The following is a 72,089-nucleotide window of genomic DNA, read 5'->3' as shown; positions in this document are numbered from 1 at the left end:
TCGGGCTGGACTGTTCCAATGAGGCACAGGGTCAAGACTGATTTGCATATGGCTGGGTTCAAACTGGAATGGCATGGTGAGCAAAAAAACAATGGATCTAGGCCCAGATCTCTGTACTGGGGTGAATGTATGACATTGTTCTGCATTCTGTCCATCAATTGTTGTTTTTACATTTGTCACTTCGAGTGGGACGGGTATGCTCAGATGTGAGTCCCGTGCTCTCCATGCCATAGGAATCAAGCTATCCTGGCTGAAGAGAGGTGAAACCCCGAAACCGGTCCTAGGATGCTTGTTTCCAGTCCAGGGAGGGCCTGGCTTAGCAGTTCGGGCTGGACTGTTCCCATGAGGCACAGGGTCAAGACTGATTTGCATAGGGCTGGGTTCAAACTGGAATGGCATGGTGAGCAAAAAACGATGGATCTAGGCCCAGATCTCTGTACTGGGGTGAATGTATGACATTGTTATGCATTCTGTCCATCAATTGTTGTTTTTGCATTTGTCACTTCGAGTGGGACGGGTATGCTCAGACGTGAGTCCCGTGCTCTCCATGCCATAGGAATCAAGCTATCCTGGCTAAAGAGAGGTGAAACCCCAAAACCGGTCCTAGGATGCTTGTTTCCAGTCCAGGGAGGACCTGTCTTAGCAGTTCGGGCTGGACTGTTCCAATGAGGCACAGGGTCAAGACTGATTTGCATATGGCTGGGTTCAAACTGGAATGGCATGGTGAGCAAAAAAACGATGGATCTAGGCCCAGATCTCTGTACTGGGGTGAATGTATGACATTGTTATGCATTCTGTCCATCAATTGTTGTTTTTGCATTTGTCACTTCGAGTGGGACGGGTATGCTCAGACGTGAGTCCCGTGCTCTCCATGCCATAGGAATCAAGCTATCCTGGCTAAAGAGAGGTGAAACCCCAAAACCGGTCCTAGGATGCTTGTTTCCAGTCCAGGGAGGACCTGGCTTAGCAGTTCGGGCTGGACTGTTCCCATGAGGCACAGGGTCAAGACTGATTTGCATATGGCTGGGTTCAAACTGGAATGGCATGGTGATCAAAAAAACGATGGATCTAGGCCCAGATCTCTGTACTGGGGTGAATGTATGACATTGTTCTGCATTCTGTCCATCAATTGTTGTTTTTGCATTTGTCACTTCTAGTGGGACGGGTATGCTCAGACGTGAGTCCCGTGCTCACCATGCCATAGGAATCAAGCTATCCTGGCTGAAGAGAGGTGAAACCCAGAAACCGGTCCTAGGATGCTTGTTTCCAGTCCAGGGAGGACCTGGCTTAGCAGTTCGGGCTGGACTGTTCCCATGAGGCACATGGTCAAGACTGATTTGCATATGGCTGGGTTCAAACTGGAATGGCATGGTGAGCAAAAAAACGATGGATCTAGGCCCAGATCTCTGTACTGGGGTGAATGTATGACATTGTTCTGCATTCTGTCCATCAATTGTGGTTTTTGCATTTGTCACCTCGAGTGGGACGGGTATGCTCAGATGTGAGTCCCGTGCTCTCCATGCCATAGGAATCAAGCTATCCTGGCTGAAGATAGGTGAAACCCCGAAACCGGTCCTAGGATGCTTGTTTCCAGTCCAGGGAGGGCCTGGCTTAGCAGTTCGGGCTGGACTGTTCCCATGAGGCACAGGGTCAAGACTGATTAGCATAGGGCTGGGTTCAAACTGGAATGGCATGGTGAGCAAAAAACAATGGATCTAGGCCCAGATCTCTGTACTGGGGTGAATGTATGACATTGTTATGCATTCTGTCCATCAATTGTTGTTTTTGCATTTGTCACTTCGAGTGGGACGGGTATGCTCAGACGTGAGTCCCGTGCTCTCCATGCCATAGGAATCAAGCTATCCTGGCTAAAGAGAGGTGAAACCCCGAAACCGGTCCTAGGATGCTTGTTTCCAGTCCAGGGAGGACCTGGCTTAGCAGTTCGGGCTGGACTGTTCCCATGAGGCACAGGGTCAAGACTGATTTGCATATGGCTGGGTTCAAACTGGAATGGCATGGTTAGCAAAAAAACTATGGATCTAGGACCAGATCTCTGTACTGGGGTGAATGTATGACATTGTTCTGCATTCTGTCCATCAATTGTTGTTTTTGCATTTGTCACTTCAAGTGGGACGGGTATGCTCAGACGTGAGTCCCGTGCTCTCCATGCCATAGAAATCAAGCTATCCTGGCTGAAGAGAGGTGAAACCCTAAAACCGGTCCTGGGATGCTTGTTTCCAGTCCAGGGAGGACCTGGCTTAGCAGTTCGGGCTGGACTGTTCCAATGAGGCACAGGGTCAAGACTGATTTGCGTATGGCTGGGTTCAAACTGGAATGGCATGGTGAGCAAAAAAAGGATGGATCTAGGCCCAGATCTCTGTACTGGGGTGAATGTATGACATTGTTCTGCATTCTGTCCATCAATTGTTGTTTTTGCATTTGTCACTTCGAGTGGGACGGGTATGCTCAGACGTGAGTCCCGTGCTCTCCATGCCATAGGAATAAAGCTATCCTGGCTGAACAGAGGTGAAACCCCGAAACCAGTCCTAGGATGCTTGTTTCCAGTCCAGGGAGGGCCTGGCTTAGCAGTTCGGGCTGGACTGTTCCCATGAGGCACAGGGTCAAGACTGATTTGCATATGGCTGGGTTCAAACTGGAATGGCATGGTGATCAAAAAAACGATGGATCTAGGCCCAGATCTCTGTACTGGGGTGAATGTATGACATTGTTCTGCATTCTGTCCATCAATTGTTTTTTTTGCATTTGTCACTTCTAGTGGGACGGGTATGCTCAGACGTGAGGCCCGTGCTCTCCATGCCATAGGAATCAAGCTATCCTGGCTGAAGAGAGGTGAAACCCAGAAACCGGTCCTAGGATGCTTGTTTCCAGTCCAGGGAGGACCTGGCTTAGCAGTTCGGGCTGGACTGTTCCCATGAGGCACATGGTCAAGACTGATTTGCATATGGCTGGGTTCAAACTGGAATGGCATGGTGAGCAAAAAAACGATGGATCTAGGCCCAGATCTCTGTACTGGGGTGAATGTATGACATTGTTCTGCATTCTGTCCATCATTTGTGGTTTTTGCATTTGTCACCTCGAGTGGGACGGGTATGCTCAGACGTGAGTCCCGTGCTCTCCATGCCATAGGAATCAAGCTATCCTGGCTGAAGAGAGGTGAAACCCCGAAACCGGTCCTAGGATGCTTGTTTCCAGTCCAGGGAGGGCCTGGCTTAGCAGTTCGGGCTGGACTGTTCCCATGAGGCACAGGGTCAAGACTGATTAGCATAGGGCTGGGTTCAAACTGGAATGGCATGGTGAGCAAAAAACAATGGATCTAGGCCCAGATCTCTGTACTGGGGTGAATGTATGACATTGTTATGCATTCTGTCCATCAATTGTTGTTTTTGCATTTGTCACTTCGAGTGGGACGGGTATGCTCAGACGTGAGTCCTGTGCTCTCCATGCCATAGGAATGAAGCTATCGTGGCTAAAGAGAGGTGAAACCCCGAAACCGGTCCTAGGATGCTTGTTTCCAGTCCAGGGAGGACCTGGCTTAGCAGTTCGGGCTGGACTGTTCCCATGAGGCACAGGGTCAAGACTGATTTGCATATGGCTGGGTTCAAACTGGAATGGCATGGTGATCAAAAAAACGATGGATCTAGGCCCAGATCTCTGTACTGGGGTGACTGTATGACATTGTTCTGCATTCTGTCCATCAACTGTTGTTTTTGCATTTGTCACTTCGAGTGGGACGGGTATGCTCAGTCGTGAGTCCCGTGCTCTCCATGCCATAGGAATCAAGCTATCCTGGCTGAAGAGCGGTGAAACCCCGAAACCGGTCCTAGGATGCTTGTTTCCAGTCCAGGGAGGACCTGGCTTAGCAGTTTGGGCTGGACTGTTTCCATGAGGCACATGGTCAAGACTGATTAGCATATGGCTGGGTTCAAACTGGAATGGCATGGTGAGCAAAAAAACGATGGATCTAGGCCCAGATCTCTGTAATGGGGTGAATGTATGACATTGTTCTGCATTCTGTCCATCAATTGTTGGTTTTTGCATTTGTCACTTCGAGTGGGACGGGTATGCTTAGACGTGAGTCCCGTGCACTCCATGCCAGAGGAATCAAGCTATCCTGGCTGAAGAGAGGTGAAACCGCGAAACCGGTCCTAGGATGCTTGTTTCCAGTCCAGGGAGGACTTGGCTTAGCAGTTCGGGCTGGACTGTTCCCATGAGGCACAAGCTCAAGACTGATTTGCATATGGCTGGGTTCAAACTGGAATGGAATGGTGATAAAAAAACGATGGATCTAGGCCCAGATCTCTGTACTGGGGTGAATGTATGACATTGTTCTGCATCCTGTCCATCAATTGTTGTTTTATGCATTTGTCACTTCGAGTCGGACGGGTATGCTCAGACGTGAGTCCCGTGCTCTCCATGCCATAGGAATCAAGCTATCCTGGCTGAAGAGAGGTGAAACCCCGAAACCGGGCCTAGGATGCTTGTTTCCAGTTCAGGGAGGACCTGACTTAGCAATTCTGACTGGACTGTTCCCATGAGGCACAGCGTCAAGACTGATTTGCATATGGCTGAGATCAAACTGGAATGGCATGGTGAGCAAAAAAACGATGGATCTAGGCCCAGATCTCTGTACTGGGGTGAATGTATGACATTGTTCTCCATTCTGTCCATCAATTGTTGTTTTTGCATTTGTCACTTCGAGTGGGACGGGTATGCTCAGACGTGAGTCCCGTGCTCTCCACGCCATAGGAATAAAGGTATCCTGGCTGAAGAGAGGTGAAACCCCGAAACCGGTCCTAAGATGCTTGTTTCCAGTCCAGGGAGGACCTCGCTTAGCAGTTCGGGCTGGACTGTTCCCATGAGGCACAGGGTCAAGACTGATTTGCATATGGCTGGGTTCAAACTGGAATGGCATGGTGAGCCAAAAAAACTTTGGATCTAGGCCCAGATCTCTGTACTGGGGTGAATGTATGACATTGTTCTGCATTCTGTCCATCAATTGTTGTTATTGCATTTGTCACTTCGAGTGGGACGGGTATGCTCAGACGTGAGTCCCGTGCTCTCCATGCCATAGAAATCAAGCTATCCTGGCTGAAGAGAGGTGAAACCCCAAAACCGGTCCTGGGATGCTTGTTTCCAGTCCAGGGAGGACCTGGCTTAGCAGTTCGGGCTGGACTGTTCCAATGAGGCACAGGGTCAAGACTGATTTGCATATGGCTGGGTTCAAACTGGAATGGCATGGTGAGCAAAAAAACAATGGATCTAGGCCCAGATCTCTGTACTGGGGTGAATGTATGACATTGTTCTGCATTCTGTCCATCAATTGTTGTTTTTACATTTGTCACTTCGAGTGGGACGGGTATGCTCAGATGTGAGTCCCGTGCTCTCCATGCCATAGGAATCAAGCTATCCTGGCTGAAGAGAGGTGAAACCCCGAAACCGGTCCTAGGATGCTTGTTTCCAGTCCAGGGAGGGCCTGGCTTAGCAGTTCGGGCTGGACTGTTCCCATGAGGCACAGGGTCAAGACTGATTTGCATAGGGCTGGGTTCAAACTGGAATGGCATGGTGAGCAAAAAACGATGGATCTAGGCCCAGATCTCTGTACTGGGGTGAATGTATGACATTGTTATGCATTCTGTCCATCAATTGTTGTTATTGCATTTGTCACTTCGAGTGGGACGGGTATGCTCAGACGTGAGTCCCGTGCTCTCCATGCCATAGGAATCAAGCTATCCTGGCTAAAGAGAGGTGAAACCCCAAAACCGGTCCTAGGATGCTTGTTTCCAGTCCAGGGAGGACCTGTCTTAGCAGTTCGGGCTGGACTGTTCCAATGAGGCACAGGGTCAAGACTGATTTGCATATGGCTGGGTTCAAACTGGAATGGCATGGTGAGCAAAAAAACGATGGATCTAGGCCCAGATCTCTGTACTGGGGTGAATGTATGACATTGTTATGCATTCTGTCCATCAATTGTTGTTTTTGCATTTGTCACTTCGAGTGGGACGGGTATGCTCAGACGTGAGTCCCGTGCTCTCCATGCCATAGGAATCAAGCTATCCTGGCTAAAGAGAGGTGAAACCCCAAAACCGGTCCTAGGATGCTTGTTTCCAGTCCAGGGAGGACCTGGCTTAGCAGTTCGGGCTGGACTGTTCCCATGAGGCACAGGGTCAAGACTGATTTGCATATGGCTGGGTTCAAACTGGAATGGCATGGTGATCAAAAAAACGATGGATCTAGGCCCAGATCTCTGTACTGGGGTGAATGTATGACATTGTTCTGCATTCTGTCCATCAATTGTTGTTTTTGCATTTGTCACTTCTAGTGGGACGGGTATGCTCAGACGTGAGTCCCGTGCTCACCATGCCATAGGAATCAAGCTATCCTGGCTGAAGAGAGGTGAAACCCAGAAACCGGTCCTAGGATGCTTGTTTCCAGTCCAGGGAGGACCTGGCTTAGCAGTTCGGGCTGGACTGTTCCCATGAGGCACATGGTCAAGACTGATTTGCATATGGCTGGGTTCAAACTGGAATGGCATGGTGAGCAAAAAAACGATGGATCTAGGCCCAGATCTCTGTACTGGGGTGAATGTATGACATTGTTCTGCATTCTGTCCATCAATTGTGGTTTTTGCATTTGTCACCTCGAGTGGGACGGGTATGCTCAGATGTGAGTCCCGTGCTCTCCATGCCATAGGAATCAAGCTATCCTGGCTGAAGATAGGTGAAACCCCGAAACCGGTCCTAGGATGCTTGTTTCCAGTCCAGGGAGGGCCTGGCTTAGCAGTTCGGGCTGGACTGTTCCCATGAGGCACAGGGTCAAGACTGATTAGCATAGGGCTGGGTTCAAACTGGAATGGCATGGTGAGCAAAAAACAATGGATCTAGGCCCAGATCTCTGTACTGGGGTGAATGTATGACATTGTTATGCATTCTGTCCATCAATTGTTGTTTTTGCATTTGTCACTTCGAGTGGGACGGGTATGCTCAGACGTGAGTCCCGTGCTCTCCATGCCATAGGAATCAAGCTATCCTGGCTAAAGAGAGGTGAAACCCCGAAACCGGTCCTAGGATGCTTGTTTCCAGTCCAGGGAGGACCTGGCTTAGCAGTTCGGGCTGGACTGTTCCCATGAGGCACAGGGTCAAGACTGATTTGCATATGGCTGGGTTCAAACTGGAATGGCATGGTGATCAAAAAAACGATGGATCTAGGCCCAGATCTCTGTACTGGGGTGAATGTATGACATTGTTCTGCATTTTGTCCATCAATTGTTGTTTTTTCATTTGTCACTTCGAGTGGGACGGGTATGCTCAGACGTGAGTCCCGTGCTCTCCATGCCATAGGAATCAAGCTATCCTGGCTGAAGAGAGGTGAAACCCCGAAACCGGTCCTAGGATGCTTGTTTCCAGTCCAGTGAGGACCTGGCTTAGCAGTTTGGGCTGGACTGTTTCCATGAGGCACATGGTCAAGACTGATTTGCATATGGATGGGTTCAAACTGGAATGGCATGGTGAGCAAAAAAACGATGGATCTAGGCCCAGATCTCTGTAATGGGGTGAATGTATGACATTGTTCTGCAATCTGTCCATCAATTGTTGGTTTTTGCATTTGTCACTTCGAGTGGGACGGGTATGCTTAGACGTGAGTCCCGTGCTCTCCATGCCAGAGGAATCAAGCTATCCTGGCTGAAGAGAGGTGAAACCGCGAAACCGGTCCTAGGATGCTTGTTTCCAGTCCAGGGAGGACTTGGCTTAGCAGTTCGGGCTGGACTGTTCCCATGAGGCACAGGGTCAAGACTGATTTGCATATGGCTGGGTTCAAACTGGAATGGAATGGTGATAAAAAAACGATGGATCTAGGCCCAGATCTCTGTACTGGGGTGAATGTATGACATTGTTCTGCATTCTGTCCATCAATTGTTGTTTTATGCATTTGTCACTTCGAGTCGGACGGGTATGCTCAGACGTGAGTCCCGTGCTCTCCATGCCATAGGAATCAAGCTATCCTGGCTGAAGAGAGGTGAAACCCCGAAACCGGGCCTAGGATGCTTGTTTCCAGTTCAGGGAGGACCTGACTTAGCAATTCTGACTGGACTGTTCCCATGAGGCACAGGGTCAAGACTGATTTGCATATGGCTGAGATCAAACTGGAATGGCATGGTGAGCAAAAAAACGATGGATCTAGGCCCAGATCTCTGTACTGGGGTGAATGTATGACATTGTTCTGCATTCTGTCCATCAATTGTTGTTATTGCATTTGTCACTTCGAGTGGGACGGGTATGCTCAGATGTGAGTCCCGTGCTCTCCATGCCATAGAAATCAAGCTATCCTGGCTGAAGAGAGGTGAAACCCCGAAACCGGTCCTGGGATGCTTGTTTCCAGTCCAGGGAGGACCTGGCTTAGCAGTTCGGGCTGGACTGTTCCCATGAGGCACAGGGTCAAGACTGATTTGCATATGGCTGGGTTCAAACTGGAATGGCATGGTGAGCAAAAAAACGACGGATCTAGGCCCAGATCTCTGTACTGGGGTGAATGTATTACATTGTTCTGCATTCTGTCCATCAATTGTTGTTTTTGCATTTGTCACTTCGAGTGGGACGGGTATGCTCAGATGTGAGTCCCGTGCTCTCCATGCCATAGGAATCAAGCTATCCTGGCTGAAGAGAGGTGAAACCCCGAAACCGGTCCTAGGATGCTTGTTTCCAGTCCAGGGAGGGCCTGGCTTAGCAGTTCGGGCTGGACTGTTCCCATGAGGCACAGGGTCAAGACTGATTTGCATAGGGCTGGGTTCAAACTGGAATGGCATGGTGAGCAAAAAACGATGGATCTAGGCCCAGATCTCTGTACTGGGGTGAATGTATGACATTGTTATGCATTCTGTCCATCAATTGTTTTTGCATTTGTCACTTCGAGTGGGACGGGTATGCTCAGACGTGAGTCCCGTGCTCTCCATGCCATAGGAATCAAGCTATCCTGGCTAAAGAGAGGTGAAACCCCGAAACCGGTCCTAGGATGCTTGTTTCCAGTCCGGGGAGGACCTGGCTTAGCAGTTCGGGCTGGACTGTTCCCATGAGGCACAGGGTCAAGACTGATTTGCATATGGCTGGGTTCAAACTGGAATGGCATGGTGATCAAAAAAACGATGGATCTAGGCCCAGATCTCTGTACTGAGGTGAATGTATGACATTGTTCTGCATTCTGTCCATCAATTGTTGTTTTTGATTTGTCACTTCGAGTGGGACGGGTATGCTCAGACGTGATTCCCGTGCTCTCCATGCCATAGGAATCAAGCTATCCTGGCTGAAGAGAGGTGAAACCCCGAAAGCGGTCCTAGGATGCTTGTTTCCAGTCCAGGGAGGACCTGGCTTAGCAGTTCGGGCTGGACTGTTCCCATGAGGCACATGGTCAAGACTGATTTGCATATGGCTGGGTTCAAACTGGAATGGCATGGTGAGCAAAAAAACGATGGATCTAGGCCCAGATCTCTGTACTGGGGTGAATGTATGACATTGTTCTGCATTCTGTCCATCAATTGCTGTTTTTGCATTTGTCACTTCGAATGGGAACGGTATGCTCAGACGTGAGTCCCGTGCTCTCCATGCCATAGGAATCAAGCTATCCTGGCTGAAGAGAGGTGAAACCCCGAAACCGGTCCTAGGATGCTTGTTTCCAGTCCAGGGAGGACCTGGCTTAGCAGTTCGGGCTGGACTGTTCCCATAAGGCACATGGTCAAGACTGATTTGCATATGGCTGGGTTCAAACTGGAATGGCATGGTGAGCAAAAAAACGATGGATCTAGGCCCAGAACAATGTAGTGGGCTGAATGTATGACATTTTTCTGCATTCTGTCCATCAATTGTGGTTTTTGCATTTGTCACCTCGAGTGGGACGGGTATGCTCAGACGTGAGTCCTGTGCTCTCCATTTCATAGGAATCAAGCTATCCTGGCTAAAGAGAGGTGAAACCCCAAAACCGGTCCTAGGATGCTTGTTTCCAGTCCAGGGAGGACCTGGCTTAGCAGTTCGGGCTGGACTGTTCCCATGAGGCACAGGGTCAAGACTGATTTGCATATGGCTGGGTTCAAACTGGAATGGCATGGTGATCAAAAAAACGATGGATCTAGTCCCAGATCTCTGTACTGGGGTGAATGTATGACATTTTTCTGCATTCTGTCCATCAATTGTTGTTTTTGCATTTGTCACTTCGAGTGGGATGGGTATGCTCAGACGTGAGTCCCGTGCTCTCCATGCCATAGGAATCAAGCTATCCTGGCTGAAGAGAGGTGAACCCCCGAAACCGGTCCTAGGATGCTTGTTTCCAGTCCAGGGAGGACCTGGCTTAGCAATTGGGGGTGGACTGTTCCCATGAGGCACAGGGTCAAGACTGATTTGCATATGGCTGGGTTCAAACTGGAATGGCATGGTGAGCAAAAAAACGATGGATCTAGGCCCAGATCTCTGTACTGGGGTGAATATATGACATTGTTATGCATTCTGTCCATCAATTGTTGTTTTTGCATTTGTCACTTCGAGTGGGACGGGTATGCTCAGACGTGAGTCCCGTGCTCTCCATGCCATAGGAATCAAGCTATCCTGGCTAAAGAGAGGTGAAACCCCGAAACCGGTCCTAGGATGCTTGTTTCCAGTCCGGGGAGGACCTGGCTTAGCAGTTCGGGCTGGACTGTTCCCATGAGGCAGAGGGTCAAGACTGATTTGCATATGGCTGGGTTCAAACTGGAATGGCATGGTGATCAAAAATACGATGGATCTAGGCCCAGATCTCTGTACTGGGGTGAATGTATGACATTGTTATGCATTCTGTCCATCAATTGTTGTTTTTGCATTTGTCACTTCGAGTGGAACGGGTATGCTCAGACGTGAGTCCCGTGCTCTCCATGCCATAGGAATCAAGCTATCCTGGCTGAAGAGAGGTGAAACCCCGAAACCGGTCCTAGGATGCTTGTTTCCAGTCCAGGGAGGACCTGGCTTAGCAGTTCGGGCTGGACTGTTCCCATGAGGCACAGGGTCAAGACTGATTTGCATATGGCTGGGTTCAAACTGGAATGGCATGGTGAGCAAAAAAACGATGGATCTATGCCCAGATCTCTGTACTGGGGTGAATGTATGACATTGTTCTGCATTCTGTCCATCAATTGCTGTTTTTGCATTTGTCACTTCGAATGGGACGGGCATGCTCAGACGTGAGTCCCGTGCTCTCCATGCCATAGGAATCAAGCTATCCTGGCTGAAGAGAGGTGAAACCCCGAAACCGGTCCTAGGATGCTTGTTTCCAGTCCAGGGAGGACCTGGCTTAGCAGTTCGGGCTGGACTGTTCCCATGAGGCACATGGTCAAGACTGATTTGCATATGGCTGGGTTCAAACTGGGATTGCATGGTGAGCAAAAAAACGATGGATCTAGGCCCAGATCTCTGTACTGGGGTGAATGTATGACATTGTTCTGCATTCTGTCCATCAATTGTTGTTTTTTCATTTGTCACTTCGAGTGGGACGGGTATGCTCAGACGTGAGTCCCGTGCTCTCCATGCCATAGGAATCAAGCTATCCTGGCTGAAGAGAGGTGAAACCCCGAAACCGGTCCTAGGATGCTTGTTTCCAGTCCAGGGAGGACCTGGCTTAGCAGTTTGGGCTGGACTGTTTCCATGAGGCACATGGTCAAGACTGATTTGCATATGGATGGGTTCAAACTGGAATGGCATGGTGAGCAAAAAAACGATGGATCTAGGCCCAGATCTCTGTAATGGGGTGAATGTATGACATTGTTCTGCAATCTGTCCATCAATTGTTGGTTTTTGCATTTGTCACTTCGAGTGGGACGGGTATGCTTAGACGTGAGTCTCGTGCTCTCCATGCCAGAGGAATCAAGCTATCCTGGCTGAAGAGAGGTGAAACCGCGAAACCGGTCCTAGGATGCTTGTTTCCAGTCCAGGGAGGACTTGGCTTAGCAGTTCGGGCTGGACTGTTCCCATGAGGCACAGGGTCAAGACTGATTTGCATATGGCTGGGTTCAAACTGGAATGGAATGGTGATAAAAAAACGATGGATCTAGGCCCAGATCTCTGTACTGGGGTGAATGTATGACATTGTTCTGCATTCTGTCCATCAATTGTTGTTTTTTCATTTGTCACTTCGAGTGGGACGGGTATGCTCAGACGTGAGTCCCGTGCTCTCCATTTCATAGGAATCAAGCTATCCTGGCTAAAGAGAGGTGAAACCCCAAAACCGGTCCTAGGATGCTTGTTTCCAGTCCAGGGAGGACCTGGCTTAGCAGTTCGGGCTGGACTGTTCCCATGAGGCACAGGGTCAAGACTGATTTGCATATGGCTGGGTTCAAACTGGAATGGCATGGTGATCAAAAAAACGATGGATCTAGTCCCAGATCTCTGTACTGGGGTGAATGTATGACATTTTTCTGCATTCTGTCCATCAATTGTTGTTTTTGCATTTGTCACTTCGAGTGGGATGGGTATGCTCGGACGTGAGTCCCGTGCTCTCCATGCCATAGGAATCAAGCTATCCTGGCTGAAGAGAGGTGAACCCCCGAAACCGGTCCTAGGATGCTTGTTTCCAGTCCAGGGAGGACCTGGCTTAGCAATTGGGGCTGGACTGTTCCCATGAGGCACAGGGTCAAGACTGATTTGCATATGGCTGGGTTCAAACTGGAATGGCATGGTGAGCAAAAAAACGATGGATCTAGGCCCAGATCTCTGTACTGGGGTGAATATATGACATTGTTATGCATTCTGTCCATCAAATGTTGTTTTTGCATTTGTCACTTCGAGTGGGACGGGTATGCTCAGACGTGAGTCCCGTGCTCTCCATGCCATAGGAATCAAGCTATCCTGGCTAAAGAGAGGTGAAACCCCGAAACCGGTCCTAGGATGCTTGTTTCCAGTCCGGGGAGGACCTGGCTTAGCAGTTCGGGCTGGACTGTTCCCATGAGGCACAGGGTCAAGACTGATTTGCATATGGCTGGGTTCAAACTGGAATGGCATGGTGATCAAAAAAACGATGGATCTAGGCCCAGATCTCTGTACTGGGGTGAATGTATGACATTGTTATGCATTCTGTCCATCAATTGTTGTTTTTGCATTTGTCACTTCGAGTGGAACGGGTATGCTCAGACGTGAGTCCCGTGCTCTCCATGCCATAGGAATCAAGCTATCCTGGCTGAAGAGAGGTGAAACCCTGAAACCGGTCCTAGGATGCTTGTTTCCAGTCCAGGGAGGACCTGGCTTAGCAGTTCGGGCTGGACTGTTCCCATGAGGCACAGGGTCAAGACTGATTTGCACTCTAACTTTGGTGAACTCCACCGCTGTTGGGCGGATCCGGGTTACCGGGAGGGTTTGGGCTGAGCGCCATCTTGGAGTGGGGAGTAGTGCGAGCGCCATCTTTGAGCGTCCAGGTCACCTGGGACGCCGAGACGACGCTATTTAAAGCTCGCCAGACTAGCGCAGCGGTGACGCGCAGCGGTTGCGCCATCCCTGCGCCTGAGTCGTGCCAGAGTCCTGCCCGTCTGCGCTCGTCAGCGTCTCGGAGGCGGCCGAGGCGGGACTCTGGCATCTTGGGTAGGTGTGTAGGATGATTAGGTATAGTGCGGCCGCTTTATGTGCGCTCCGTCCCCCCAAGAGCGGTTGTATTTGTCTTTTCCCTGGTGGTCGACACCTGGCTAAAGGGTGCCCTGGATGTTCTTGGCGTCCCATATCATCTCCATCTCGCGCTCCCCTCTCCCTCCCCTTGGAATGTCAGTGTGCCTTGTTAAATACCAGATCCTTGGCGCGTCATTCCATGGAAATTTGGGACCTCCTTACGCTCTCGAAATTCTCCTGTCTTTTTTTGACAGAGACTTGGTTGGGGGCTGGCTCGGAACCTGACATCGCTAGTGCCCTTCCCCCCAACTTCACCATCTTAAGGAGGGATAGAACTGGAGGCAGAGGTGGTGGGGTGGCCTTAGTTGTTGACAAGTCCAATGATTCAAAAGTTGGTCGCACTCTGCTCGTCACACCAGCAAGTTGCCCCAATGAACTGTGGTAGATGTAGTGGCGACGGCGTGTACGCCTATGCCACGATGTATGTAGAAAAGTATGTGTATGCATTAGCCATCCCTGGACACGTGTTTCGAGGTAGTTGCCTCTCGTCAGCAGGGAGCAGGTCAGTGTAAAGGGGTGCCGCGTGGACTGCCAAAATGTAATTAAAACAGGTGAAGTACCTCTCATGGCGCGCAGGTGCAGGTCCAAGGCTCGTCAGCCCGTTGGCTCAAGGGAGCCGTAATAAATGATTCAAAAGTTGGTCGCACTCTGCTTGTCACACCAGCAAGTTGCCCCAAGGAACTGTGGTAGATGTAGTGGCGACGGCGTGTACGCCTATGCCACGATGTATGTAGAAAAGTATGTGTATGCATTAGCCATCCCTGGACACATGTTTCGAGGTAGTTGCCTCTCGTCAGCAGGGAGCAGGTCAGTGTAAAGGGGTGCCGCGTGGACTGCCAAAATGTAATTAAAACAGGTGAAGTACCTCTCATGGCGCGCAGGTGCAGGTCCAAGGCTCGTCAGCCCGTTGGCTCAAGGGAGCCGTAATAAATGATTCAAAAGTTGGTCGCACTCTGCTCGTCACACCAGCAAGTTGCCCCAAGGAACTGTGGTAGATGTAGTGGCGACGGCGTGTACGCCTATGCCACGATGTATGTAGAAAAGTATGTGTATGCATTAGCCATCCCTGGACACGTGTTTCGAGGTAGTTGCCTCTCGTCAGCAGGGAGCAGGTCAGTGTAAAGGGGTGCCGCGTGGACTGCCAAAATGTAATTAAAACAGGTGAAGTACCTCTCATGGCGCGCAGATGCAGGTCCAAGGCTCGTCAGCCCGTTGGCTCAAGGGAGCCGTAATAAATGATTCAAAAGTTGGTCGCACTCTGCTCGTCACACCAGCAAGTTGCCCCAAGGAACTGTGGTAGATGTAGTGGCGACGGCGTGTACGCCTATGCCACGATGTATGTAGAAAAGTATGTGTATGCATTAGCCATCCCTGGACACGTGTTTCGAGGTAGTTGCCTCTCGTCAGCAGGGAGCAGGTCAGTGTAAAGGGGTGCCGCGTGGACTGCCAAAATGTAATTAAAACAGGTGAAGTACCTCTCATGGCGCGCAGGTGCAGGTCCAAGGCTCGTCAGCCCGTTGGCTCAAGGGAGCCGTAATAAATGATTCAAAAGTTGGTCGCACTCTGCTCGTCACACCAGCAAGTTGCCCCAAGGAACTGTGGTAGATGTAGTGGCGACGGCGTGTACGCCTATGCCACGATGTATGTAGAAAAGTATGTGTATGCATTAGCCATCCCTGGACACGTGTTTCGAGGTAGTTGCCTCTCGTCAGCAGGGAGCAGGTCAGTGTAAAGGGGTGCCGCGTGGACTGCCAAAATGTAATTAAAACAGGTGAAGTACCTCTCATGGCGCGCAGGTGCAGGTCCAAGGCTCGTCAGCCCGTTGGCTCAAGGGAGCCGTAATAAATGATTCAAAAGTTGGTCGCACTTTGCTCGTCACACCAGCAAGTTGCCCCAAGGAACTGTGGTAGATGTAGTGGCGACGGCGTGTACGCCTATGCCACGATGTATGTAGAAAAGTATGTGTATGCATTAGCCATCCCTGGACACGTGTTTCGAGGTAGTTGCCTCTCGTCAGCAGGGAGCAGGTCAGTGTAAAGGGGTGCCGCGTGGACTGCCAAAATGTAATTAAAACAGGTGAAGTACCTCTCATGGCGCGCAGGTGCAGGTCCAAGGCTCGTCAGCCCGTTGGCTCAAGGGAGCCGTAATAAATGATTCAAAAGTTGGTCGCACTCTGCTCGTCACACCAGCAAGTTGCCCCAAGGAACTGTGGTAGATGTAGTGGCGACGGCGTGTACGCCTATGCCACGATGTATGTAGAAAAGTATGTGTATGCATTAGCCATCCCTGGACACGTGTTTCGAGGTAGTTGCCTCTCGTCAGCAGGGAGCAGGTCAGTGTAAAGGGGTGCCGCGTGGACTGCCAAAATGTAATTAAAACAGGTGAAGTACCTCTCATGGCGCGCAGGTGCAGGTCCAAGGCTCGTCAGCCCGTTGGCTCAAGGGAGCCGTAATAAATGATTCAAAAGTTGGTCGCACTCTGCTCGTCACACCAGCAAGTTGCCCCAAGGAACTGTGGTAGATGTAGTGGCGACGGCGTGTACGCCTATGCCACGATGTATGTAGAAAAGTATGTGTATGCATTAGCCATCCCTGGACACGTGTTTCGAGGTAGTTGCCTCTCGTCAGCAGGGAGCAGGTCAGTGTAAAGGGGTGCCGCGTGGACTGCCAAAATGTAATTAAAACAGGTGAAGTACCTCTCATGGCGCGCAGGTGCAGGTCCAAGGCTCGTCAGCCTGTTGGCTCAAGGGAGCCGTAATAAATGATTCAAAAGTTGGTCGCACTCTGCTCGTCACACCAGCAAGTTGCCCCAAGGAACTGTGGTAGATGTAGTGGCGACGGCGTGTACGCCTATGCCACGATGTATGTAGAAAAGTATGTGTATGCATTAGCCATCCCTGGACACGTGTTTCGAGGTAGTTGCCTCTCGTCAGCAGGGAGCAGGTCAGTGTAAAGGGGTGCCGCGTGGACTGCCAAAATGTAATTAAAACAGGTGAAGTACCTCTCATGGCGCGCAGGTGCAGGTCCAAGGCTCGTCAGCCCGTTGGCTCAAGGGAGCCGTAATAAATGATTCAAAAGTTGGTCGCACTCTGCTCGTCACACCAGCAAGTTGCCCCAAGGAACTGTGGTAGATGTATTGGCGACGGCGTGTACGCCTATGCCACGATGTATGTAGAAAAGTATGTGTATGCATTAGCCATCCCTGGACACGTGTTTCGAGGTAGTTGCCTCTCGTCAGCAGGGAGCAGGTCAGTGTAAAGGGGTGCCGCGTGGACTGCCAAAATGTAATTAAAACAGGTGAAGTACCTCTCATGGCACGCAGGTGCAGGTCCAAGGCTCGTCAGCCCGTTGGCTCAAGGGAGCCGTAATAAATGATTCAAAAGTTGGTCGCACTCTGCTCGTCACACCAGCAAGTTGCCCCAAGGAACTGTGGTAGATGTAGTGGCGACGGCGTGTACGCCTATGCCACGATGTATGTAGAAAAGTATGTGTATGCATTAGCCATCCCTGGACACGTGTTTCGAGGTAGTTGCCTCTCGTCAGCAGGGAGCAGGTCAGTGTAAAGGGGTGCCGCGTGGACTGCCAAAATGTAATTAAAACAGGTGAAGTACCTCTCATGGCGCGCAGGTGCAGGTCCAAGGCTCGTCAGCCCGTTGGCTCAAGGGAGCCGTAATAAATGATTCAAAAGTTGGTCGCACTCTGCTCGTCACACCAGCAAGTTGCCCCAAGGAACTGTGGTAGATGTAGTGGCGACGGCGTGTACGCCTATGCCACGATGTATGTAGAAAAGTATGTGTATGCATTAGCCATCCCTGGACACGTGTTTCGAGGTAGTTGCCTCTCGTCAGCAGGGAGCAGGTCAGTGTAAAGGGGTGCCGCGTGGACTGCCAAAATGTAATTAAAACAGGTGAAGTACCTCTCATGGCGCGCAGGTGCAGGTCCAAGGCTCGTCAGCCCGTTGGCTCAAGGGAGCCGTAATAAATGATTCAAAAGTTGGTCGCACTCTGCTCGTCACACCAGCAAGTTGCCCCAAGGAACTGTGGTAGATGTAGTGGCGACGGCGTGTACGCCTATGCCACGATGTATGTAGAAAAGTATGTGTATGCATTAGCCATCCCTGGACACGTGTTTCGAGGTAGTTGCCTCTCGTCAGCAGGGAGCAGGTCAGTGTAAAGGGGTGCCGCGTGGACTGCCAAAATGTAAATAAAACAGGTGAAGTACCTCTCATGGCGCGCAGGTGCAGGTCCAAGGCTCGTCAGCCCGTTGGCTCAAGGGAGCCGTAATAAATGATTCAAAAGTTGGTCGCACTCTGCTCGTCACACCAGCAAGTTGCCCCAAGGAACTGTGGTAGATGTAGTGGCGACGGCGTGTACGCCTATGCCACGATGTATGTAGAAAAGTATGTGTATGCATTAGCCATCCCTGGACACGTGTTTCGAGGTAGTTGCCTCTCGTCAGCAGGGAGCAGGTCAGTGTAAAGGGGTGCCGCGTGGACTGCCAAAATGTAATTAAAACAGGTGAAGTACCTCTCATGGCGCGCAGGTGCAGGTCCAAGGCTCGTCAGCCCGTTGGCTCAAGGGAGCCGTAATAAATGATTCAAAAGTTGGTCGCACTCTGCTCGTCACACCAGCAAGTTGCCCCAAGGAACTGTGGTAGATGTAGTGGCGACGGCGTGTACGCCTATGCCACGATGTATGTAGAAAAGTATGTGTATGCATTAGCCATCCCTGGACACGTGTTTCGAGGTAGTTGCCTCTCGTCAGCAGGGAGCAGGTCAGTGTAAAGGGGTGCCGCGTGGACTGCCAAAATGTAATTAAAACAGGTGAAGTACCTCTCATGGCGCGCAGGTGCAGGTCCAAGGCTCGTCAGCCCGTTGGCTCAAGGGAGCCGTAATAAATGATTCAAAAGTTGGTCGCACTCTGCTCGTCACACCAGCAAGTTGCCCCAAGGAACTGTGGTAGATGTAGTGGCGACGGCGTGCACGCCTATGCCACGATGTATGTAGAAAAGTATGTGTATGCATTAGCCATCCCTGGACACGTGTTTCGAGGTAGTTGCCTCTCGTCAGCAGGGAGCAGGTCAGTGTAAAGGGGTGCCGCGTGGACTGCCAAAATGTAATTAAAACAGGTGAAGTACCTCTCATGGCGCGCAGGTGCAGGTCCAAGGCTCGTCAGCCCGTTGGCTCAAGGGAGCCGTAATAAATGATTCAAAAGTTGGTCGCACTCTGCTCGTCACACCAGCAAGTTGCCCCAAGGAACTGTGGTAGATGTAGTGGCGACGGCGTGTACGCCTATGCCACGATGTATGTAGAAAAGTATGTGTATGCATTAGCCATCCCTGGACACGTGTTTCGAGGTAGTTGCCTCTCGTCAGCAGGGAGCAGGTCAGTGTAAAGGGGTGCCGCGTGGACTGCCAAAATGTAATTAAAACAGGTGAAGTACCTCTCATGGCGCGCAGGTGCAGGTCCAAGGCTCGTCAGCCCGTTGGCTCAAGGGAGCCGTAATAAATGATTCAAAAGTTGGTCGCACTCTGCTCGTCACACCAGCAAGTTGCCCCAAGGAACTGTGGTAGATGTAGTGGCGACGGGCAGTGTGCGACCAACCTTTGCACAATTTATTACGGCTCCCTTGAGCCAACGGGCTGACGAGCCTTGGATCTGCACCTGCGCGCCATGAGAGGTACTTGACCTGTTTTAATTACATTTTGGCAGTCCACACGGCACCCCTTTACATTGACCTGCTCCCTGCTGACGAGAGGCAACTACCTCGAAACACGTGTCCAGGGATGGCTAACGCAACACATACTGTTCTTTTATACATCGTGGCATAGGCGTACCCGCCGTCGCCACTACATTTACCACAGTCCTTTGGGGCAACTTGCTGGTGTGACGAGCAGTGTGCGACCAACCTTTGCACAATTTATTACGGCTCCCTTGAGCCAACGGGCTGACGAGCCTTGGATCTGCACCTGCGCGCCATGAGAGGTACTTGACCTGTTTTAATTACATTTTGGCAGTCCACACGGCACCCCTTTACATTGACCTGCTCCCTGCTGACGAGAGGCAACTACCTCGAAACACGTGTCCAGGGATGGCTAACGCAACACATACTGTTCTTTTATACATCGTGGCATAGGCGTACCCGCCGTCGCCACTACATTTACCACAGTCCTTTGGGGCAACTTGCTGGTGTGACGAGCAGTGTGCGACCAACCTTTGCACAATTTATTACGGCTCCCTTGAGCCAACGGGCTGACGAGCCTTGGATCTGCACCTGCGCGCCATGAGAGGTACTTGACCTGTTTTAATTACATTTTGGCAGTCCACACGGCACCCCTTTACATTGACCTGCTCCCTGCTGACGAGAGGCAACTACCTCGAAACACGTGTCCAGGGATGGCTAACGCAACACATACTGTTCTTTTATACATCGTGGCATAGGCGTACCCGCCGTCGCCACTACATTTACCACAGTCCTTTGGGGCAACTTGCTGGTGTGACGAGCAGTGTGCGACCAACCTTTGCACAATTTATTACGGCTCCCTTGAGCCAACGGGCTGACGAGCCTTGGATCTGCACCTGCGCGCCATGAGAGGTACTTGACCTGTTTTAATTACATTTTGGCAGTCCACACGGCACCCCTTTACATTGACCTGCTCCCTGCTGACGAGAGGCAACTACCTCGAAACACGTGTCCAGGGATGGCTAACGCAACACATACTGTTCTTTTATACATCGTGGCATAGGCGTACCCGCCGTCGCCACTACATTTACCACAGTCCTTTGGGGCAACTTGCTGGTGTGACGAGCAGTGTGCGACCAACCTTTGCACAATTTATTACGGCTCCCTTGAGCCAACGGGCTGACGAGCCTTGGATCTGCACCTGCGCGCCATGAGAGGTACTTGACCTGTTTTAATTACATTTTGGCAGTCCACACGGCACCCCTTTACATTGACCTGCTCCCTGCTGACGAGAGGCAACTACCTCGAAACACGTGTCCAGGGATGGCTAACGCAACACATACTGTTCTTTTATACATCGTGGCATAGGCGTACCCGCTGTCGCCACTACATTTACCACAGTCCTTTGGGGCAACTTGCTGGTGTGACGAGCAGTGTGCGACCAACCTTTGCACAATTTATTACGGCTCCCTTGAGCCAACGGGCTGACGAGCCTTGGATCTGCACCTGCGCGCCATGAGAGGTACTTGACCTGTTTTAATTACATTTTGGCAGTCCACACGGCACCCCTTTACATTGACCTGCTCCCTGCTGACGAGAGGCAACTACCTCGAAACACGTGTCCAGGGATGGCTAACGCAACACATACTGTTCTTTTATACATCGTGGCATAGGCGTACCCGCCGTCGCCACTACATTTACCACAGTCCTTTGGGGCAACTTGCTGGTGTGACGAGCAGTGTGCGACCAACCTTTGCACAATTTATTACGGCTCCCTTGAGCCAACGGGCTGACGAGCCTTGGATCTGCACCTGCACGCCATGAGAGGTACTTGACCTGTTTTAATTACATTTTGGCAGTCCACACGGCACCCCTTTACATTGACCTGCTCCCTGCTGACGAGAGGCAACTACCTCGAAACACGTGTCCAGGGATGGCTAACGCAACACATACTGTTCTTTTATACATCGTGGCATAGGCGTACCCGCCGTCGCCACTACATTTACCACAGTCCTTTGGGGCAACTTGCTGGTGTGACGAGCAGTGTGCGACCAACCTTTGCACAATTTATTACGGCTCCCTTGAGCCAACGGGCTGACGAGCCTTGGATCTGCACCTGCGCGCCATGAGAGGTACTTGACCTGTTTTAATTACATTTTGGCAGTCCACACGGCACCCCTTTACATTGACCTGCTCCCTGCTGACGAGAGGCAACTACCTCGAAACACGTGTCCAGGGATGGCTAACGCAACACATACTGTTCTTTTATACATCGTGGCATAGGCGTACCCGCCGTCGCCACTACATTTACCACAGTCCTTTGGGGCAACTTGCTGGTGTGACGAGCAGTGTGCGACCAACCTTTGCACAATTTATTACGGCTCCCTTGAGCCAACGGGCTGACGAGCCTTGGATCTGCACCTGCGCGCCATGAGAGGTACTTGACCTGTTTTAATTACATTTTGGCAGTCCACACGGCACCCCTTTACATTGACCTGCTCCCTGCTGACGAGAGGCAACTACCTCGAAACACGTGTCCAGGGATGGCTAACGCAACACATACTGTTCTTTTATACATCGTGGCATAGGCGTACCCGCCGTCGCCACTACATTTACCACAGTCCTTTGGGGCAACTTGCTGGTGTGACGAGCAGTGTGCGACCAACCTTTGCACAATTTATTACGGCTCCCTTGAGCCAACGGGCTGACGAGCCTTGGATCTGCACCTGCGCGCCATGAGAGGTACTTGACCTGTTTTAATTACATTTTGGCAGTCCACACGGCACCCCTTTACATTGACCTGCTCCCTGCTGACGAGAGGCAACTACCTCGAAACACGTGTCCAGGGATGGCTAACGCAACACATACTGTTCTTTTATACATCGTGGCATAGGCGTACCCGCCGTCGCCACTACATTTACCACAGTCCTTTGGGGCAACTTGCTGGTGTGACGAGCAGTGTGCGACCAACCTTTGCACAATTTATTACGGCTCCCTTGAGCCAACGGGCTGACGAGCCTTGGATCTGCACCTGCGCGCCATGAGAGGTACTTGACCTGTTTTAATTACATTTTGGCAGTCCACACGGCACCCCTTTACATTGACCTGCTCCCTGCTGACGAGAGGCAACTACCTCGAAACACGTGTCCAGGGATGGCTAACGCAACACATACTGTTCTTTTATACATCGTGGCATAGGCGTACCCGCCGTCGCCACTACATTTACCACAGTCCTTTGGGGCAACTTGCTGGTGTGACGAGCAGTGTGCGACCAACCTTTGCACAATTTGTTGACAAGTCCCTTGTCTGCACCTCTTATCCTGTAGATAATATCGCTGGTTGTGAAGCTCTGGGCTTTATTCTCCAGCTGTCGGCTTCACATACCTGCACAGGAATTTTGATCTATAGACCTCCAGGGCCTCTAGGCTCGTTTTTCGAGGATTTACAGGTGGCACTGTCAGTACCCTGTGTGCGCTCGTCACACTGTGTACTGCTGGGCGACTTAAATCTGCACATGGACTCGACAACTGACGCCGATGCATCTAAATTACGGGACATTACCGAGATGCTCGGACTGACCTCTTTCATCGATAGTCCAACGCACGTGAAAGGGCATACGTTGGATTTAATCTTTTCCACTGTGCCAATTAAGGTGTCCTCCCCTTTGCCGGTTCTATGGTCCGACCATTATTTAATTAATTTCGTGTTGTTAGCTGAGCACCAGACGAGTCAAAGAGCTCATAAGGACGGGTCTTGTCAAGCTAGAGCCTTTCACCTGGTGTCAGCTGATATGCTCGCTAACGCACTCCATGCACATCCTTGCATTACGACTGGGAACTTAGAAGTCGACCTGCCGCTAGTCCAGGACTGGCTTCGGACAAGATTCGAGGAGCTTGCCCCTCGGAAACCGGTCAGGACAGCCCCCTGCCAGGATTCCGCTCCTTGGTTCACCGCTACTCTGTGAAAAGCGCGCCAGGACTGCAAAAGATCTGAAAGGCTCTGGCGGCGCAGATATGCGCCTGAGGAGAAACTGAAGTACAGGGGTGCGATAAAATCCTATCACAGACAGATTGCCGAAGCTAAAAAGATCTACTTCGAGCATAGAATAGACCAGGCTGATAACACGAGCCGGGAACTATTCCGAATTGTGAAGGAATTCGTAGAGCCGGTGGCGGCCGCTAGGGTTCACTCCCATACTGAGGAGTGGATCAAGCAGCTTGCTGACTTCTTTGTGGACAAGATCCGTAGGATTCAGGACTCTTTCGATCGGGTGGGGTCCCTGGAAGTGGCTGCAGCTGTGGAAAGTGATCTGAAGGTCCTTCCATCCGCTGCAGCCGAGCTGGCGCCCACTCTTTCGACGTTCCCCCCGCTATCCTGCGAGTCCTCTCTGGAGCTGCTTTCCCGGTTGAAATCTGGATCCCCCTTGGATGCGTGTACGGCTAAATGCCTGAGCTCGGTGGCACCAGCTATTAACAACTTGCTGAACCCCTTGCTCAACATGTCTCTGAGTTCTGGAGTGGTCCCTAAAGAATGGAAGCATGCTCTTATTCTCCCGCTCATTAAGAAACCTCTGCTCGACCCTTTACAGTGGGCCAACTATAGACCAATCTCCCTCCTCCCTGCTCTGGCGAAGGTGGCGGAGAAACATGTTCAGCATACTCTTACCACCTTTATAGAGAATAACAAACTGCTGCATGACTCCCAATCTGGTTTCCGTGCCAATTACAGTACGGAGACAGCTCTTGTGGAGGTGACCGACGCCATCAGGGAAACGCTTGATCTTGGGGGAAAGGCTATGTTGGTCTTGCTGGACCTGTCGGCGGCATTCGACACCGTCCCACACGCCGGCCTCCTCCTAAGACTCAGGGAGGTAGGTCTGCGGGGGACGGTGTTGGACTGGTTTCAATCCTTCTTAACCGACCGTCGGCAGGTGATCTGGGCTCCTCCGTTCTCCGCGGAAATGCCTTCGCTAGAGGTGGGGGTGCCTCAAGGATCCATCCTGAGCCCCACCATATTTAACATTTATGTGGCCCCTTTGGCGAAGGTCGCGGAGGCATTTGGAGCCCGGGTCATCTCATACGCTGATGACACCCAGCTCCTGTTTACCTGCAGGAAGGGAGAGGTTTTTAATGGCGACAGAATCAGAGACTGCCTGAGTGCTGTTTTTGCATGGTTTCAGCACCAGAACCTGAAATGTAACTCGGATAAGTCCGAGTTGCTCTTTTTTGGCTGCGCTGAGGACCCTGGCTGGAAATCGTGGTGGCCTTCCGACATGTTCCCCCCTGATAAACCATCTGCCCAAGTAAAAAATCTGGGTGTGGTATTTGACGACAGTCTTTCTTTTCGTCCCCACATCACGGGCCTGGCGGGGAAATGTTTCGGTATCTTGAAGATGGTGAGGAAATTTCTCCCACTGCTTTCCCTTCAATATCGCAAGAACATCGTGCAAGCACTTGTGGGCTCGCGTTTAGACTACGCTAACGCACTTTTCTCTGGTCTGCCTAAATATCTGGTATCCAGATTGCAAGTTGTCCAAAACTCGGCGGCCAGAGCCATCTTTGGCCTTCCACGGAGAGCCAGTGCCTCTCTACTGCGCGGTAGGCTGCATTGGCTGTCTATCCCTAGCAGAATTAGTTTCAAGGTCCTCACGTTGGCGTTTAAAGCCCTCCACTGCATTGGCCCAGCTTACCTCAGGAAGCGGATTGCTCTCTACGTTCCCCGGAGGAGTTTGAGATCTGCTGACCTGGCTAAAGTGGAGGTACCAGTGATCAAACGCGTGCGGATGGGAGGCCGGTCTTTCCAGTTTATGGCGGCCAGTTTGTGGAATGAGCTCCCTCTGTCACTCCGCAAGGCTAACAATCTTCTGGCCTTTAGAAAGGAGCTCAAGACGCTCCTCTTCTCCGCCTAACCAGTGGGCCTACAGTGTTTCTGCCGCTGGGTTTTTCTTGGTTGTGTTCAGGACTCTCTGCCAAAGCGCCGGGACACCCGTTCTGGGTAGCCGTGCGCTCAAGAAATATAGTTCTAACATAACATAACATAACATAACATATGGCTGGGTTCAAACTGGAATGGCATGGTGAGCAAAAAAACGATGGATCTATGCCCAGATCTCTGTACTGGGGTGAATGTATGACATTGTTCTGCATTCTGTCCATCAATTGCTGTTTTTGCATTTGTCACTTCGAATGGGACGGGCATGCTCAGACGTGAGTCCCGTGCTCTCCATGCCATAGGAATCAAGCTATCCTGGCTGAAGAGAGGTGAAACCCCGAAACCGGTCCTAGGATGCTTGTTTCCAGTCCAGGGAGGACCTGGCTTAGCAGTTCGGGCTGGACTGTTCCCATGAGGCACATGGTCAAGACTGATTTGCATATGGCTGGGTTCAAACTGGAATTGCATGGTGAGCAAAAAAACGATGGATCTAGGCCCAGATCTCTGTACTGGGGTGAATGTATGACATTGTTCTGCATTCTGTCCATCAATTGTTGTTTTTTCATTTGTCACTTCGAGTGGGACGGGTATGCTCAGACGTGAGTCCCGTGCTCTCCATGCCATAGGAATCAAGCTATCCTGGCTGAAGAGAGGTGAAACCCCGAAACCGGTCCTAGGATGCTTGTTTCCAGTCCAGGGAGGACCTGGCTTAGCAGTTTGGGCTGGACTGTTTCCATGAGGCACATGGTCAAGACTGATTTGCATATGGATGGGTTCAAACTGGAATGGCATGGTGAGCAAAAAAACGATGGATCTAGGCCCAGATCTCTGTAATGGGGTGAATGTATGACATTGTTCTGCAATCTGTCCATCAATTGTTGGTTTTTGCATTTGTCACTTCGAGTGGGACGGGTATGCTTAGACGTGAGTCTCGTGCTCTCCATGCCAGAGGAATCAAGCTATCCTGGCTGAAGAGAGGTGGAACCGCGAAACCGGTCCTAGGATGCTTGTTTCAAGTCCAGGGAGGACTTGGCTTAGCAGTTCGGGCTGGACTGTTCCCATGAGGCACAGGGTCAAGACTGATTTGCATATGGCTGGGTTCAAACTGGAATGGAATGGTGATAAAAAAACGATGGATCTAGGCCCAGATCTCTGTACTGGGGTGAATGTATGACATTGTTCTGCATTCTGTCCATCAATTGTTGTTTTATGCATTTGTCACTTCGAGTCGGACGGGTATGCTCAGACGTGAGTCCCGTGCTCTCCATGCCATAGGAATCAAGCTATCCTGGCTGAAGAGAGGTGAAACCCCGAAACCGGGCCTAGGATGCTTGTTTCCAGTTCAGGGAGGACCTGACTTAGCAATTCTGACTGGACTGTTCCCATGAGGCACAGGGTCAAGACTGATTTGCATATGGCTGAGATCAAACTGGAATGGCATGGTGAGCAAAAAAACGATGGATCTAGGCCCAGATCTCTGTACTGGGGTGAATGTATTACATTGTTCTGCATTCTGTCCATCAATTGTTGTTTTTGCATTTGTCACTTCGAGTGGTACGGGTATGCTCAGATGTGAGTCCCGTGCTCTCCATGCCATAGGAATCAAGCTATCCTGGCTGAAGAGAGGTGAAACCCCGAAACCGTACCTAGGATGCTTGTTTCCAGTCCAGGGAGGGCCTGGCTTAGCAGTTCGGGCTGGACTGTTCCCATGAGGCACAGGGTCAAGACTGATTTGCATAGGGCTGGGTTCAAACTGGAATGGCATGGTGAGCAAAAAACGATGGATCTAGGCCCAGATCTCTGTACTGGGGTGAATGTATTACATTGTTATGCATTCTGTCCATCAATTGTTTTTGCATTTGTCACTTCGAGTGGGACGGGTATGCTCAGACGTGAGTCCCGTGCTCTCCATGCCATAGGAATCAAGCTATCCTGGCTAAAGAGAGGTGAAACCCCGAAACCGGTCCTAGGATGCTTGTTTCCAGTCCGGGGAGGACCTGGCTTTGCAGTTCGGGCTGGACTGTTCCCATGAGGCACAGGGTCAAGACTGATTTGCATATGGCTGGGTTCAAACTGGAATGGCATGGTGATCAAAAAAACGATGGATCTAGGCCCAGATCTCTGTACTGAGGTGAATGTATGACATTGTTCTGCATTCTGTCCATCAATTGTTGTTTTTGATTTGTCACTTCGAGTGGGACGGGTATGCTCAGACGTGATTCCCGTGCTCTCCATGCCATAGGAATCAAGCTATCCTGGCTGAAGAGAGGTGAAACCCCGAAACCGGTCCTAGGATACTTGTTTCCAGTCCAGGGAGGACCTGGCTTAGCAGTTCGGGCTGGACTGTTCCCATGAGGCACATGGTCAAGACTGATTTGCATATGGCTGGGTTCAAACTGGAATGGCATGGTGAGCAAAAAAACGATGGATCTAGGCCCAGATCTCTGTACTGGGGTGAATGTATGACATTGTTCTGCATTCTGTCCATCAATTGCTGTTTTTGCATTTGTCACTTCGAATAGGAACGGTATGCTCAGACGTGAGTCCCGTGCTCTCCATGCCATAGGAATCAAGCTATCCTGGCTGAAGAGAGGTGAAACCCCGAAACCGGTCCTAGGATGCTTGTTTCCAGTCCAGGGAGGACCTGGCTTAGCAGTTCGGGCTGGACTGTTCCCATAAGGCACATGGTCAATACTGATTTGCATATGGCTGGGTTCAAACTGGAATGGCATGGTGAGCAAATAAACGATGGATCTAGGCCCAGAACAATGTAGTGGGCTGAATGTATGACATCGTTCTGCATTCTGTCCATCAATTGTGGTTTTTGCATTTGTCACCTCGAGTTGGACGGGTATGCTCAGACGTGAGTCCTGTGCTCTCCATTTCATAGGAATCAAGCTATCCTGGCTAAAGAGAGGTGAAACCCCAAAACCGGTCCTAGGATGCTTGTTTCCAGTCCAGGGAGGACCTGGCTTAGCAGTTCGGGCTGGACTGTTCCCATGAGGCACAGGGTCAAGACTGATTTGCATATGGCTGGGTTCAAACTGGAATGGCATGGTGATCAAAAAAACGATGGATCTAGTCCCAGATCTCTGTACTGGGGTGAATGTATGACATTGTTCTGCATTCTGTCCATCAATTGTTGTTTTTGCATTTGTCACTTTGAGTGGGATGGGTATGCTCAGACGTGAGTCCCGTGCTCTCCATGCCATAGGAATCAAGCTATCCTGGCTGAAGAGAGGTGAACCCCCGAAACCGGTCCTAGGATGCTTGTTTCCAGTCCAGGGAGGACCTGGCTTAGCAGTTGGGGCTGGACTGTTCCCATGAGGCACAGGGTCAAGACTGATTTGAATATGGCTGGGTTCAAACTGGAATGGCATGGTGAGCAAAAAAACGATGGATCTAGGCCCAGATCTCTGTACTGGGGTGAATATATGACATTGTTATGCATTCTGTCCATCAATTGTTGTTTTTGCATTTGTCACTTCGAGTGGGACGGGTATGCTCAGACGTGAGTCCCGTGCTCTCCATGCCATAGGAATCAAGCTATCCTGGCTAAAGAGAGGTGAAACCCCGAAACCGGTCCTAGGATGCTTGTTTCCAGTCCGGGGAGGACCTGGCTTAGCAGTTCAGGCTGGACTGTTCCCATGAGGCACAGGGTCAAGACTGATTTGCATATGGCTGGGATCAAACTGGAATGGCATGGTGATCAAAAAAACGATGGATCTAGGCCCAGATCTCTGTACTGGGGTGAATGTATGACATTGTTATGCATTCTGTCCATCAATTGTTGTTTTTGCATTTGTCACTTCGAGTGGAACGGGTATGCTCAGACGTGAGTCCCGTGCTCTCCATGCCATAGGAATCAAGCTATCCTGGCTGAAGAGAGGTGAAACCCCGAAACCGGTCCTAGGATGCTTGTTTCCAGTCCAGGGAGGACCTGGCTTAGCAGTTCGGGCTGGACTGTTCCCATGAGGCACAGGGTCAAGACTGATTTGCATATGGCTGGGTTCAAACTGGAATGGCATGGTGAGCAAAAAAACGATGGATCTATGCCCAGATCTCTGTACTGGGGTGAATGTATGACATTGTTTTGCATTCTGTCCATCAATTGCTGTTTTTGCATTTGTCACTTCGAATGGGACGGGCATGCTCAGACGTGAGTCCCGTGCTCTCCATGCCATAGGAATCAAGCTATCCTGGCTGAAGAGAGGTGAAACCCGAAACCGGTCCTAGGATGCTTGTTTCCAGTCCAGGGAGGACCTGGCTTAGCAGTTCGGGCTAGACTGTTCCCATGAGGCACATGGTCAAGACTGATTTGCATATGGCTGGGTTCAAACTGGAATTGCATGGTGAGCAAAAAAACGATGGATCTAGGCCCAGATCTCTGTACTGGGGTGAATGTATGACATTGTTCTGCATTCTGTCCATCAATTGTGGTTTTTGCATTTGTCACCTCGAGTGGGACGGGTATGCTCAGACGTGAGTCCTGTGCTTTCTATTTCATAGGAATCAAGCTATCCTGACTAAAGAGAGGTGAAACCCCAAAACCGGACCTAGGATGCCTGTTTCCAGTCCAGGGAGGACCTGGCTTAGCAGTTCGGGCTGGACTGTTCCCATGAGGCACAGGGTCAAGACTGATTTGCATATGGCTGGGTTCAAACTGGAATGGCATGGTGATAAAAAAACGATGGATCTAGTCCCAGATCTCTGTACTGGGGTGAATGTATGACATTGTTCTGCATTCTGTCCATCAATTGTTGTTTTTGCATTTGTCACTTCGAGTGGGATGGGTATGCTCAGACGTGAGTCCCGTGCTCTCCATGCCATAGGAATCTAGCTATCCTGGCTGAAGAGAGGTGAAACCCCGAAACCGGTCCTACGATGCTTGTTTCCAGTCCAGGGAGGACCTGGCTTAGCAGTTGGGGCTGGACTGTTCCCGTGAGGCACAGGGTCAAGACTGATTTGCATATGGCTGGGTTCAAACTGGAATGGCATGGTGAGCAAAAAAACGATGGATCTAGGCCCAGATCTCTGTACTGGGGTGAATGTATGACATTGTTCTGCATTCTGTCCATCAATTGTTGTTTTTGCATTTGTCACTTCGAGTGGGACGGGTATGCTCAGACGTGAGTCCCATGCTCTCCATGCCGTAGGAATCAAGCTATCCTGGCTGAAGAGAGGTGAAACCCCGAAACCGGTCTTAGGATGCTTGTTTCCAGTCCAGGGAGGACCTGGCTTAGCAGTTCGGGCTAGACTGTTCCCATGAGGCACATGGTCAAGTCTGATTTGCATATGGCTGGGTGCAAACTGGAATGGCATGGTGAGCAAAAAAACGATGGATCTAGGCCCAGATCTCTGTACTGGGGTGAATGTATGACATTGTTCTGTATTCTGTCCATCAATTGTTGTTTTTGCATTTGTCACTTCGAGGGGGAGGGGTATGCTCAGACGTGAGTCCCGTGCTCTCCATGCCATAGGAATCAAGCTATCCTGGCTGAAGAGAGGTGGAACCCCGAAACCGGTCCTAGGATGCTTGTTTCCAGTCCAGGGAGGACCTGGCTTAGCAGTTGGGGCTGGACTGTTCCCATGAGGCACAGGGTCAAGACTGATTTGCATATGGCTGGGTTCAAACTGGAATGGCATGGTGAGCAAAAAAACGATGGATCTAGGCCCAGATCTCTGTACTGGGGTGAATGTATGACATTGTTCTGCATTCTGTCCATCAATTGTTGTTTTTGCATTTGTCACTTCGAGTGGGACGGGTATGCTCAGACGTGAGTCCCATGCTCTCCATGCCGTAGGAATCAAGCTATCCTGGCTGAAGAGAGGTGAAACCCCGAAACCGGTCTTAGGATGCTTGTTTCCAGTCCAGGGAGGACCTGGCTTAGCAGTTCGGGCTGGACTGTTCCCATGAGGCACATGGTCAAGTCTGATTTGCATATGGCTGGGATCAAACTGGAATGGCATGGTGATCAAAAAAACGATGGATCTAGGCCCAGATCTCTGTACTGGGGTGAATGTATGACATTGTTATGCATTCTGTCCATCAATTGTTGTTTTTGCATTTGTCACTTCGAGTGGAACGGGTATGCTCAGACGTGAGTCCCGTGCTCTCCATGCCATAGGAATCAAGCTATCGTGGCTGAAGAGAGGTGAAACCCCGAAACCGGTCCTAGGATGCTTGTTTCCAGTCCAGGGAGGACCTGGCTTAGCAGTTCGGGCTGGACTGTTCCCATGAGGCACAGGGTCAAGACTGATTTGCATATGGCTGGGTTCAAACTGGAATGGCATGGTGAGCAAAAAAACGATGGATCTATGCCCAGATCTCTGTACTGGGGTGAATGTATGACATTGTTCTGCATTCTGTCCATCAATTGCTGTTTTTGCATTTGTCACTTCGAATGGGACGGGCATGCTCAGACGTGAGTCCCGTGCTCTCCATGCCATAGGAATCAAGCTATCCTGGCTGAAGAGAGGTGAAACCCGAAACCGGTCCTAGTATGCTTGTTTCCAGTCCAGGGAGGACCTGGCTTAGCAGTTCGGGCTGGACTGTTCCCATGAGGCACATGGTCAAGACTGATTTGCATATGGCTGGGTTCAAACTGGAATTGCATGGTGAGCAAAAAAACGATGGATCTAGGCCCAGATCTCTGTACTGGGGTGAATGTATGACATTGTTCTGCATTCTGTCCATCAATTGTGGTTTTTGCATTTGTCACCTCGAGTGGGACGGGTATGCTCAGACGTGAGTCCTGTGCTTTCTATTTCATAGGAATCAAGCTATCCTGACTAAAGAGAGGTGAAACCCCTAAACCGGTCCTAGGATGCCTGTTTCCAGTCCAGGGAGGACCTGGCTTAGCAGTTCGGGCTGGACTGTTCCCATGAGGCACAGGGTCAAGACTGATTTGCATATGGCTGGGTTCAAACTGGAATGGCATGGTGATCAAAAAACGATGGATCTAGTCCCAGATCTCTGTACTGGGGTGAATGTATGACATTGTTCTGCATTCTGTCCATCAATTGTTGTTTTTGCATTTGTCACTTCGAGTGGGATGGGTATGCTCAGACGTGAGTCCCGTGCTCTCCATGCCATAGGAATCTAGCTATCCTGGCTGAAGAGAGGTGAAACCCCGAAACCGGTCCTACGATGCTTGTTTCCAGTCCAGGGAGGACCTGGCTTAGCAGTTGGGGCTAGACTGTTCCCATGAGGCACATGGTCAAGTCTGATTTGCATATGGCTGGGTGCAAACTGGAATGGCATGGTGAGCAAAAAAACGATGGATCTAGGCCCAGATCTCTGTACTGGGGTGAATGTATGACATTGTTCTGTATTCTGTCCATCAATTGTTGTTTTTGCATTTGTCACTTCGAGGGGGACGGGTATGCTCAGACGTGAGTCCCGTGCTCTCCATGCCATAGGAATCAAGCTATCCTGGCTGAAGAGAGGTGGAACCCCGAAACCGGTCCTAGGATGCTTGTTTCCAGTCCAGGGAGGACCTGGCTTAGCAGTTGGGGCTGGACTGTTCCCATGAGGCACAGGGTCAAGACTGATTTGCATATGGCTGGGTTCAAACTGGAATGGCATGGTGAGCAAAAAAACGATGGATCTAGGCCCAGATCTCTGTACTGGGGTGAATGTATGACATTGTTCTGCATTCTGTCCATCAATTGTTGTTTTTGCATTTGTCACTTCGAGTGGGACGGGTATGCTCAGACGTGAGTCCCATGCTCTCCATGCCTTGGAATCAAGCTATCCTGGCTGAAGAGAGGTGAAACCCCGAAACCGGTCTTAGGATGCTTGTTTCCAGTCCAGGGAGGACCTGGCTTAGCAGTTCGGGCTGGACTGTTCCCATGAGGCACATGGTCAAGTCTGATTTGCATATGGCTGGGTTCAAACTGGAATGGCATGGTGAGCAAAAAAACGATGGATCTAGGCCCAGATCTCTGTACTGGGGTGAATGTATGACATTGTTCTGTATTCTGTCCATCAATTGTTGTTTTTGCATTTGTCACTTCGAGGGGGACGGGTATGCTCAGACGTGAGTCCCGTGCTCTCCATGCCATAGGAATCAAGCTATCCTGGCTGAAGAGAGGTGGAACCCCGAAACCGGTCCTAGGATGCTTGTTTCCAGTCCAGGGAGGACCTGGCATAGCAGTTCGGGCTGGACTGTTCCCATGAGGCACAGGGTCAAGACTGATTTGCATATGGCTGGGTTCAAACTGGAATGGCATGGTTAGCAAAAAAACTATGGATCTAGGCCCAGATATCTGTACTGGGGTGAATGTATGACATTGTTCTGCATTCTGTCCATCAATTGTTGTTTTTGCATTTGTCACTTCGAGTGGGACGGGTATGCTCAGACGTGAGTCCCATGCTCTCCATGCCATAGAAATCAAACTATCCTGGCTGAAGAGAGGTGAAACCCCGAAACCGGTCCTGGGATGCTTGTTTCCAGTCCAGGGAGGACCTGGCTTAACAGTTCGGGCTGGACTGTTCCCATGAGGCACAGGGTCAAGACTGATTTGCATATGGCTGGGTTCAAACTGGAATGGCATGGTGAGCAAAAAAACGATGGATCTAGGCCTAGATCTCTGTACTGCGGTGAATGTATTACATTGTTCTGCATTCTGTCCATCAATTGTTGTTTTTGCATTTGTCACTTCGAGTGGGACGAGTATGCTCAGACGTGAGTCCTGTGCTCTCCATGCCATAGGAATCAAGCTATCCTGGCTGAAGAGAGGTGAAACCCCGAAACCGGTCCTAGGATGCTTGTTTCCAGTCCAGGGAGGACCTGAATAGCAGTTCGGGCTGGACTGTTCCAATGAGGCACAGGGTCAAGACTGATTTGCATATGGCTGGGTTCAAACTGGAATGGCATGGTGAGCAAAAAAACGATGGATCTAGGCCCAGATCTCTGTACTGGGGTGAATGTATGACATTGTTCTGCATTCTGTCCATCAATTGTTGTTTTTGCATTTGTCACTTCGAGTGGGAAGGGAATGCTCAGACGTGAGTCCTGTGCTCTCCATACCATAGGAATCAAGCTATACTGGCTGAAGAGATGTGAAACCCTGAAATCCATCCTAGGATGCTTGTTTCCAGTCCAGGGAGACCTGGCTTAGCAGTTCGGGCTGGACTGTTCCCATGAGGCACAGGGTCAAGACTGATTTGCATATGGGTGGGTTCAAACTGGAATGGCATGGTGAGCAAAAAAGCGATGGAACTAGGCCCAGATCTCTGTACTGGGGTGAATATATGACATTGTTCTGCATTCTGTCCATCAATTGTTGTTTTTACATTTGTCACTTAGAGTGGGCCGGGTATGCTCAGATGTGAGTCCCGTGCTCTCCATGCCATAGGAATCAAGCTATCCTGGCTGAAGAGAGGTGAAACCCCGAAACCGGTCCTAGGATGCTTGTTTCCAGTCCAGGGAGGGCCTGGCTTAGCAGTTCGGGCTGGACTGTTCCCATGAGGCACAGGGTCAAGACTGATTTGCATAGGGCTGGGTTCAAACTGGAATGGCATGGTGAGCAAAAAACGATGGATCTAGGCCCAGATCTCTGTACTGGGGTGAATGTATGACATTGTTCTGCATTCTGTCCATCAATTGTTGTTTTTGCATTTGTCACTTCGAGTGGGACGGGTATGCTCAGACGTGAATCCCGTGCTCTCCATGCCATAGGAATCAAGCTATCCTGGCTGAAGAGAGGTGAAACCCCGAAACCGGTCCTAGGATGCTTGTTTCCAGTCCAGGGAGGGCCTGGCTTAGCAGTTCGGGCTGGACTGTTCCTATGAGGCACATGGTCAAGACTGATTTGCATATGGCTGGGTTCAAACTGGAATGGCATGGTGAGCAAAAAAACGATGGATCTAGGCCCAGATCTCTGTACTGGGGTGAATGTATGACATTGTTCTGCATTCTGTCCATCAATTGTTGTTTCATGCATTTGTCACTTCGAGTGGGACGGGTATGCTCAGACGTGAGTCCCGTGCTCTCCATGCCATAGGAATCAAGCTATCCTGGCTGAAGAGAGGTGAAACCCCGAAACCGGGCCTAGGATGCTTGTTTCCAGTTCAGGGAGGACCTGACTTAGCAATTCTGGCTGGACTGTTCCCATGAGGCACAGGGTCAAGACTGATTTGCATATGGCTGGGATCAAACTGGAATGGCATGGTGAGCAAAAAAACGATGGATCTAGGCCCAGATCTCTGTACTGGGGTGAATGTATGACATTGTTCTGCATTCTGTCCATCAATTGTTGTTTTTGCATTTGTCACTTCGAGTGGGACGGGTATGCTCAGACGTGAGTCCCGTGCTCTCCATGCCATAGGAATAAAGCTATCCTGGCTGAAGAGAGGTGAAACCCCGAAACCGGTCCTAAGATGCTTGTTTCCAGTCCAGGGAGGACCTCGCTTAGCAGTTCGGGCTGGACTGTTCCCATGAGGCACAGGGTCAAGACTGATTTGCATATGGCTGGTTTCAAACTGGAATGGCATGGTGAGCAAAAAAACTATGGATCTAGGCCCAGATCTCTGTACTGGGGTGAATGTATGACATTGTTCTGCATTCTGTCCATCAATTGTTGTTGTTGCATTTGTCACTTCGAGTGGGACGGGTATGCTCAGACGTGAGTCCCGTGCTCTCCATGCCATAGGAATCAAGCTATCCTGGCTAAAGAGAGGTGAAACCCCGAAACCGGTCCTAGGATGCTTGTTTCCAGTCCAGGGAGGACCTGGCCTAGCAGTTCGGGCTGGACTGTTCCCATGAGGCACAGGGTCAAGACTGATTTGCATATGGCTGGGTTCAAACTGGAATTGCATGGTGATCCAAAAAACGATGGATCTAGGCCCAGATCTCTGTACTGGGGTGAATGTATGACATTGTTCTGCATTCTGTCCATCAATTGTTGTTTTTGCATTTGTCACTTCGAGTGGGACGGGTATGCTCAGACGTGAGTCCCGTGCTCTCCATGCCATAGGAATCAAGCTATCCTGGCTGAAGAGAGGTGAAACCCCGAAACCGGTCCTAGGATGCTTGTTTCCAGTCCAGGGAGGACCTGGCTTAGCAGTTTGGGCTGGACTGTTCCCATGAGGCACAGGGTCAAGACTGATTTGCATATGGCTGGGTTCAAACTGGAATGGCATGGTGAGCACAAAAACGATGGATCTAGGCCCAGATCTCTGTACTGGGGTGAATGTATGACATTGTTCTGCATTCTGTCCATCAATTGTTGTTTTTGCATTTGTCACTTCGAGTGGGACGGGTATGCTCAGACGTGAGTCCCGTGCTCTCCATGCCATAGGAATCAAGCTATCCTGGCTGAAGAGAGTTGAAACCCCGAAACCGGTGCTAGGATGATTGTTTCCAGTCCAGGGAGGACTTGGCTTAGCAGTTCGGGCTGGACTGTTCCCATGAGGCACATGGTCAAGACTGATTTGCATATGGCTGGGTTCAAACTGGAATGGCATGGTGAGCAAAAAAACGATGGCTCTAGGCCCAGATCTCTGTACTGGGGTGAATGTATGACATTGTTCTGCATTCTGTCCATCAATTGTGGTTTTTGCATTTGTCACCTCGAGTGGGACGGGTATGCTCAGACGTGAGTCCTGTGCTCTCCATGCATTAGGAATCAAGCTATCCTGGCTGAAGAGAGGTGAAACCCCGAAACCGGTCCTAGGATGCTTGTTTCCAGTCCAGGGAGGGCCTGGCTTAGCAGTTCGGGCTGGACTGTTCCCATGAGGCACAGGGTCAAGACTGATTTGCATAGGGCTGGGTTCCAACTGGAATGGCATGGTGAGCAAAAAACGATGGATCTAGGCCCAGATCTCTGTACTGGGGTGAATGTATGACATTGTTATGCATTCTGTCCATCAATTGTTGTTTTTGCATTTGTCACTTCGAGTGGGACGGGTATGCTCAGACGTGAGTCCCGTGCTCTCCATGCCATAGGAATCAAGCTATCCTGGCTAAAGAGAGGTGAAACCCCGAAACCGGTCCTAGGATGCTTGTTTCCAGTCCAGGGAGGACCTGGCTTAGCAGTTCGGGCTGGACTGTTCCCATGAGGCACAGGGTCAAGACTGATTTGCATATGGCTGGGTTCAAACTGGAATGGCATGGTGATCAAAAAAACGATGGATCTAGGCCCAGATCTCTGTACTGGGGTGAATGTATGACATTGTTCTGCATTCTGTCCATCAATTGTTGTTTTTGCATTTGTCACTTCGAGTGGGACGGGTATGCTCAGACGTGAGTCCAGTGCTCTCCATGCCATAGGAATCAAGCTATCCTGGCTAAAGAGAGGTGAAACCCCGAAACCGGTCCTAGGATGCTTGTTTCCAGTCCAGGGAGGACCTGGCCTAGCAGTTCGGGCTGGACTGTTCCCATGAGGCACAGGGTCAAGACTGATTTGCATATGGCTGGGTTCAAACTGGAATTGCATGGTGATCCAAAAAACGATGGATCTAGGCCCAGATCTCTGTACTGGGGTGAATGTATGACATTGTTCTGCATTCTGTCCATCAATTGTTATTTTTGCATTTGTCACTTCGAGTGGGACGGGTATGCTCAGACGTGAGTCTCGTGCTCTCCATGCCATAGGAATCAAGCTATCCTGGCTGAAGAGAGGTGAAACCCCGAAACCGGTCCTAGGATGCTTGTTTCCAGTCCAGGGAGGACCTGGCTTAGCAGTTTGGGCTGGACTGTTCCCATGAGGCACAGGGTCATGACTGATTTGCATATGGCTGGGTTCAAACTGGAATGGCATGGTGAGCACAAAAACGATGGATCTAGGCCCAGATCTCTGTACTGGGGTGAATGTATGACATTGTTCTGCATTCTGTCCATCAATTGTTGTTTTTGCATTTGTCACTTCGAGTGGGACGGGTATGCTCAGACGTGAGTCCCGTGCTCTCCATGCCATAGGAATCAAGCTATCCTGGCTGAAGAGAGTTGAAACCCCGAAACCGGTGCTAGGATGCTTGTTTCCAGTCCAGGGAGGACTTGGCTTAGCAGTTCGGGCTGGACTGTTCCCATGAGGCACATGGTCAAGACTGATTTGCATATGGCTGGGTTCAAACTGGAATGGCATGGTGAGCAAAAAAACGATGGATCTAGGCCCAGATCTCTGTACTGGGGTGAATGTATGACATTGTTCTGCATTCTGTCCATCAATTGTGGTTTTTGCATTTGTCACCTCGAGTGGGACGGGTATGCTCAGACGTGAGTCCCGTGCTCTCCATGCCATAGGAATCAAGCTATCCTGGCTGAAGAGAGGTGAAACCCCGAAACCGGTCCTAGGATGCTTGTTTCCAGTCCAGGGAGGACCTGGCTTAGCAGTTCGGGCTGGACTGTTCCCATGAGGCACAGGGTCAAGACTGATTTGCATATGGCTGGGTTCAAACTGGAATGGCATGGTGAGCAAAAAAATGATGGATCTAGGCCCAGATCTCTGTACTGGGGTGAATGTATGACATTGTTCTGCGTTCTGTCCATCAATTGTTGTTTTTGCATTTGTCACTTCGAGTGGGACGGGTATGCTCAGACGTGAGTCCCGTGCTCTCCATGCCATAGGAATCAAGCTATCCTGGCTGAAGAGAGGTGGAACCACGAAACCGGTCCTAGGATGCTTGTTTCCAGTCCAGGGAGGGCCTGGCTTAGCAGTTCGGGCTGGACTGTTCCCATGAGGCACAGGGTCAAGACTGATTTGCATAGGGCTGGGTTCAAACTGGAATGGCACGGTGAGCAAAAAAACGATGGATCTAGGCCCAGATCTCTGTACTGGGGTGAATGTATGACATTGTTCTGCATTCTGTCCATCAATTGTTGTTTTTGCATTTGTCACTTCGAGTGGGACGAGTATGCTCAGACGTGAGTCCCGTGCTCTCCATGCCATAGGAATAAAGCTATCCTGGCTGAAGAGAGGTGAAACCCCGAAACCGGTCCTAAGATGCTTGTTTCCAGTCCAGGGAGGACCTCGCTTAGCAGTTCGGGCTGAACTGTTCCCATGAGGCACAGGGTCAAGACTGATTTGCATATGGCTGGTTTCAAACTGGAATGGCATGGTGAGCAAAAAAACTATGGATCTAGGCCCAGATCTCTGTACTGGGGTGAATGTATGACATTGTTCTGTATTCTGTCCATCAATTGTTGTTTTTGCATTTGTCACTTCGAGTGGGACGGGTATGCTCAGACGTGAGTCCCGTGCTCTCCATGCCATAGACATCAAGCTATCCTGGCTGAAGAGAGGTGAAACCCCGAAACCGGTCCTGGGATGCTTCTTTTCAGTCCAGGGAGGACCTGGCTTAGCAGTTCGGGCTGGACTGTTCCCATGAGGCACAGGGTCAAGACTGATTTGCATATGGCTGGGTTCAAACTGGAATGGCATGGTGAGCAAAAAAACGATGGATCTAGGCCCAGATCTCTGTACTGGGGTGAATGTATGACATTGTTCTGCATTCTGTCCATCAATTGTTGTTTTTGCATTTGTCACTTCGAGTGGGACGGGTATGCTCAGACGTGAGTCCCGTGCTCTCCATGCCATAGGAATAAAGCTATCCTGGCTGAAGAGAGGTGAAACCCCGAAACCGGTCCTAAGATGCTTGTTTCCAGTCCAGGGAGGACCTCGCTTAGCAGTTCGGGCTGGACTGTTCCCATGAGGCACAGGGTCAAGGCTGATTTGCATATGGCTGGTTTCAAACTGGAATGGCATGGTGAGCAAAAAAACTATGGATCTAGGCCCAGATCTCTGTACTGGGGTGAATGTATGACATTGTTCTGCATTCTGTCCATCAATTGTTGTTGTTGCATTTGTCACTTCGAGTGGGACGGGTATGCTCAGACGTGAGTCCCGTGCTCTCCATGCCATAGACATCAAGCTATCCTGGCTGAAGAGAGTTGAAACCCCGAAACCGGTCCTGGGATGCTTGTTTCCAGTCCAGGGAGGACCTGGCTTAGCAGTTCGGGCTGGACTGTTCCCATGAGGCACAGGGTCAAGACTGATTTGCATATGGCTGGGTTCAAACTGGAATGGCATGGTGAGCAAAAAAACAATGGATCTAGGCCCAGATCTCTGTACTGGGGTGAATGTATGACATTGTTATGCATTCTGTCCATCAATTGTTGTTTTTGCATTTGTCACTTCGAGTGGGACGGGTATGCTCAGACGTGAGTCCAGTGCTCTCCATGCCATAGGAATCAAGCTATCCTGGCTAAAGAGAGGTGAAACCCCGAAACCGGTCCTAGGATGCTTGTTTCCAGTCCAGGGAGGACCTGGCCTAGCAGTTCGGGCTGGACTGTTCCCATGAGGCACAGGGTCAAGACTGATTTGCATATGGCTGGGTTCAAACTGGAATTGCATGGTGATCCAAAAAACGATGGATCTAGGCCCAGATCTCTGTACTGGGGTGAATGTATGACATTGTTCTGCATTCTGTCCATCAATTGTTGTTTTTGCATTTGTCACTTCGAGTGGGACGGGTATGCTCAGACGTGAGTCCCGTGCTCTCCATGCCATAGGAATCAAGCTATCCTGGCTGAAGAGAGGTGAAACCCCGAAACCGGTCCTAGGATGCTTGTTTCCAGTCCAGGGAGGACCTGGCTTAGCAGTTTGGGCTGGACTGTTCCCATGAGGCACAGGGTCAAGACTGATTTGCATATGGCTGGGTTCAAACTGGAATGGCATGGTGAGCACAAAAACGATGGATCTAGGCCCAGATCTCTGTACTGGGGTGAATGTATGACATTGTTCTGCATTCTGTCCATCAATTGTTGTTTTTGCATTTGTCACTTCGAGTGGGACGGGTATGCTCAGACGTGAGTCCCGTGCTCTCCATGCCATAGGAATCAAGCTATCCTGGCTGAAGAGAGTTGAAACCCCGAAACCGGTGCTAGGATGATTGTTTCCAGTCCAGGGAGGACTTGGCTTAGCAGTTCGGGCTGGACTGTTCCCATGAGGCACATGGTCAAGACTGATTTGCATATGGCTGGGTTCAAACTGGAATGGCATGGTGAGCAAAAAAACGATGGCTCTAGGCCCAGATCTCTGTACTGGGGTGAATGTATGACATTGTTCTGCATTCTGTCCATCAATTGTGGTTTTTGCATTTGTCACCTCGAGTGGGACGGGTATGCTCAGACGTGAGTCCCGTGCTCTCCATGCATTAGGAATCAAGCTATCCTGGCTGAAGAGAGGTGAAACCCCGAAACCGGTCCTAGGATGCTTGTTTCCAGTCCAGGGAGGGCCTGGCTTAGCAGTTCGGGCTGGACTGTTCCCATGAGGCACAGGGTCAAGACTGATTTGCATAGGGCTGGGTTCCAACTGGAATGGCATGGTGAGCAAAAAACGATGGATCTAGGCCCAGATCTCTGTACTGGGGTGAATGTATGACATTGTTATGCATTCTGTCCATCAATTGTTGTTTTTGCATTTGTCACTTCGAGTGGGACGGGTATGCTCAGACGTGAGTCCCGTGCTCTCCATGCCATAGGAATCAAGCTATCCTGGCTAAAGAGAGGTGAAACCCCGAAACCGGTCCTAGGATGCTTGTTTCCAGTCCAGGGAGGACCTGGCTTAGCAGTTCGGGCTGGACTGTTCCCATGAGGCACAGGGTCAAGACTGATTTGCATATGGCTGGGTTCAAACTGGAATTGCATGGTGATCCAAAAAACGATGGATCTAGGCCCAGATCTCTGTACTGGGGTGAATGTATGACATTGTTCTGCATTCTGTCCATCAATTGTTATTTTTGCATTTGTCACTTCGAGTGGGACGGGTATGCTCAGACGTGAGTCTCGTGCTCTCCATGCCATAGGAATCAAGCTATCCTGGCTGAAGAGAGGTGAAACCCCGAAACCGGTCCTAGGATGCTTGTTTCCAGTCCAGGGAGGACCTGGCTTAGCAGTTTGGGCTGGACTGTTCCCATGAGGCACAGGGTCATGACTGATTTGCATATGGCTGGGTTCAAACTGGAATGGCATGGTGAGCACAAAAACGATGGATCTAGGCCCAGATCTCTGTACTGGGGTGAATGTATGACATTGTTCTGCATTCTGTCCATCAATTGTTGTTTTTGCATTTGTCACTTCGAGTGGGACGGGTATGCTCAGACGTGAGTCCCGTGCTCTCCATGCCATAGGAATCAAGCTATCCTGGCTGAAGAGAGTTGAAACCCCGAAACCGGTGCTAGGATGCTTGTTTCCAGTCCAGGGAGGACTTGGCTTAGCAGTTCGGGCTGGACTGTTCCCATGAGGCACATGGTCAAGACTGATTTGCATATGGCTGGGTTCAAACTGGAATGGCATGGTGAGCAAAAAAACGATGGATCTAGGCCCAGATCTCTGTACTGGGGTGAATGTATGACATTGTTCTGCATTCTGTCCATCAATTGTGGTTTTTGCATTTGTCACCTCGAGTGGGACGGGTATGCTCAGACGTGAGTCCCGTGCTCTCCATGCCATAGGAATCAAGCTATCCTGGCTGAAGAGAGGTGAAACCCCGAAACCGGTCCTAGGATGCTTTCTTCCAGTCCAGGGAGGGCCTGGCTTAGCAGTTCGGGCTGGACTGTTCCCATGAGGCACAGGGTCAAGACTGATTTGCATAGGGCTGGGTTCCAACTGGAATGGCATGGTGAGCAAAAAACGATGGATCTAGGCCCAGATCTCTGTACTGGGGTGAATGTATGACATTGTTATGCATTCTGTCTATCAATTGTTGTTTTTGCATTTGTCACTTCGAGTGGGACGGGTATGCTCAGACGTGAGTCCCGTGCTCTCCATGCCATAGGAATCAAGCTATCCTGGCTAAAGAGAGGTGAAACCCCGAAACCGGTCCTAGGATGCTTGTTTCCAGTCCAGGGAGGACCTGGCTTAGCAGTTCGGGCTGGACTGTTCCCATGAGGCACAGGGTCAAGACTGATTTGCATATGGCTGGGTTCAAACTGGAATGGCATGGTGATCAAAAAAACGATGGATCTAGGCCCAGATCTCTGTACTGGGGTGAATGTATGACATTGTTCTGCATTCTGTCCATCAATTGTTGTTTTTGCATTTGTCACTTCGAGTGGGATGGGTATGCTCAGACGTGAGTCCCGTGCTCTCCATGCCATAGGAATCAAGCTATCCTGGCTGAAGAGAGGTGAAACCCCGAAACCGGTCCTAAGATGCTTGTTTCCAGTCCAGGGAGGACCTGGCTTAGCAGTTCGGGCTGGACTGTTCCCATGAGGCACAGGGTCAAGACTGATTTGCATATGGCTGGGTTCAAACTGGAATGGCATGGTGAGCAAAAAAATGATGGATCTAGGCCCAGATCTCTGTACTGGGGTGAATGTATGACATTGTTCTGCGTTCTGTCCATCAATTGTTGTTTTTGCAGTTGTCACTTCGAGTGGGACGGGTATGCTCAGACGTGAGTCCCGTGCTCTCCATGCCATAGGAATCAAGCTATCCTGGCTGAAGAGAGGTGGAACCACGAAACCGGTCCTAGGATGCTTGTTTCCAGTCCAGGGAGGGCCTGGCTTAGCAGTTCGGGCTGGACTGTTCCCATGAGGCACAGGGTCAAGACTGATTTGCATAGGGCTGGGTTCAAACTGGAATGGCACGGTGAGCAAAAAAACGATGGATCTAGGCCCAGATCTCTGTACTGGGGTGAATGTATGACATTGTTCTGCATTCTGTCCATCAATTGTTGTTTTTGCATTTGTCACTTCGAGTGGGACGAGTATGCTCAGACGTGAGTCCCGTGCTCTCCATGCCATAGGAATAAAGCTATCCTGGCTGAAGAGAGGTGAAACCCCGAAACCGGTCCTAAGATGCTTGTTTCCAGTCCAGGGAGGACCTCGCTTAGCAGTTCGGGCTGAACTGTTCCCATGAGGCACAGGGTCAAGACTGATTTGCATATGGCTGGTTTCAAACTGGAATGGCATGGTGAGCAAAAAAACTATGGATCTAGGCCCAGATCTCTGTACTGGGGTGAATGTATGACATTGTTCTGTATTCTGTCCATCAATTGTTGTTTTTGCATTTGTCACTTCGAGTGGGACGGGTATGCTCAGACGTGAGTCCCGTGCTCTCCATGCCATAGACATCAAGCTATCCTGGCTGAAGAGAGGTGAAACCCCGAAACCGGTCCTGGGATGCTTCTTTTCAGTCCAGGGAGGACCTGGCTTAGCAGTTCGGGCTGGACTGTTCCCATGAGGCACAGGGTCAAGACTGATTTGCATATGGCTGGGTTCAAACTGGAATGGCATGGTGAGCAAAAAAACGATGGATCTAGGCCCAGATCTCTGTACTGGGGTGAATGTATTACATTGTTCTGCATTCTGTCCATCAATTGTTGTTTTTGCATTTGTCACTTCGAGTGGGACGGGTATGCTCAGACGTGAGTCCCGTGCTCTCCATACCATAGGAATCAAGCTATCCTGGCTGAAGAGAGGTGAAACCCCCAAACCGGTCCTAGGATGCTTGTTTCCAGTCCAGGGAGGGCCTGGCTTAGCAGTTCGGGCTGGACTGTTCCCATGAGGCACAGGGTCAAGACTGATTTGCATAGGGCTGGGTTCAAACTGGAATGGCATGGTGAGCAAAAAACAATGGATCTAGGCCCAGATCTCTGTACTGGGGTTAATGTATGATATTGTTATGCATTCTGTCCATCAATTGTTGTTTTTGCATTTGTCACTTCGAGTGGGACGGGTATGCTCAGACGTGAGTCCAGTGCTCTCCATGCCATAGGAATCAAGCTATCCTGGCTGAAGAGAGGTGAAACCCCGAAACCGGTCCTAGGATGCTTGTTTCCAGTCCAGGGAGGACCTGGCTTAGCAGTTTGGGCTGGACTGTTCCCATGAGGCACAGGGTCAAGACTGATTTGCATATGGCTGGGTTCAAACTGGAATGGCATGGTGAGCACAAAAACGATGGATCTAGTCCCAGATCTCTGTACTGGGGTGAATGTATGACATTGTTCTGCATTCTGTCCATCAATTGTTGTTATTGCATTTGTCACTTCGAGTGGGACGGGTATCCTCAGACGTGAGTCCCGTGCTCTCCATGCCATAGGAATCAAGCTATCCTGGCTGAAGAGAGGTGAAACCCCGAAACCGGTCCTAGGATGCTTGTTTCCAGTCCAGGGAGGACCTGGCTTAGCAGTTCGGGCTGGACTGTTCCCATGAGGCACATGGTCAAGACTGATTTGCATATGGCTGGGTTCAAACTGGAATGGCATGGTGAGCAAAAAAACGATGGATCTAGGCCCAGATCTCTGTACTGGGGTGAATGTATGACATTGTTCTGCATTCTGTCCATCAATTGCTGTTTTTGCATTTGTCACTTCGAATAGGAACGGTATGCTCAGACGTGAGTCCCGTGCTCTCCATGCCATAGGAATCAAGCTATCCTGGCTGAAGAGAGGTGAAACCCCGAAACCGGTCCTAGGATGCTTGTTTCCAGTCCAGGGAGGACCTGGCTTAGCAGTTCGGGCTGGACTGTTCCCATAAGGCACATGGTCAAGACTGATTTGCATATGGCTGGGTTCAAACTGGAATGGCATGGTGAGCAAATAAACGATGGATCTAGGCCCAGAACAATGTAGTGGGCTGAATGTATGACATTGTTCTGCATTCTGACCATCAATTGTGGTTTTTGCATTTGTCACCTCGAGTGGGACGGGTATGCTCAGACGTGAGTCCTGTGCTCTCCATTTCATAGGAATCAAGCTATCCTGGCTGAAGAGAGGTGAAACCCCGAAACCGGTCCTAGGATGCTTGTTTCCAGTCCAGGGAGGACCTGGCTTAGCAGTTGGGGCTGGACTGTTCCCATGAGGCACAGGGTCAAGACTGATTTGAATATGGCTGGGTTCAAACTGGAATGGCATGGTGAGCAAAAAAACGATGGATCTAGGCCCAGATCTCTGTACTGGGGTGAATATATGACATTGTTATGCATTCTGTCCATCAATTGTTGTTTTTGCATTTGTCACTTCGAGTGGGACGGGTATGCTCAGACGTGAGTCCCGTGCTCTCCATGCCATAGGAATCAAGCTATCCTGGCTAAAGAGAGGTGAAACCCCGAAACCGGTCCTAGGATGCTTGTTTCCAGTCCGGGGAGGACCTGGCTTAGCAGTTCGGGCTGGACTGTTCCCATGAGGCACAGGGTCAAGACTGATTTGCATATGGCTGGGATCAAACTGGAATGGCATGGTGATCAAAAAAACGATGGATCTAGGCCCAGATCTCTGTACTGGGGTGAATGTATGACATTGTTATGCATTCTGTCCATCAATTGTTGTTTTTGCATTTGTCACTTCGAGTGGAACGGGTATGCTCAGACGTGAGTCCCGTGCTCTCCATGCCATAGGAATCAAGCTATCCTGGCTGAAGAGAGGTGAAACCCCGAAACCGGTCCTAGGATGCTTGTTTCCAGTCCAGGGAGGACCTGGCTTAGCAGTTCGGGCTGGACTGTTCCCATGAGGCACATGGTCAAGACTGATTTGCATATGGCTGGGTTCAAACTGGAATTGCATGGTGAGCAAAAAAACGATGGATCTAGGCCCAGATCTCTGTACTGGGGTGAATGTATGACATTGTTCTGCATTCTGTCCATCAATTGTGGTTTTTGCATTTGTCACCTCGAGTGGGACGGGTATGCTCAGACGTGAGTCCTGTGCTTTCCATTTCATAGGAATCAAGCTATCCTGACTAAAGAGAGGTGAAACCCCAAAACCGGTCCTAGGATGCCTGTTTCCAGTCCAGGGAGGACCTGGCTTAGCAGTTCGGGCTGGACTGTTCCCATGAGCCACAGGGTCAAGACTGATTTGCATATGGCTGGGTTCAAACTGGAATGGCATGGTGATCAAAAAAACGATGGATCTAGTCCCAGATCTCTGTACTGGGGTGAATGTATGACATTGTTCTGCATTCTGTCCATCAATTGTTGTTTTTGCATTTGTCACTTCGAGTGGGATGGGTATGCTCAGACGTGAGTCCCGTGCTCTCCATGCCATAGGAATCTAGCTATCCTGGCTGAAGAGAGGTGAAACCCCGAAACCGGTCCTACGATGCTTGTTTCCAGTCCAGGGAGGACCTGGCTTAGCAGTTGGGGCTGGACTGTTCCCATGAGGCACAGGGTCAAGACTGATTTGCATATGGCTGGGTTCAAACTGGAATGGCATGGTGAGCAAAAAAACGATGGATCTAGGCCCAGATCTCTGTACTGGGGTGAATGTATGACATTGTTCTGCATTCTGTCCATCAATTGTTGTTTTTGCATTTGTCACTTCGAGTGGGACGGGTATGCTCAGACGTGAGTCCCATGCTCTCCATGCCGTAGGAATCAAGCTATCCTGGCTGAAGAGAGGTGAAACCCCGAAACCGGTCTTAGGATGCTTGTTTCCAGTCCAGGGAGGACCTGGCTTAGCAGTTCGGGCTAGACTGTTCCCATGAGGCACATGGTCAAGTCTGATTTGCATATGGCTGGGTTCAAACTGGAATGGCATGGTGAGCAAAAAAACGATGGATCTAGGCCCAGATCTCTGTACTGGGGTGAATGTATGACATTGTTCTGTATTCTGTCCATCAATTGTTGTTTTTGCATTTGTCACTTCGAGGGGGACGGGTATGCTCAGACGTGAGTCCCGTGCTCTCCATGCCATAGGAATCAAGCTATCCTGGCTGAAGAGAGGTGGAACCCCGAAACCGGTCCTAGGATGCTTGTTTCCAGTCCAGGGAGGACCTGGCATAGCAGTTCGGGCTGGACTGTTCCCATGAGGCACAGGGTCAAGACTGATTTGCATATGGCTGGGTTCAAACTGGAATGGCATGGTTAGCAAAAAAACTATGGATCTAGGCCCAGATATCTGTACTGGGGTGAATGTATGACATTGTTCTGCATTCTGTCCATCAATTGTTGTTTTTGCATTTGTCACTTCGAGTGGGACGGGTATGCTCAGACGTGAGTCCCATGCTCTCCATGCCATAGAAATCAAACTATCCTGACTGAAGAGAGGTGAAACCCCGAAACCGGTCCTGGGATGCTTGTTTCCAGTCCAGGGAGGACCTGGCTTAACAGTTCGGGCTGGACTGTTCCCATGAGGCACAGGGTCAAGACTGATTTGCATATGGCTGGGTTCAAACTGGAATGGCATGGTGAGCAAAAAAACGATGGATCTAGGCCTAGATCTCTGTACTGCGGTGAATGTATTACATTGTTCTGCATTCTGTCCATCAATTGTTGTTTTTGCATTTGTCACTTCGAGTGGGACGAGTATGCTCAGACGTGAGTCCCGTGCTCTCCATGCCATAGGAATCAAGCTATCCTGGCTGAAGAGAGGTGAAACCCCGAAACCGGTCCTAGGATGCTTGTTTCCAGTCCAGGGAGGACCTGGCTTAGCAGTTCGGGCTGGACTGTTCCCATGAGGCACATGGTCAAGACTGATTTGCATATGGCTGGGTTCAAACTGGGATTGCATGGTGAGCAAAAAAACGATGGATCTAGGCCCAGATCTCTGTACTGGGGTGAATGTATGACATTGTTCTGCATTCTGTCCATCAATTGTTGTTTTTTCATTTGTCACTTCGAGTGGGACGGGTATGCTCAGACGTGAGTCCCGTGCTCTCCATGCCATAGGAATCAAGCTATCCTGGCTGAAGAGAGGTGAAACCCCGAAACCGGTCCTAGGATGCTTGTTTCCAGTCCAGGGAGGACCTGGCTTAGCAGTTTGGGCTGGACTGTTTCCATGAGGCACATGGTCAAGACTGATTTGCATATGGATGGGTTCAAACTGGAATGGCATGGTGAGCAAAAAAACGATGGATCTAGGCCCAGATCTCTGTAATGGGGTGAATGTATGACATTGTTCTGCAATCTGTCCATCAATTGTTGGTTTTTGCATTTGTCACTTCGAGTGGGACGGGTATGCTTAGACGTGAGTCTCGTGCTCTCCATGCCAGAGGAATCAAGCTATCCTGGCTGAAGAGAGGTGAAACCGCGAAACCGGTCCTAGGATGCTTGTTTCCAGTCCAGGGAGGACTTGGCTTAGCAGTTCGGGCTGGACTGTTCCCATGAGGCACAGGGTCAAGACTGATTTGCATATGGCTGGGTTCAAACTGGAATGGAATGGTGATAAAAAAACGATTGATCTAGGCCCAGATCTCTGTACTGGGGTGAATGTATGACATTGTTCTGCATTCTGTCCATCAATTGTTGTTTTATGCATTTGTCACTTCGAGTCGGACGGGTATGCTCAGACGTGAGTCCCGTGCTCTCCATGCCATAGGAATCAAGCTATCCTGGCTGAAGAGAGGTGAAACCCCGAAACCGGGCCTAGGATGCTTGTTTCAAGTTCAGGGAGGACCTGACTTAGCAATTCTGACTGGACTGTTCCCATGAGGCACAGGGTCAAGACTGATTTGCATATGGCTGAGATCAAACTGGAATGGCATGGTGAGCAAAAAAACGATGGATCTAGGCCCAGATCTCTGTACTGGGGTGAATGTATGACATTGTTCTGCATTTTGTCCATCAATTGTTGTTTTTGCATTTGTCACTTCGAGTCGGACGGGTATGCTCAGACGTGAGTCCCGTGCTCTCCATGCCATAGGAATCAAGCTATCCTGGCTGAAGAGAGGTGAAACCCCGAAACCGGGCCTAGGATGCTTGTTTCCAGTTCAGGGAGGACCTGACTTAGCAATTCTGGCTGGACTGTTCCCATGAGGCACAGGGTCAAGACTGATTTGCATATGGCTGGGATCAAACTGGAATGGCATGGTGAGCAAAAAAACGATGGATCTAGGCCCAGATCTCTGTACTGGGGTGAATGTATGACATTGTTCTGCATTCTGTCCATCAATTGTTGTTTTTGCATTTGTCACTTCGAGTGGGACGGGTATGCTCAGACGTGAATCCCGTGCTCTCCATGCCATAGGAATCAAGCTATCCTGGCTGAAGAGAGGTGAAACCCCGAAACCGGTCCTAGGATGCTTGTTTCCAGTCCAGGGAGGGCCTGGCTTAGCAGTTCGGGCTGGACTGTTCCTATGAGGCACATGGTCAAGACTGATTTGCATATGGCTGGGTTCAAACTGGAATGGCATGGTGAGCAAAAAAACGATGGATCTAGGCCCAGATCTCTGTACTGGGGTGAATGTATGACATTGTTCTGCATTCTGTCCATCAATTGTTGTTTTTGCATTTGTCACTTCGAGTGGGACGGGTATGCTCAGACGTGAGTCCCGTGCTCTCCATGCCATAGGAATAAAGCTATCCTGGCTGAAGAGAGGTGAAACCCCGAAACCGGTCCTAAGATGCTTGTTTCCAGTCCAGGGAGGACCTCGCTTAGCAGTTCGGGCTGGACTGTTCCCATGAGGCACAGGGTCAAGACTGATTTGCATATGGCTGGTTTCAAACTGGAATGGCATGGTGAGCAAAAAAACTATGGATCTAGGCCCAGATCTCTGTACTGGGGTGAATGTATGACATTGTTCTGCATTCTGTCCATCAATTGTTGTTTTTGCATTTGTCACTTCGAGTGGGACGGGTATGCTCAGACGTGAGTCCCGTGCTCTCCATGCCATAGACATCAAGCTATCCTGGCTGAAGAGAGGTGAAACCCCGAAACCGGTCCTGGGATGCTTGTTTCCAGTCCAGGGAGGACCTGGCTTAGCAGTTCGGGCTGGACTGTTCCCATGAGGCACAGGGTCAAGACTGATTTGCATATGGCTGGGTTCAAACTGGAATGGCATGGTGAGCAAAAAAACGATGGATCTAGGCCCAGATCTCTGTACTGGGGTGAATGTATGACATTGTTATGCATTCTGTCCATCAATTGTTGTTTTTGCATTTGTCACTTCGAGTGGGACGGGTATGCTCAGACGTGAGTCCAGTGCTCTCCATGCCATAGGAATCAAGCTATCCTGGCTAAAGAGAGGTGAAACCCCGAAACCGGTCCTAGGATGCTTGTTTCCAGTCCAGGGAGGACCTGGCCTAGCAGTTCGGGCTGGACTGTTCCCATGAGGCACAGGGTCAAGACTGATTTGCATATGGCTGGATTCAAACTGGAATTGCATGGTGATCCAAAAAACGATGGATCTAGGCCCAGATCTCTGTACTGGGGTGAATGTATGACATTGTTCTGCATTCTGTCCATCAATTGTTGTTTTTGCATTTGTCACTTCGAGTGGGACGGGTATGCTCAGACGTGAGTCCCGTGCTCTCCATGCCATAGGAATCAAGCTATCCTGGCTGAAGAGAGGTGAAACCCCGAAACCGGTCCTAGGATGCTTGTTTCCAGTCCAGGGAGGACCTGGCTTAGCAGTTTGGGCTGGACTGTTCCCATGAGGCACAGGGTCAAGACTGATTTGCATATGGCTGGGTTCAAACTGGAATGGCATGGTGAGCACAAAAACGATGGATCTAGGCCCAGATCTCTGTACTGGGGTGAATGTATGACATTGTTCTGCATTCTGTCCATCAATTGTTGTTTTTGCATTTGTCACTTCGAGTGGGACGGGTATGCTCAGACGTGAGTCCCGTGCTCTCCATGCCATAGGAATCAAGCTATCCTGGCTGAAGAGAGTTGAAACCCCGAAACCGGTGCTAGGATGATTGTTTCCAGTCCAGGGAGGACTTGGCTTAGCAGTTCGGGCTGGACTGTTCCCATGAGGCACATGGTCAAGACTGATTTGCATATGGCTGGGTTCAAACTGGAATGGCATGGTGAGCAAAAAAACGATGGATCTAGGCCCAGATCTCTGTACTGGGGTGAATGTATGACATTGTTCTGCATTCTGTCCATCAATTGTGGTTTTTGCATTTGTCACCTCGAGTGGGACGGGTATGCTCAGACGTGAGTCATGTGCTCTCCATGCCATAGGAATCAAGCTATCCTGGCTGAAGAGAGGTGAAACCCCGAAACCGGTCCTAGGATGCTTGTTTCCAGTCCAGGGAGGGCCTGGCTTAGCAGTTCGGGCTGGACTGTTCCCATGAGGCACAGGGTCAAGACTGATTTGCATAGGGCTGGGTTCCAACTGGAATGGCATGGTGAGCAAAAAACGATGGATCTAGGCCCAGATCTCTGTACTGGGGTGAATGTATGACATTGTTATGCATTCTGTCCATCAATTGTTGTTTTTGCATTTGTCACTTCGAGTGGGACGGGTATGCTCAGACGTGAGTCCCGTGCTCTCCATGCCATAGGAATCAAGCTATCCTGGCTAAAGAGAGGTGAAACCCCGAAACCGGTCCTAGGATGCTTGTTTCCAGTCCAGGGAGGACCTGGCTTAGCAGTTCGGGCTGGACTGTTCCCATGAGGCACAGGGTCAAGACTGATTTGCATATGGCTGGGTTCAAACTAGAATGGCATGGTGATCAAAAAAACGATGGATCTAGGCCCAGATCTCTGTACTGGGGTGAATGTATGACATTGTTCTGCATTCTGTCCATCAATTGTTGTTTTTGCATTTGTCACTTCGAGTGGGATGGGTATGCTCAGACGTGAGTCCCGTGCTCTCCATGCCATAGGAATCAAGCTATCCTGGCTGAAGAGAGGTGAAACCCCGAAACCGGTCCTAAGATGCTTGTTTCCAGTCCAGGGAGGACCTGGCTTAGCAGTTCGGGCTGGACTGTTCCCATGAGGCACAGGGTCAAGACTGATTTGCATATGGCTGGGTTCAAACTGGAATGGCATGGTGAGCAAAAAAACGATGGATCTAGGCCCAGATCTCTGTACTGGGGTGAATGTATGACATTGTTATGCATTCTGTCCATCAATTGTTGTTTTTGCATTTGTCACTTCGAGTGGGACGGGTATGCTCAGACGTGAGTCCAGTGCTCTCCATGCCATAGGAATCAAGCTATCCTGGCTAAAGAGAGGTGAAACCCCGAAACCGGTCCTAGGATGCTTGTTTCCAGTCCAGGGAGGACCTGGCCTAGCAGTTCGGGCTGGACTGTTCCCATGAGGCACAGGGTGAAGACTGATTTGCATATGGCTGGGTTCAAACTGGAATTGCATGGTGATCCAAAAAACGATGGATCTAGGCCCAGATCTCTGTACTGGGGTGAATGTATGACATTGTTCTGCATTCTGTCCATCAATTGTTGTTTTTGCATTTGTCACTTCGAGTGGGACGGGTATGCTCAGACGTGAGTCCCGTGCTCTCCATGCCATAGGAATCAAGCTATCCTGGCTGAAGAGAGGTGAAACCCCGAAACCGGTCCTAGGATGCTTGTTTCCAGTCCAGGGAGGACCTGGCTTAGCAGTTTGGGCTGGACTGTTCCCATGAGGCACAGGGTCAAGACTGATTTGCATATGGCTGGGTTCAAACTGGAATGGCATGGTGAGCACAAAAACGATGGATCTAGGCCCAGATCTCTGTACTGGGGTGAATGTATGACATTGTTCTGCATTCTGTCCATCAATTGTTGTTTTTGCATTTGTCACTTCGAGTGGGACGGGTATGCTCAGACGTGAGTCCCGTGCTCTCCATGCCATAGGAATCAAGCTATCCTGGCTGAAGAGAGTTGAAACCCCGAAACCGGTGCTAGGATGCTTGTTTCCAGTCCAGGGAGGACTTGGCTTAGCAGTTCGGGCTGGACTGTTCCCATGAGGCACATGGTCAAGACTGATTTGCATATGGCTGGGTTCAAACTGGAATGGCATGGTGAGCAAAAAAACGATGGATCTAGGCCCAGATCTCTGTACTGGGGTGAATGTATGACATTGTTCTGCATTCTGTCCATCAATTGTGGTTTTTGCATTTGTCACCTCGAGTGGGACGGGTATGCTCAGACGTGAGTCCCGTGCTCTCCATGCCATAGGAATCAAGCTATCCTGGCTGAAGAGAGGTGAAACCCCGAAACCGGTCCTAGGATGCTTGTTTCCAGTCCAGGGAGGGCCTGGCTTAGCAGTTCGGGCTGGACTGTTCCCATGAGGCACAGGGTCAAGACTGATTTGCATAGGGCTGGGTTCCAACTGGAATGGCATGGTGAGCAAAAAACGATGGATCTAGGCCCAGATCTCTGTACTGGGGTGAATGTATGACATTGTTATGCATTCTGTCCATCAATTGTTGTTTTTGCATTTGTCACTTCGAGTGGGACGGGTATGCTCAGACGTGAGTCCCGTGCTCTCCATGCCATAGGAATCAAGCTATCCTGGCTAAAGAGAGGTGAAACCCCGAAACCGGTCCTAGGATGCTTGTTTCCAGTCCAGGGAGGACCTGGCTTAGCAGTTCGGGCTGGACTGTTCCCATGAGGCACAGGGTCAAGACTGATTTGCATATGGCTGGGTTCAAACTGGAATGGCATGGTGATCAAAAAAACGATGGATCTAGGCCCAGATCTCTGTACTGGGGTGAATGTATGACATTGTTCTGCATTCTGTCCATTGTGGTAAATAAAATTCCTTTACCGGGACTTAATTTGATACAGAAACATAATAAAATAGCTCAGTAAAATGAGAGGCAGAATCCGTGATATTAGAGGTTCGGAATGGGCTTTATTCCAATGATCGATTATAATCGGTTGCTCCAAGTTCCATCACCACGGGGGTTCAGGAAGTGAAGTACATACTTTATTGACAAGAAATGATTTTTATAGGACATTCATTACAATGAAGCAAATGCAGTAGGCGTAACAATTGATAAGAAAAATGACGATTTACATGCGTAACCGAAAATGGGTGTAATAAGGAGTAAAAAGGAACATAATTGGTTATGATGTCACATATAGGTGGATCTATAAGATAATACTTGGCATAGATGCGCGCGCAGCAGCATGACGTGTAATTGACGTGCAACTAGGGGGTGAAGGGGACTTGACATTTAGCTCTACATGTGGAGACAAAAAGTCTGGGGGGTCAAGTCAACCTAATCCCAAATCATATCTAACATCCTATGTTTAAAGAACTATGTTATCCACAAAAGAAGGACTCTCGGACAGAATCTATTCTATACTGACTGTGCGTGCGTGTACAAGCGTCTAAGTGTCTACACTGAATGCGAGGGGGTAGGAATATTCCATGGTAACGGGGCTATGAATTACTTGCATGAGGACAGAGAAGCCGAGCCTTTGCTCAGTAGCTGGAAGAATGTTTACTTAAACTGCTAGACAGGAATGCATCGGCTAAGGAGTGAAGCAGATAATTCGAAGGTGAAATACAGTTCTTGGCAGAGAATAGGCTGATGTCAGGCTTCGTGAGCCGCGCAGAGAATGAGACAAAGTTCATGGTCACAGATGCAGGCTCAGACTCGAGTTTTCAGAGGCAGAAGGCAAGAGGAGTTTGATGACAGAATCAGGGCCTACTTGCCTGGACTGTAAAATGGCATAAGTGAACCATACAAAGCCGGTGGCCTTTCATATTTAGGAATGGAATATCCGGCCTATTCATGGCGGATCTGACAGAGGACATGTTGACGGTGGACGCGCATGTATTTGCGTCTTCATAACTGGAACTGGAGGGAACATACATGTACTTGTGACATGCACATAGAACCGTTGGGGTCCAAGATAGGGGACATAACTGATCAGAAAAATCCATATTTCCACACCATCAATTGTTGTTTTTGCATTTGTCACTTCGAGTGGGATGGGTATGCTCAGACGTGAGTCCCGTGCTCTCCATGCCATAGGAATCAAGCTATCCTGGCTGAAGAGAGGTGAAACCCCGAAACCGGTCCTAAGATGCTTGTTTCCAGTCCAGGGAGGACCTGGCTTAGCAGTTCGGGCTGGACTGTTCCCATGAGGCACAGGGTCAAGACTGATTTGCATATGGCTGGGTTCAAACTGGAATGGCATGGTGAGCAAAAAAATGATGGATCTAGGCCCAGATCTCTGTACTGGGGTGAATGTATGACATTGTTCTGCGTTCTGTCCATCAATTGTTGTTTTTGCATTTGTCACTTCGAGTGGGACGGGTATGCTCAGACGTGAGTCCCGTGCTCTCCATGCCATAGGAATCAAGCTATCCTGGCTGAAGAGAGGTGAAACCGCGAAACCGGTCCTAGGATGCTTGTTTCCAGTCCAGGGAGGACTTGGCTTAGCAGTTCGGGCTGGACTGTTCCCATGAGGCACATGGTCAAGACTGATTTGCATATGGCTGGGTTCAAACTGGGATTGCATGGTGAGCAAAAAAACGATGGATCTAGGCCCAGATCTCTGTACTGGGGTGAATGTATGACATTGTTCTGCATTCTGTCCATCAATTGTTGTTTTTTCATTTGTCACTTCGAGTGGGACGGGTATGCTCAGACGTGAGTCCCGTGCTCTCCATGCCATAGGAATCAAGCTATCCTGGCTGAAGAGAGGTGAAACCCCGAAACCGGTCCTAGGATGCTTGTTTCCAGTCCAGGGAGGACCTGGCTTAGCAGTTTGGGCTGGACTGTTTCCATGAGGCACATGGTCAAGACTGATTTGCATATGGATGGGTTCAAACTGGAATGGCATGGTGAGCAAAAAAACGATGGATCTAGGCCCAGATCTCTGTAATGGGGTGAATGTATGACATGGTTCTGCAATCTGTCCATCAATTGTTGGTTTTTGCATTTGTCACTTCGAGTGGGACGGGTATGCTTAGACGTGAGTCTCGTGCTCTCCATGCCAGAGGAATCAAGCTATCCTGGCTGAAGAGAGGTGAAACCGCGAAACCGGTCCTAGGATGCTTGTTTCCAGTCCAGGGAGGACTTGGCTTAGCAGTTCGGGCTGGACTGTTCCCATGAGGCACAGGGTCAAGACTGATTTGCATATGGCTGGGTTCAAACTGGAATGGAATGGTGATAAAAAAACGATTGATCTAGGCCCAGATCTCTGTACTGGGGTGAATGTATGACATTGTTCTGCATTCTGTCCATCAATTGTTGTTTTATGCATTTGTCACTTCGAGTCGGACGGGTATGCTCAGACGTGAGTCCCGTGCTCTCCATGCCATAGGAATCAAGCTATCCTGGCTGAAGAGAGGTGAAACCCCGAAACCGGGCCTAGGATGCTTGTTTCAAGTTCAGGGAGGACCTGACTTAGCAATTCTGACTGGACTGTTCCCATGAGGCACAGGGTCAAGACTGATTTGCATATGGCTGAGATCAAACTGGAATGGCATGGTGAGCAAAAAAACGATGGATCTAGGCCCAGATCTCTGTACTGGGGTGAATGTATGACATTGTTCTGCATTTTGTCCATCAATTGTTGTTTTTGCATTTGTCACTTCGAGTCGGACGGGTATGCTCAGACGTGAGTCCCGTGCTCTCCATGCCATAGGAATCAAGCTATCCTGGCTGAAGAGAGGTGAAACCCCGAAACCGGGCCTAGGATGCTTGTTTCCAGTTCAGGGAGGACCTGACTTAGCAATTCTGGCTGGACTGTTCCCATGAGGCACAGGGTCAAGACTGATTTGCATATGGCTGGGATCAAACTGGAATGGCATGGTGAGCAAAAAAACGATGGATCTAGGCCCAGATCTCTGTACTGGGGTGAATGTATGACATTGTTCTGCATTCTGTCCATCAATTGTTGTTTTTGCATTTGTCACTTCGAGTGGGACGGGTATGCTCAGACGTGAATCCCGTGCTCTCCATGCCATAGGAATCAAGCTATCCTGGCTGAAGAGAGGTGAAACCCCGAAACCGGTCCTAGGATGCTTGTTTCCAGTCCAGGGAGGGCCTGGCTTAGCAGTTCGGGCTGGACTGTTCCTATGAGGCACATGGTCAAGACTGATTTGCATATGGCTGGGTTCAAACTGGAATGGCATGGTGAGCAAAAAAACGATGGATCTAGGCCCAGATCTCTGTACTGGGGTGAATGTATGACATTGTTCTGCATTCTGTCCATCAATTGCTGTTTTTGCATTTGTCACTTCGAATAGGAACGGTATGCTCAGACGTGAGTCCCGTGCTCTCCATGCCATAGGAATCAAGCTATCCTGGCTGAAGAGAGGTGAAACCCCGAAACCGGTCCTAGGATGCTTGTTTCCAGTCCAGGGAGGACCTGGCTTAGCAGTTCGGGCTGGACTGTTCCCATAAGGCACATGGTCAAGACTGATTTGCATATGGCTGGGTTCAAACTGGAATGGCATGGTGAGCAAATAAACGATGGATCTAGGCCCAGAACAATGTAGTGGGCTGAATGTATGACATTGTTCTGCATTCTGACCATCAATTGTGGTTTTTGCATTTGTCACCTCGAGTGGGACGGGTATGCTCAGACGTGAGTCCTGTGCTCTCCATTTCATAGGAATCAAGCTATCCTGGCTGAAGAGAGGTGAAACCCCGAAACCGGTCCTAGGATGCTTGTTTCCAGTCCAGGGAGGACCTGGCTTAGCAGTTGGGGCTGGACTGTTCCCATGAGGCACAGGGTCAAGACTGATTTGAATATGGCTGGGTTCAAACTGGAATGGCATGGTGAGCAAAAAAACGATGGATCTAGGCCCAGATCTCTGTACTGGGGTGAATATATGACATTGTTATGCATTCTGTCCATCAATTGTTGTTTTTGCATTTGTCACTTCGAGTGGGACGGGTATGCTCAGACGTGAGTCCCGTGCTCTCCATGCCATAGGAATCAAGCTATCCTGGCTAAAGAGAGGTGAAACCCCGAAACCGGTCCTAGGATGCTTGTTTCCAGTCCGGGGAGGACCTGGCTTAGCAGTTCGGGCTGGACTGTTCCCATGAGGCACAGGGTCAAGACTGATTTGCATATGGCTGGGATCAAACTGGAATGGCATGGTGATCAAAAAAACGATGGATCTAGGCCCAGATCTCTGTACTGGGGTGAATGTATGACATTGTTATGCATTCTGTCCATCAATTGTTGTTTTTGCATTTGTCACTTCGAGTGGAACGGGTATGCTCAGACGTGAGTCCCGTGCTCTCCATGCCATAGGAATCAAGCTATCCTGGCTGAAGAGAGGTGAAACCCCGAAACCGGTCCTAGGATGCTTGTTTCCAGTCCAGGGAGGACCTGGCTTAGCAGTTCGGGCTGGACTGTTCCCATGAGGCACATGGTCAAGACTGATTTGCATATGGCTGGGTTCAAACTGGAATTGCATGGTGAGCAAAAAAACGATGGATCTAGGCCCAGATCTCTGTACTGGGGTGAATGTATGACATTGTTCTGCATTCTGTCCATCAATTGTGGTTTTTGCATTTGTCACCTCGAGTGGGACGGGTATGCTCAGACGTGAGTCCTGTGCTTTCCATTTCATAGGAATCAAGCTATCCTGACTAAAGAGAGGTGAAACCCCAAAACCGGTCCTAGGATGCCTGTTTCCAGTCCAGGGAGGACCTGGCTTAGCAGTTCGGGCTGGACTGTTCCCATGAGCCACAGGGTCAAGACTGATTTGCATATGGCTGGGTTCAAACTGGAATGGCATGGTGATCAAAAAAACGATGGATCTAGTCCCAGATCTCTGTACTGGGGTGAATGTATGACATTGTTCTGCATTCTGTCCATCAATTGTTGTTTTTGCATTTGTCACTTCGAGTGGGATGGGTATGCTCAGACGTGAGTCCCGTGCTCTCCATGCCATAGGAATCTAGCTATCCTGGCTGAAGAGAGGTGAAACCCCGAAACCGGTCCTACGATGCTTGTTTCCAGTCCAGGGAGGACCTGGCTTAGCAGTTGGGGCTGGACTGTTCCCATGAGGCACAGGGTCAAGACTGATTTGCATATGGCTGGGTTCAAACTGGAATGGCATGGTGAGCAAAAAAACGATGGATCTAGGCCCAGATCTCTGTACTGGGGTGAATGTATGACATTGTTCTGCATTCTGTCCATCAATTGTTGTTTTTGCATTTGTCACTTCGAGTGGGACGGGTATGCTCAGACGTGAGTCCCATGCTCTCCATGCCGTAGGAATCAAGCTATCCTGGCTGAAGAGAGGTGAAACCCCGAAACCGGTCTTAGGATGCTTGTTTCCAGTCCAGGGAGGACCTGGCTTAGCAGTTCGGGCTAGACTGTTCCCATGAGGCACATGGTCAAGTCTGATTTGCATATGGCTGGGTTCAAACTGGAATGGCATGGTGAGCAAAAAAACGATGGATCTAGGCCCAGATCTCTGTACTGGGGTGAATGTATGACATTGTTCTGTATTCTGTCCATCAATTGTTGTTTTTGCATTTGTCACTTCGAGGGGGACGGGTATGCTCAGACGTGAGTCCCGTGCTCTCCATGCCATAGGAATCAAGCTATCCTGGCTGAAGAGAGGTGGAACCCCGAAACCGGTCCTAGGATGCTTGTTTCCAGTCCAGGGAGGACCTGGCATAGCAGTTCGGGCTGGACTGTTCCCATGAGGCACAGGGTCAAGACTGATTTGCATATGGCTGGGTTCAAACTGGAATGGCATGGTTAGCAAAAAAACTATGGATCTAGGCCCAGATATCTGTACTGGGGTGAATGTATGACATTGTTCTGCATTCTGTCCATCAATTGTTGTTTTTGCATTTGTCACTTCGAGTGGGACGGGTATGCTCAGACGTGAGTCCCATGCTCTCCATGCCATAGAAATCAAACTATCCTGACTGAAGAGAGGTGAAACCCCGAAACCGGTCCTGGGATGCTTGTTTCCAGTCCAGGGAGGACCTGGCTTAACAGTTCGGGCTGGACTGTTCCCATGAGGCACAGGGTCAAGACTGATTTGCATATGGCTGGGTTCAAACTGGAATGGCATGGTGAGCAAAAAAACGATGGATCTAGGCCTAGATCTCTGTACTGCGGTGAATGTATTACATTGTTCTGCATTCTGTCCATCAATTGTTGTTTTTGCATTTGTCACTTCGAGTGGGACGAGTATGCTCAGACGTGAGTCCCGTGCTCTCCATGCCATAGGAATCAAGCTATCCTGGCTGAAGAGAGGTGAAACCCCGAAACCGGTCCTAGGATGCTTGTTTCCAGTCCAGGGAGGACCTGGCTTAGCAGTTCGGGCTGGACTGTTCCCATGAGGCACATGGTCAAGACTGATTTGCATATGGCTGGGTTCAAACTGGGATTGCATGGTGAGCAAAAAAACGATGGATCTAGGCCCAGATCTCTGTACTGGGGTGAATGTATGACATTGTTCTGCATTCTGTCCATCAATTGTTGTTTTTTCATTTGTCACTTCGAGTGGGACGGGTATGCTCAGACGTGAGTCCCGTGCTCTCCATGCCATAGGAATCAAGCTATCCTGGCTGAAGAGAGGTGAAACCCCGAAACCGGTCCTAGGATGCTTGTTTCCAGTCCAGGGAGGACCTGGCTTAGCAGTTTGGGCTGGACTGTTTCCATGAGGCACATGGTCAAGACTGATTTGCATATGGATGGGTTCAAACTGGAATGGCATGGTGAGCAAAAAAACGATGGATCTAGGCCCAGATCTCTGTAATGGGGTGAATGTATGACATTGTTCTGCAATCTGTCCATCAATTGTTGGTTTTTGCATTTGTCACTTCGAGTGGGACGGGTATGCTTAGACGTGAGTCTCGTGCTCTCCATGCCAGAGGAATCAAGCTATCCTGGCTGAAGAGAGGTGAAACCGCGAAACCGGTCCTAGGATGCTTGTTTCCAGTCCAGGGAGGACTTGGCTTAGCAGTTCGGGCTGGACTGTTCCCATGAGGCACAGGGTCAAGACTGATTTGCATATGGCTGGGTTCAAACTGGAATGGAATGGTGATAAAAAAACGATTGATCTAGGCCCAGATCTCTGTACTGGGGTGAATGTATGACATTGTTCTGCATTCTGTCCATCAATTGTTGTTTTATGCATTTGTCACTTCGAGTCGGACGGGTATGCTCAGACGTGAGTCCCGTGCTCTCCATGCCATAGGAATCAAGCTATCCTGGCTGAAGAGAGGTGAAACCCCGAAACCGGGCCTAGGATGCTTGTTTCAAGTTCAGGGAGGACCTGACTTAGCAATTCTGACTGGACTGTTCCCATGAGGCACAGGGTCAAGACTGATTTGCATATGGCTGAGATCAAACTGGAATGGCATGGTGAGCAAAAAAACGATGGATCTAGGCCCAGATCTCTGTACTGGGGTGAATGTATGACATTGTTCTGCATTTTGTCCATCAATTGTTGTTTTTGCATTTGTCACTTCGAGTCGGACGGGTATGCTCAGACGTGAGTCCCGTGCTCTCCATGCCATAGGAATCAAGCTATCCTGGCTGAAGAGAGGTGAAACCCCGAAACCGGGCCTAGGATGCTTGTTTCCAGTTCAGGGAGGACCTGACTTAGCAATTCTGGCTGGACTGTTCCCATGAGGCACAGGGTCAAGACTGATTTGCATATGGCTGGGATCAAACTGGAATGGCATGGTGAGCAAAAAAACGATGGATCTAGGCCCAGATCTCTGTACTGGGGTGAATGTATGACATTGTTCTGCATTCTGTCCATCAATTGTTGTTTTTGCATTTGTCACTTCGAGTGGGACGGGTATGCTCAGACGTGAATCCCGTGCTCTCCATGCCATAGGAATCAAGCTATCCTGGCTGAAGAGAGGTGAAACCCCGAAACCGGTCCTAGGATGCTTGTTTCCAGTCCAGGGAGGGCCTGGCTTAGCAGTTCGGGCTGGACTGTTCCTATGAGGCACATGGTCAAGACTGATTTGCATATGGCTGGGTTCAAACTGGAATGGCATGGTGAGCAAAAAAACGATGGATCTAGGCCCAGATCTCTGTACTGGGGTGAATGTATGACATTGTTCTGCATTCTGTCCATCAATTGTTGTTTTTGCATTTGTCACTTCGAGTGGGACGGGTATGCTCAGACGTGAGTCCCGTGCTCTCCATGCCATAGGAATAAAGCTATCCTGGCTGAAGAGAGGTGAAACCCCGAAACCGGTCCTAAGATGCTTGTTTCCAGTCCAGGGAGGACCTCGCTTAGCAGTTCGGGCTGGACTGTTCCCATGAGGCACAGGGTCAAGACTGATTTGCATATGGCTGGTTTCAAACTGGAATGGCATGGTGAGCAAAAAAACTATGGATCTAGGCCCAGATCTCTGTACTGGGGTGAATGTATGACATTGTTCTGCATTCTGTCCATCAATTGTTGTTTTTGCATTTGTCACTTCGAGTGGGACGGGTATGCTCAGACGTGAGTCCCGTGCTCTCCATGCCATAGACATCAAGCTATCCTGGCTGAAGAGAGGTGAAACCCCGAAACCGGTCCTGGGATGCTTGTTTCCAGTCCAGGGAGGACCTGGCTTAGCAGTTCGGGCTGGACTGTTCCCATGAGGCACAGGGTCAAGACTGATTTGCATATGGCTGGGTTCAAACTGGAATGGCATGGTGAGCAAAAAAACGATGGATCTAGGCCCAGATCTCTGTACTGGGGTGAATGTATGACATTGTTATGCATTCTGTCCATCAATTGTTGTTTTTGCATTTGTCACTTCGAGTGGGACGGGTATGCTCAGACGTGAGTCCAGTGCTCTCCATGCCATAGGAATCAAGCTATCCTGGCTAAAGAGAGGTGAAACCCCGAAACCGGTCCTAGGATGCTTGTTTCCAGTCCAGGGAGGACCTGGCCTAGCAGTTCGGGCTGGACTGTTCCCATGAGGCACAGGGTCAAGACTGATTTGCATATGGCTGGATTCAAACTGGAATTGCATGGTGATCCAAAAAACGATGGATCTAGGCCCAGATCTCTGTACTGGGGTGAATGTATGACATTGTTCTGCATTCTGTCCATCAATTGTTGTTTTTGCATTTGTCACTTCGAGTGGGACGGGTATGCTCAGACGTGAGTCCCGTGCTCTCCATGCCATAGGAATCAAGCTATCCTGGCTGAAGAGAGGTGAAACCCCGAAACCGGTCCTAGGATGCTTGTTTCCAGTCCAGGGAGGACCTGGCTTAGCAGTTTGGGCTGGACTGTTCCCATGAGGCACAGGGTCAAGACTGATTTGCATATGGCTGGGTTCAAACTGGAATGGCATGGTGAGCACAAAAACGATGGATCTAGGCCCAGATCTCTGTACTGGGGTGAATGTATGACATTGTTCTGCATTCTGTCCATCAATTGTTGTTTTTGCATTTGTCACTTCGAGTGGGACGGGTATGCTCAGACGTGAGTCCCGTGCTCTCCATGCCATAGGAATCAAGCTATCCTGGCTGAAGAGAGTTGAAACCCCGAAACCGGTGCTAGGATGATTGTTTCCAGTCCAGGGAGGACTTGGCTTAGCAGTTCGGGCTGGACTGTTCCCATGAGGCACATGGTCAAGACTGATTTGCATATGGCTGGGTTCAAACTGGAATGGCATGGTGAGCAAAAAAACGATGGATCTAGGCCCAGATCTCTGTACTGGGGTGAATGTATGACATTGTTCTGCATTCTGTCCATCAATTGTGGTTTTTGCATTTGTCACCTCGAGTGGGACGGGTATGCTCAGACGTGAGTCATGTGCTCTCCATGCCATAGGAATCAAGCTATCCTGGCTGAAGAGAGGTGAAACCCCGAAACCGGTCCTAGGATGCTTGTTTCCAGTCCAGGGAGGGCCTGGCTTAGCAGTTCGGGCTGGACTGTTCCCATGAGGCACAGGGTCAAGACTGATTTGCATAGGGCTGGGTTCCAACTGGAATGGCATGGTGAGCAAAAAACGATGGATCTAGGCCCAGATCTCTGTACTGGGGTGAATGTATGACATTGTTATGCATTCTGTCCATCAATTGTTGTTTTTGCATTTGTCACTTCGAGTGGGACGGGTATGCTCAGACGTGAGTCCCGTGCTCTCCATGCCATAGGAATCAAGCTATCCTGGCTAAAGAGAGGTGAAACCCCGAAACCGGTCCTAGGATGCTTGTTTCCAGTCCAGGGAGGACCTGGCTTAGCAGTTCGGGCTGGACTGTTCCCATGAGGCACAGGGTCAAGACTGATTTGCATATGGCTGGGTTCAAACTAGAATGGCATGGTGATCAAAAAAACGATGGATCTAGGCCCAGATCTCTGTACTGGGGTGAATGTATGACATTGTTCTGCATTCTGTCCATCAATTGTTGTTTTTGCATTTGTCACTTCGAGTGGGATGGGTATGCTCAGACGTGAGTCCCGTGCTCTCCATGCCATAGGAATCAAGCTATCCTGGCTGAAGAGAGGTGAAACCCCGAAACCGGTCCTAAGATGCTTGTTTCCAGTCCAGGGAGGACCTGGCTTAGCAGTTCGGGCTGGACTGTTCCCATGAGGCACAGGGTCAAGACTGATTTGCATATGGCTGGGTTCAAACTGGAATGGCATGGTGAGCAAAAAAACGATGGATCTAGGCCCAGATCTCTGTACTGGGGTGAATGTATGACATTGTTATGCATTCTGTCCATCAATTGTTGTTTTTGCATTTGTCACTTCGAGTGGGACGGGTATGCTCAGACGTGAGTCCAGTGCTCTCCATGCCATAGGAATCAAGCTATCCTGGCTAAAGAGAGGTGAAACCCCGAAACCGGTCCTAGGATGCTTGTTTCCAGTCCAGGGAGGACCTGGCCTAGCAGTTCGGGCTGGACTGTTCCCATGAGGCACAGGGTCAAGACTGATTTGCATATGGCTGGGTTCAAACTGGAATTGCATGGTGATCCAAAAAACGATGGATCTAGGCCCAGATCTCTGTACTGGGGTGAATGTATGACATTGTTCTGCATTCTGTCCATCAATTGTTGTTTTTGCATTTGTCACTTCGAGTGGGACGGGTATGCTCAGACGTGAGTCCCGTGCTCTCCATGCCATAGGAATCAAGCTATCCTGGCTGAAGAGAGGTGAAACCCCGAAACCGGTCCTAGGATGCTTGTTTCCAGTCCAGGGAGGACCTGGCTTAGCAGTTTGGGCTGGACTGTTCCCATGAGGCACAGGGTCAAGACTGATTTGCATATGGCTGGGTTCAAACTGGAATGGCATGGTGAGCACAAAAACGATGGATCTAGGCCCAGATCTCTGTACTGGGGTGAATGTATGACATTGTTCTGCATTCTGTCCATCAATTGTTGTTTTTGCATTTGTCACTTCGAGTGGGACGGGTATGCTCAGACGTGAGTCCCGTGCTCTCCATGCCATAGGAATCAAGCTATCCTGGCTGAAGAGAGTTGAAACCCCGAAACCGGTGCTAGGATGCTTGTTTCCAGTCCAGGGAGGACTTGGCTTAGCAGTTCGGGCTGGACTGTTCCCATGAGGCACATGGTCAAGACTGATTTGCATATGGCTGGGTTCAAACTGGAATGGCATGGTGAGCAAAAAAACGATGGATCTAGGCCCAGATCTCTGTACTGGGGTGAATGTATGACATTGTTCTGCATTCTGTCCATCAATTGTGGTTTTTGCATTTGTCACCTCGAGTGGGACGGGTATGCTCAGACGTGAGTCCCGTGCTCTCCATGCCATAGGAATCAAGCTATCCTGGCTGAAGAGAGGTGAAACCCCGAAACCGGTCCTAGGATGCTTGTTTCCAGTCCAGGGAGGGCCTGGCTTAGCAGTTCGGGCTGGACTGTTCCCATGAGGCACAGGGTCAAGACTGATTTGCATAGGGCTGGGTTCCAACTGGAATGGCATGGTGAGCAAAAAACGATGGATCTAGGCCCAGATCTCTGTACTGGGGTGAATGTATGACATTGTTATGCATTCTGTCCATCAATTGTTGTTTTTGCATTTGTCACTTCGAGTGGGACGGGTATGCTCAGACGTGAGTCCCGTGCTCTCCATGCCATAGGAATCAAGCTATCCTGGCTAAAGAGAGGTGAAACCCCGAAACCGGTCCTAGGATGCTTGTTTCCAGTCCAGGGAGGACCTGGCTTAGCAGTTCGGGCTGGACTGTTCCCATGAGGCACAGGGTCAAGACTGATTTGCATATGGCTGGGTTCAAACTGGAATGGCATGGTGATCAAAAAAACGATGGATCTAGGCCCAGATCTCTGTACTGGGGTGAATGTATGACATTGTTCTGCATTCTGTCCATTGTGGTAAATAAAATTCCTTTACCGGGACTTAATTTGATACAGAAACATAATAAAATAGCTCAGTAAAATGAGAGGCAGAATCCGTGATATTAGAGGTTCGGAATGGGCTTTATTCCAATGATCGATTATAATCGGTTGCTCCAAGTTCCATCACCACGGGGGTTCAGGAAGTGAAGTACATACTTTATTGACAAGAAATGATTTTTATAGGACATTCATTACAATGAAGCAAATGCAGTAGGCGTAACAATTGATAAGAAAAATGACGATTTACATGCGTAACCGAAAATGGGTGTAATAAGGAGTAAAAAGGAACATAATTGGTTATGATGTCACATATAGGTGGATCTATAAGATAATACTTGGCATAGATGCGCGCGCAGCAGCATGACGTGTAATTGACGTGCAACTAGGGGGTGAAGGGGACTTGACATTTAGCTCTACATGTGGAGACAAAAAGTCTGGGGGGTCAAGTCAACCTAATCCCAAATCATATCTAACATCCTATGTTTAAAGAACTATGTTATCCACAAAAGAAGGACTCTCGGACAGAATCTATTCTATACTGACTGTGCGTGCGTGTACAAGCGTCTAAGTGTCTACACTGAATGCGAGGGGGTAGGAATATTCCATGGTAACGGGGCTATGAATTACTTGCATGAGGACAGAGAAGCCGAGCCTTTGCTCAGTAGCTGGAAGAATGTTTACTTAAACTGCTAGACAGGAATGCATCGGCTAAGGAGTGAAGCAGATAATTCGAAGGTGAAATACAGTTCTTGGCAGAGAATAGGCTGATGTCAGGCTTCGTGAGCCGCGCAGAGAATGAGACAAAGTTCATGGTCACAGATGCAGGCTCAGACTCGAGTTTTCAGAGGCAGAAGGCAAGAGGAGTTTGATGACAGAATCAGGGCCTACTTGCCTGGACTGTAAAATGGCATAAGTGAACCATACAAAGCCGGTGGCCTTTCATATTTAGGAATGGAATATCCGGCCTATTCATGGCGGATCTGACAGAGGACATGTTGACGGTGGACGCGCATGTATTTGCGTCTTCATAACTGGAACTGGAGGGAACATACATGTACTTGTGACATGCACATAGAACCGTTGGGGTCCAAGATAGGGGACATAACTGATCAGAAAAATCCATATTTCCACACCATCAATTGTTGTTTTTGCATTTGTCACTTCGAGTGGGATGGGTATGCTCAGACGTGAGTCCCGTGCTCTCCATGCCATAGGAATCAAGCTATCCTGGCTGAAGAGAGGTGAAACCCCGAAACCGGTCCTAAGATGCTTGTTTCCAGTCCAGGGAGGACCTGGCTTAGCAGTTCGGGCTGGACTGTTCCCATGAGGCACAGGGTCAAGACTGATTTGCATATGGCTGGGTTCAAACTGGAATGGCATGGTGAGCAAAAAAATGATGGATCTAGGCCCAGATCTCTGTACTGGGGTGAATGTATGACATTGTTCTGCGTTCTGTCCATCAATTGTTGTTTTTGCATTTGTCACTTCGAGTGGGACGGGTATGCTCAGACGTGAGTCCCGTGCTCTCCATGCCATAGGAATCAAGCTATCCTGGCTGAAGAGAGGTGAAACCGCGAAACCGGTCCTAGGATGCTTGTTTCCAGTCCAGGGAGGACTTGGCTTAGCAGTTCGGGCTGGACTGTTCCCATGAGGCACATGGTCAAGACTGATTTGCATATGGCTGGGTTCAAACTGGGATTGCATGGTGAGCAAAAAAACGATGGATCTAGGCCCAGATCTCTGTACTGGGGTGAATGTATGACATTGTTCTGCATTCTGTCCATCAATTGTTGTTTTTTCATTTGTCACTTCGAGTGGGACGGGTATGCTCAGACGTGAGTCCCGTGCTCTCCATGCCATAGGAATCAAGCTATCCTGGCTGAAGAGAGGTGAAACCCCGAAACCGGTCCTAGGATGCTTGTTTCCAGTCCAGGGAGGACCTGGCTTAGCAGTTTGGGCTGGACTGTTTCCATGAGGCACATGGTCAAGACTGATTTGCATATGGATGGGTTCAAACTGGAATGGCATGGTGAGCAAAAAAACGATGGATCTAGGCCCAGATCTCTGTAATGGGGTGAATGTATGACATGGTTCTGCAATCTGTCCATCAATTGTTGGTTTTTGCATTTGTCACTTCGAGTGGGACGGGTATGCTTAGACGTGAGTCTCGTGCTCTCCATGCCAGAGGAATCAAGCTATCCTGGCTGAAGAGAGGTGAAACCGCGAAACCGGTCCTAGGATGCTTGTTTCCAGTCCAGGGAGGACTTGGCTTAGCAGTTCGGGCTGGACTGTTCCCATGAGGCACAGGGTCAAGACTGATTTGCATATGGCTGGGTTCAAACTGGAATGGAATGGTGATAAAAAAACGATTGATCTAGGCCCAGATCTCTGTACTGGGGTGAATGTATGACATTGTTCTGCATTCTGTCCATCAATTGTTGTTTTATGCATTTGTCACTTCGAGTCGGACGGGTATGCTCAGACGTGAGTCCCGTGCTCTCCATGCCATAGGAATCAAGCTATCCTGGCTGAAGAGAGGTGAAACCCCGAAACCGGGCCTAGGATGCTTGTTTCAAGTTCAGGGAGGACCTGACTTAGCAATTCTGACTGGACTGTTCCCATGAGGCACAGGGTCAAGACTGATTTGCATATGGCTGAGATCAAACTGGAATGGCATGGTGAGCAAAAAAACGATGGATCTAGGCCCAGATCTCTGTACTGGGGTGAATGTATGACATTGTTCTGCATTTTGTCCATCAATTGTTGTTTTTGCATTTGTCACTTCGAGTCGGACGGGTATGCTCAGACGTGAGTCCCGTGCTCTCCATGCCATAGGAATCAAGCTATCCTGGCTGAAGAGAGGTGAAACCCCGAAACCGGGCCTAGGATGCTTGTTTCCAGTTCAGGGAGGACCTGACTTAGCAATTCTGGCTGGACTGTTCCCATGAGGCACAGGGTCAAGACTGATTTGCATATGGCTGGGATCAAACTGGAATGGCATGGTGAGCAAAAAAACGATGGATCTAGGCCCAGATCTCTGTACTGGGGTGAATGTATGACATTGTTCTGCATTCTGTCCATCAATTGTTGTTTTTGCATTTGTCACTTCGAGTGGGACGGGTATGCTCAGACGTGAGTCCCGTGCTCTCCATGCCATAGGAATCAAGCTATCCTGGCTGAAGAGAGTTGAAACCCCGAAACCGGTGCTAGGATGCTTGTTTCCAGTCCAGGGAGGACTTGGCTTAGCAGTTCGGGCTGGACTGTTCCCATGAGGCACATGGTCAAGACTGATTTGCATATGGCTGGGTTCAAACTGGAATGGCATGGTGAGCAAAAAAACGATGGATCTAGGCCCAGATCTCTGTACTGGGGTGAATGTATGACATTGTTCTGCATTCTGTCCATCAATTGTGGTTTTTGCATTTGTCACCTCGAGTGGGACGGGTATGCTCAGACGTGAGTCCCGTGCTCTCCATGCCATAGGAATAAAGCTATCCTGGCTGAAGAGAGGTGAAACCCCGAAACCGGTCCTAAGATGCTTGTTTCCAGTCCAGGGAGGACCTCGCTTAGCAGTTCGGGCTGGACTGTTCCCATGAGGCACAGGGTCAAGACTGATTTGCATATGGCTGGTTTCAAACTGGAATGGCATGGTGAGCAAAAAAACTATGGATCTAGGCCCAGATCTCTGTACTGGGGTGAATGTATGACATTGTTCTGCATTCTGTCCATCAATTGTTGTTTTTGCATTTGTCACTTCGAGTGGGACGGGTATGCTCAGACGTGAGTCCCGTGCTCTCCATGCCATAGACATCAAGCTATCCTGGCTGAAGAGAGGTGAAACCCCGAAACCGGTCCTGGGATGCTTGTTTCCAGTCCAGGGAGGACCTGGCTTAGCAGTTCGGGCTGGACTGTTCCCATGAGGCACAGGGTCAAGACTGATTTGCATATGGCTGGGTTCAAACTGGAATGGCATGGTGAGCAAAAAAACGATGGATCTAGGCCCAGATCTCTGTACTGGGGTGAATGTATGACATTGTTATGCATTCTGTCCATCAATTGTTGTTTTTGCATTTGTCACTTCGAGTGGGACGGGTATGCTCAGACGTGAGTCCAGTGCTCTCCATGCCATAGGAATCAAGCTATCCTGGCTAAAGAGAGGTGAAACCCCGAAACCGGTCCTAGGATGCTTGTTTCCAGTCCAGGGAGGACCTGGCCTAGCAGTTCGGGCTGGACTGTTCCCATGAGGCACAGGGTCAAGACTGATTTGCATATGGCTGGATTCAAACTGGAATTGCATGGTGATCCAAAAAACGATGGATCTAGGCCCAGATCTCTGTACTGGGGTGAATGTATGACATTGTTCTGCATTCTGTCCATCAATTGTTGTTTTTGCATTTGTCACTTCGAGTGGGACGGGTATGCTCAGACGTGAGTCCCGTGCTCTCCATGCCATAGGAATCAAGCTATCCTGGCTGAAGAGAGGTGAAACCCCGAAACCGGTCCTAGGATGCTTGTTTCCAGTCCAGGGAGGACCTGGCTTAGCAGTTTGGGCTGGACTGTTCCCATGAGGCACAGGGTCAAGACTGATTTGCATATGGCTGGGTTCAAACTGGAATGGCATGGTGAGCACAAAAACGATGGATCTAGGCCCAGATCTCTGTACTGGGGTGAATGTATGACATTGTTCTGCATTCTGTCCATCAATTGTTGTTTTTGCATTTGTCACTTCGAGTGGGACGGGTATGCTCAGACGTGAGTCCCGTGCTCTCCATGCCATAGGAATCAAGCTATCCTGGCTGAAGAGAGTTGAAACCCCGAAACCGGTGCTAGGATGATTGTTTCCAGTCCAGGGAGGACTTGGCTTAGCAGTTCGGGCTGGACTGTTCCCATGAGGCA

Source organism: Triturus cristatus, chromosome 7, assembly GCF_964204655.1.
Source record: "Triturus cristatus chromosome 7, aTriCri1.1, whole genome shotgun sequence".
In the NCBI taxonomy this organism is placed as follows: Eukaryota; Metazoa; Chordata; class Amphibia; order Caudata; family Salamandridae; genus Triturus; species Triturus cristatus.
The sequence above is the reverse complement of the archived record's forward strand: the minus strand, read 5'-3'. Positions refer to the sequence as shown.